We start from the raw sequence: 72,089 nt of genomic DNA, 5'->3' as shown, positions 1-72,089 counted from the left end.
TTGCCCCCCCAGTCTCTCGTCTTTCCGTCTCAGAGGCTGTCCCCATTCCACTGATTTTACGTCAGCCTAGCTTCTCTGCTTTCTCCACATCTAAGAGGCCAAACTCAGACTCTCCAGCCTGCAGCCGACACCTTCTGTTCCCCTTGTCCACTGACTCTCACATGAGAACCTCACTGGCCACTGACCAATCACCGAGGGTCCGTCAGCAGTCTAACCAGCTTTGCAGTGGAAAGTGTGCAGGGCTGCCCTTCCCAGGGGCTGTGCATGAACTAGAACACCTGGAAGGGACTGGGGGCATGGGCAAGTACTGAGCAAGAAACCTGAAACCAGGTGTCCTAGAAGAGAAGGGAATCATGTTCTCAACTGCCTAAGGGAAGCGCATTTTTCCGTCATTCACACCGGGCAGCTCTGTGCAGGCCCATTCTGGTAATCCTCTAAGGCGTGAAGGAACACTTTTCTAAAGCAAAGTTTACTTTTTCACAGCCAGTGCAACACTTGAACTTGACCTCAGTTTTTTTTTATGCCAAATTTCTTCTCCAAAATGAATTGCATCCTGGTCTTCAGCACTCTCTTCCCTGCTGCACTTGGATGCCTCCCACTTCTCTCAGGATCAATGTCCCTCCTCACCCAAGTGAGGCAGAACTGTCACAGTGATGGCCTTTGGTGGAGGTCACTTTTATTTTGTAAACACTGTCTTCCATTGACTTTTATTTAGTTATAATATGGACACAAAATCCACAAATCATTTTTTAAAGATTTATTTATTTGAAAGGCAGAGTTATAGAGAGGCAGAGGCAAAGAGAGGTCTTCCATCTGCTGGTTCACTCCCCAATGGAGCTGGGCCAATCCAAAGTCAGAAGCCTGGAGCTTCTTCCAGGCTTCCTACATGGGTGCAGGGACCCAAGGACCTGGGCCATCTTCTGCTGCTTTCCCAGGCATATTAGCAGAGAGCTGGAATGGAAATGGAGCAGCCGGGACTGGAACCAGCACTCATATGTGATGCCAACACTGCAGAAGGCAGCTTTACCTGCTGTGCCACAATGCCTACCCCATATCCACAAATCTTAAAGGCACAGCTTGACTACATTTTACATAGTAATATACATGTCTGTATATGTATAAACATTTATGTGTATACACAAAAGATCTTCAAAAAGTTCATGGCAAATGGATATTATGAAGATCTATGCATGACTTCAAGGTTTTTTTTACTAAATTTATTTTTTAATTTCATTTTTCACAAATGTTTAGAAGTACCCTCATACATATATATGTATATAGATGTAGATATGTGTGTGTATACACAGGAGATCTTCAAATAGTTCATAAGATGCAGGCGTTTGACCTAGAAGTTATGATGCCAGTAGGGATGCCCACATCCCATATCAGAGTGCCTCGATTCGAGTCTCAGCTCTGCTTCCAATTCAAGCTTCCTGCTAATGTACACTCTGGGAGGGAACAGTGATGGGTCCCTGCTATCCACATGGGAGACTTGGATGGCTCCTGGTTCCTAGCTCCCGGCTTCAGTTAGCCCAGCCCCACTGTTGCAGGCATTTGGCAAATGAACCAGCAGATGGGAGCTCTGTCTGTCTGTCTCTGTTTCTCTGACTCTCAAGTAAATATATCAATAAAGTCTAAAAGAAGTGCATGGAAAACATGTCATGAAAAAACTACGTATGGATTTCCACATTTTGGGAGTCAAAATAAATTACCCTACATTTGAGTTCCATTTGTCAACTTTCTGAAGCACCCTCTTATCTCTACATCCATGTAACAACCACCCAGATCAAGATAAGAACATTTCTAGAGTTCCCTGGTTACTCTTTCCACTAATTAACAACTTCTTCAACCCTAAGTCAAGTATCACTGTAACTTTTTTATTATATATATTATATATATTATATATATTATATATATTATATATATATATAATTTTTGAAGGTTTATTTGAAAAGCAGAATTACAGAGAAAGAGGGGGAGGCAGAGAGGAGAGGAAGGGAGAGAGAGAGAGGAAAAGAGACAGAGAGAGATAGAGAGAGAGAGGCCACAGTGGCTGGGACTGGACTAGGCTGAAGCCAGGAGCCTGGAACTCCACTGAGTTCTTCCACATGGATACAGGGACCCAAGCACTTGGGCTATCTTCCACTGCTTTCTCAGGTGCATTAGTAGGGAGCTGAATGGGGAGTAGCCAGGACTTAAACTGGCACTCATATGGATTGCTGACATTACAGGTGGTGGCTTAACCCACTGCATCACAATGACAGCCCCTTAACTATAGATTGTGCTTGTTTTTGAACTCCATATAAGTGGAGTCCTACAGTATATATGTTTTTGTGTAGTATGAATTCTTTTGCATCTAACCTCTTCTGCTCAAGAGAGCATGCATGGGATTCATGCATGCTGTTACGTAGTCCTTCCTTTGTGTTGCTCAGTTTCACTGTATGAATACACAGTCTGTGTCCGCATTTTCCTGTGGAAGGACCCTGGGTGTTCCCAGATTCAGGCTGTTTTGCGTGAGACTGCTATGAACGTCCATGCGTTAGTCTTTTTGACATATGCACAGAGTTCCCTGGGGTGAATTCCTCAGAGTGGAAATCCTGGGACATTAGGCGTGTCCACCTTTCATTCTACTGAGCCCTGGAAGTGTTTTCAGACATGCTCTGAGATCTCCCTATGTCTCCCTTCCCATCTTCCTCCCCTGCCACCCCCCTGAAGTACTTGCCTCCCTTCTGCTCCTGTTACCTGGTGACCGTTTGCTGACTTGCCTTTTCCTCCCCACAGGACAAGAGGTTGCCATCCCTCCCGCAGTGGCCCCTACAGACTGTCAGATCTTCACTCTTACCCCCTCGCCCACCACGAGGGCCCCAGCCACCAGGGTGCAGCTCATCACTAGGACACCCAGGTGTCCCTTCCACAACTTTCCCGGAAGAAGGCCCGGAGTCCACCTTGGGTTTCCAAACAGACCTTTCTTCCCTCCCAAGTGCAACCACCGTTTTGTATTCCAGCCATTTTACGGGCCGCACGGTCGCCTTCCTCCTAACAATTTCCCCAGGACAAGACTTTATAGCGATAGCTCATCTGAAGAAAGCAGAGAGGAGAGGGAAGCCAGTGCCTCAGACTAGGTGAGAAGATCGCCACTCTTTCCTGACAAGAAGGAGTAGATTTGAAGACTAAGTTTCCTAGACACCGCTGGTCAGAAATTGTTCTCTTGGTCAGAGCGAGGTGCATCTGCAAAGTGAGCTTTCACAGAAATCACACAGTCAGGCCAAAGAAAAAGTTTGGGAGAGTCTGACTATAGATAATATATTGAAGATACAAATTAAATGATCTAACCCTAACAACATTTATTTTCACTGCAATCTTTAATGTTAACTTTTTAAGCAACTCATACAAATGATGGAAATCTCTCACTGTTTCTCCTGTTGTTGTCATCTAGACACTAACTAAATGATAAAATTCTCCTCAAGCTGTCACATGGTACCAGGCTCAAAAGCCTAATTAATGTTACCTGGATGTGCTGGCACCTCTGGAACTCTGAAGACATCAGTGTTCATTTGACTTTGGGAACCTTGTATTTTTGGGATAGTATGAGCAAAAAGTCCACAGGTTGCATTCAGTGGTTATTAGTTTGGCCTCTCCTCCTACAACCTCCCTTTCATGCCACTCATCTTGCCTGTGACAACACAATTTTGGTTTTACATATGTGCCCGGTGGCTTACACTTGTGCTGCTCAAGAACTATATGCAGAAGTTACTGCTGCTGCTATGGCTGCTGCTACAAAGAAAAAACAAGACACAAAGAAGGGGCTGGCACAGCAGGTTAATGCCCTGGCCTAAAGCGCCAGCATCCCATATGGGTGCTGGTTCGAGATCCGGCTGCTCCACTTCCAATCCAGCTATCTGCTATGGCCTGGGAAAGCAGCAGAAGATGGCCCAAGTCCTTGGGACCCCGCAACTGCATTGGAGACCCAGAAGAAGCTCCTGGCTCCTGACTTTGGATTAGTTCAGCTCTGGCCATTGCAGCCATTTGGGGAGTGAACCAGCAGATAGAAGATCTCTCTCCTCCCTCCCCTCCCCCTCTTTCTGCCTTGGCCTCTCTGTAATTCTGCCTTTCAAACAAATAAATAAATCTTAAAAAAAAAAAAAAAAAAACTTAACAGTTCTGAAATCTTGTTCCTTATGGGCAATTGCAGACATCAGGTAAACTAAGACAAATCAATGGTTAATTAGCAGCTTTATCACTCATCACTGCAGCTATTGAGCTATTGTAGAAAGCAGCCTCCTCCAATAGAGCTTCTTAGGAAGAATCTTACAAAACAACTCCAGAGGGGCCGGCATAGCGGGTTAAAGCCCCGGCCTTCAGTGCCGGCAACCCATATGGGCGCCAGTTCAAATCCTGGCTGCTTTACTTCTGATCCATATGGGTTGCCAGCACTGCAGGCGGCGGCTTTACCCACAGCGCCAGCCCCTGTGGCACATTTAAGTCACTGTCAGCAGTGGGGCTTGCTAAGTTCCTGATTGAAAATGAAAATTTTAAAGGAGGTCAAATGTTTTTACATTTGGGAATCTATTTGAGGAGGTCTGCTAGTTTGCCAGCGCTGTCGTACGAAGTAGGACAGACGGGGTAGCTTAAATACCAGGAATGTCTCTTCTCACAGTCCTGGAGTCTCAAAGTCCAGGATCAGGGTGCCACCAGTGCTGGTTTCCTGAGTCCTCTCTCCTGGCCTTGCAGATGCCCATGTGCTGATGTCCCCCTTGTGGGACCAAATTTCCTCTTCTTACAAGGACACCCAGTCAGAGTGAATTAGGGTCCACTAATTGATGGATTCATTTTAATTTAGTCACCCCCATTAAAAGCCATTTCCAAATACAATCACATTCCAAGGTACTGGGGGTTAGGACTTCAACATACGAATTTCAGGGGACAGAAGTGAACCAGTAATGGAAATGTCCAATTTTGATAGTGGTAACGCCAAACTCCCAGAACAACTCCATAAGAAAAGTTGGCTCTGGTTTTAAAAAAATGCAGGATTACAATGCTCAGTTACTTTTACACATAAGTAAACACAAAGAGGCTCAGCATGTTAAGCCACCACCTGAAAGGCCGGCATCCCATATGAGTGCCAATTCCAGTCCCAGTTGCTCCACTTCCAATCCAGCTCCCTTCTAATGCGCCTGGGAAGACAGCAGAGGATGGCCAAAATTCTTGGGCCCCTGTCATCCATGTGGGAGACCCAGATGCAGTTCCAGACTCCTGGCTTCAGCCTGGCCCAGACCTGGCTATTGCAGCCATTTGGGAAGTGAACCAACAGACTGAAGACTGACCTCTCTCCTTCTAGCTCTCCTTCTCCCTCTCTCCCTGTAATTCTACCTTTCAAATAAATAAATAAATCTTTAAAAAAGAGAACAGAGAAATATGATGTTTTTAAGCACAGAGAATATTTGACTTCTTTTTACAATAAAATGCAGACAGATGTCAGATTCTTACAGGCAACTCCAGGCTTTTTTCTCAACAGCAGAGAAACAGATGAAGGATGGAGGGGCTAAAGAGGAGCCAGACCTGAGCCTGCTTGTGTGGGGCAAGCAGCGCTCCACATCTTGGCCACTCCCAGAACCCACTGAACATGGTGAGAGCTCTAACCCGAAAATCACACAGATGTGCAGCAGTAGCAGAACAGATGGCTTGGTTTGGTTTCCCACATGGGAATGCCACACAGCAATGGAAAACAGTGGCTTCCTGCTGGGCACGAGGACATAGATGAGTCTGACAGATTTCACTCTGGAGGAAGCCAGACACAGAATACATATAGTATGACTCTGTGGATGCAAAACTCAGGAACAGGTTAAACCCACCCGTGGTGACAGAGTCAGAGGTGGTAACTGGCAGAGAAAGGGCAAGAGGAAGCCTGGAGGGAGCCAGAAGCCACCCATATGTTGCTTGATCTGTGTGGCAGGTACATGGGTGTACATATTTATCACACTATGTGGTTAACATTTATGTATTTTACTATATATGTTGTGTATCAGTTGAAAAAATTCATATACTAAAAAGAAATCCAATAAATATACACTAATTACAATTATGTCTTGTTTAGCAAATAGGCATTTGAATATTCTGTTGACTTGTTGTACGGCAGATCTAGCAGAAGTTCCTCAAGTATTTTTTAGTACGGACCTATACGAATTTGCCTATCCCCAATAAGGGAACATATTTAAGCCTTGAATGTAACCCTATACTCATACAGTTACTAGCCAGAGAACCACAAAAACAGAAAGAAAGAAAAAAAAAACACTTTCCAAAGAGAAAATCTCTCAATTTCAACATGGGAAATGCACAGTAAACTTTGACTGGATAGTAGCAGTGCAATGATTTGTGTGTAAAGAACCATCACAAATGAACAAGTACACTCCAAAACTCTGGGCCCAGATGTGCAGATCTCGAGAGTGGCTGGTGCAAGCTGGCTTCCCATCCTCTTGCCTACCCTCTCCTCTCCAACCCATCTCATACTGCACTCTTCTCTCGCTCCACCCCACACTGTCTAGCTTGCTCACTCCCTCCTCAGGGCCTGTGCCGTGCTGGTCTCCGTCTGAAAGGCTCTTCCTACTGAGATTTCCTCTCTCACTTCTTTCAGGACGTTCACAAAATGCCACCCTCAGCTCCCAGGCCACCCTACTGTGCAGGCACAGACCCACCTCCTCTCCCGGTTCCCAGCTTCATTCCTCTTCCTAGCCCTATTCACATTCAATCATCTATATGCATTCCTAGATATCCTGTTGGTAATTTGTCCAGATTTTTGTCCTTTTGTTCATTCTTTTATCATCCCCAGGACTTAAAAACAATGTCTGCACATAGTAAGGAATCAATAAATACTTGTTAATAAATGAATTTTAAACGTCCTGATAGTCAATCCTATTTACTCCCAAATAAATTCCCACTTATCAGAGGATCCCAAAATTCTCTTCACCTAGAAAAAAGAACCACTGAGGAGAGAGAGTTAAGGCACACATATGCCTCCCAAATAAAACAGTTGCTGAACCCTGATGCATGCTTTCAACCTCCTTCCAGCAATTTTAAAACAAACCATTCTGTTTCACTACAATTTGTCTCCCAGTAGTTTGTTAGAAGATGGTTTGGAATGCTAACCAGAACTAGAGAATCTTCCAATTTAACAGACTACATAATTTTGGAATTTTTCAGACTTTTGCTAGCAGCATCTATCATTTTAAAAAAAGAAAAAACCCTCTGAGTCCAATCTTCTTTGTAAAATTCTTCTTCCAATGCCTAGTCAAGACATGCAAGTTCTCCTGGTGAGGTTAATTATTTGAGGTGGCCCTTGAAACTGTTATGCTTCAAATATCCTTCCAACAGGCACAAACTGTTTTTCCACCAATAAAATTTATGTACTTCCTGGCTTATGTTCTAAATAGCCATTTTACTACATGTTCTGCACATAATATACACTCTAACTTCTTTGGAAATATCAGAATTTCCTCCATTTGGACAGACGCCCACTCTCAGGACAGGGTAGAGTTCATATAGGGCAATAAATATGCTTTAGAGTTCTGTTTCATGTTGGCAAAATATTCACACTTTTCATAGTCTCTTTTAAGTTTTCTTTGGTGATATTTTTTCTTTCAAATAAACATGTGTAGAGTCTTAATGGTATAAATTTTAGACACAGATGAGATAGCTTATTTCTCCTAGACAACATTAGCTTCTGACCTTTTTCAAAATCAGAATTGGATCCCCACATGCAGAAGTATTTAACAAGAGTACTACCTTATACCTTATATAGAAATCAACTCAAAATGGATCAAGGATCTAAATCTACCACCTGATACCATCAAATTCCTAGAGAAAAACATCAGAGAAACTCTGCAAATGGATAAATAGGATTACATCAAGCTAAGAAGTTTTGGAACAGCAAAGGAAACGCTTGACAAAGTGAAGAGGCTACTGACAGAATGGGAGAAAATTTGCAAACTATGAATCTGATAAAGGATTAACACCCAGGATCTACAAAGAGCTCAAGAAACTCAACAACAACAAAACAAACAATCCAGTTAAGAAATGGGCAAAATATATGAACAGGCATTTTTCAAAGGATGAAATACAAATGGCCAACAGACACATGAAAAAATGCTCAGGATCACCAGCCATCATGGAAATCAAAATCACAATTAGGATTCACCTCACCCCGGTTAGAATGGTTATCATCCCCCCAAAAAAGAAAATAATAAATGCTGGCAAGGATGTGGGGGGAAAAGTACACTAATACAAATACACTGTTGGTGGGAATGTAAACTAGTACAAACATTATGGAAGACAGTATGGAGGTTTCTCAGAGATCTGAAAATACATTTACCATATGACCCAGCCATATGAAATCAGTGGCCGGCGCCGCGGCTCAATTGGCTAATCCTCTGCCTTGCAGCGCTGGCACACCGGGTTCTAGTCCTGGTCGGGGCGCCGGATTCTGTCCCGGTTGCCCCTCTTCCAGGCCAGCTCTCTGCTGTGGCCTGGGAGTGCAGTGGAGGATGGCCCAAGTCCCTGGGCCCTGCACCCGCATGGGAGACTAGGAGAAGCACCTGGCTCCTGCCTTCGGATCAGCGCAGTGCACCGGCCGCAACACGCCGGCCGCGGCGGCCATTGGAAGGTGAACCAACGGCAAAGGAAGACCTTTCTCTCTGTCTCTCTCTCTCACTGTCCACTCTACCTGTCAAAAAAAAATGAAATCAGCATACGGAATTAACCTAAATGTCCATCAACTGATGACTAGTTAAAGAAAATATGGTATATATACATAAGGCACTACACTCGGTCATAAAAAAGAATGAAATCCTGCCTTTTACAACAAAATGTATGCAACTGGAGACCATTATGCTTAGTGAAGGCAGTCCCAAAAAGACAAATACTGTATGTTTTCTCTGATACATGGTAGTTAACATAGAATAAAAAAAAAAGCCCCAATATATAAGAATGAAACTGACATCTTATAATTTGATTATGCTTTATAGCCCTTGTCTATATTCCTGTGCAAGAGCGGTGTTTCTATTTTTTACTTGGTGAATGTGATGGTTAGTGGTGTATTAAGCTTGTGATTACAAAATAAATAGAAAGTATGCTTTGCAAAATTAAAGAAAGAAAAGAAAGGCAGGCAGGGAGGTTGAGGGAGGGAGAGAGGGAATTATGGCTATCTTAGAATTATCTCTATGAAATATGTGAAATCTGTTCTCTTTATATCAGTAAATTTTTTTTGAAGTCAAGATTTCAGTGGGCTGTGCACATGAATTAGCTAACTAACAAGGTTGCAAATGTGTTTGGGGCAGCACCATGCAAACCTCCCATTCTGCATTCCCAATACAATCAAGAAAGCAAGCCAGTGCTAGTGTCGGTGCAAATTTTAATTTCGCATTCATTGTGGGGATTGACTTAGTTTGCTACTTACATAGACATCATACTTGAAAACTGTGTTTCCAATTAATTTCCAAGATGCTCAAAGCCTTTATTAAATTGGCATTCTTGGAAGTAGCCTTGATTGGTCTTCCTACCATTTGTGCCTTCACCCACCTGCCCACATTTCATTTTGTGAGGCAAACTTACTTGCATATTTCTCAACTTTTTTTTTACTTTGACTTGGGATTCCCAGCAAAGTCCACAGCTCCTGTCTACCTCCCAGGTTCCCACCAGCCTAGCCCTTCTCCAGACATTGGCTCTGCTTTGCTGACCTCTAAGTCACCAGCCACCTGCTGACATTAGGGGAACTCTGACATAAAGACAAGATGTCTCTTCTCCCAATCCATTTCATAAACTCCAGGAACCTGGACCACTAGAGTGCTTACCTAGAAACATCCACTAGAGACTGCCATGCCACTGGTGGGACCATCTGATGGCTGGCCATGCCTGTGTTAGACTAAGTACTCCTTAACCCGGTGCCCTGATATGGAAAAAGACCATTAATTGAGTGCATGAAAAAATGAACAGAAAATACCCTGTGGGTAAAATTCATGGCTGATTTTAGCTTTTGGATAAAAAGCTTGGGATGGGTCTGGCTTACAGTGAATGGGGCTTGCCTGCTACCTCTGGATCATTGCTTGGCAGCACTGGGCAGTCCTGGGCAAACCAGCAATAGCTCTTTCCTAACACTTCTTAAATAATTCCTGTCTATTCCAGCACAAGTACATTGCATTCATCCCTCAAGAGGCAGAACTGCTCATCTCCCACTAGTTTATTTCCTCCCATGATCCAACAGGAGAAAAGGGACCTGACCACCTTACATAAGACAAGTGTAAAGAAAAGAATAATATTCTGGCTGGCTTGCATTTCCTGACACAAAATAATTTTTTGTCCATAATATATTTAGAATATATAAAAACTAACATGACTATATAAGGGTACTTCAAAAAGTATGTAGGACATGGAATTAAAAGATAAATCTATTTTGGTACAAAAAGTTTTGAAAACCATGCATAGTTTTCCCATAATACACATTAATATACTCACATTATCTGAATCTAGTGTTTGCCTTTGTTTTCAGAGGTAAGAAAAATATTTAGAGGAAAATAAAATAAATATTTACTCCAAAATATGCTTTACCTTTTTTTAAGACACTGTGACAGTTTTTCTATTGTCCATTCCATGTCTCCACTGCCTTGTAGAAGTCACGTGTGCCATGGACAGGCTACCACAGCCTGAACTAATCAGCATGATCCCACTTCCCTTTGCTTCTGTTAACACAGGCAAGGGAATTTAACAGAGGCCTGAGGTCTAAGACAGTTAGCAACTGGTTCAGAAACGAACTATACAAATTAGGCTCAAGAATGGTGAAGTTTTGTTTGGTTGGGAAACTCTTCTCCTCCTCTTTGGGAAGCAAATGAGAAAGCACATAACCCCAGGAGCCTGAAATTCCAAAGTTTATATTACCTAAACAAGAATGGCTTTTTTAAAACATGAATTCCAGATCTAAGTAATCATGGCCATATATTTGTTTCAACATCATTGAGTGACACTTTTTAATTCTATTATCTTTCCTGTAAAATATGAATAACACTTCTACTTTCATAGAGTTACCATTGGCAAGAAGAAAGCACTGTGTTAGACAGTGTGAAACAAAACAAGATAAACAAGATGTGGTTCCTAATCCTCAGAGCCACTGACAATCTAGTGGGGCAGTGATGTTGAGTATTATCCTTGTCTGTTTTCCTGACTGTTAGGAGATCCCATCCTGGTCTGGGGTCAGGAAAATATGCTGAAGTGAGATACAGTGCTTTCATTTCTTTCTCCTTTTCTATATTAATTTATGTTAGCTGACAATACACTTTCCAAAATTTTAGTGGAAACTTCTTTACATCTATAGATATCCCTGTATGCCAATGCAGCAAACAAAGGAATTAAATAAGGCTGTGCAATGGGGAAGGGGGATTAATTTTCACTGAAAACAAAGGAAAATGACATTTCATGGGTGGTTTTTTGAAGGAAATTTCTCAGTATATAATACATTCAACATCAGAGATAAGTAAGTCCCTAAAAACACAAAACTCTAAATCACAAGTTACTTACGAGTGATGATGTCGACATCTGTGGTAACGTACTTCTCAGAAGGGCAAGTTAAGAAGTAGGTAAGCCGCATGTTAATTATATTTTCAAGTTGTTTCATGTCTAAAACTATCAAGAGAAAAAATAAGACCCTTTAGGAAGCAATGTGAGAACACAACATTTTATCCACATAGCAGAGTGTTAAGGGTCTCTTTCTAATGTCAAAGCACTTAACACAGAACAGTAAATAAAAATCCATTTAGTCCTATTCATTAAGACCAGCTTGAATCTTACGAGCATACATCTCTTTCCCTGCCAGTGGTTTCCTTATATGGACGAGGGCTTGGAAAACAAGTCAATCACATTTCAGCTCAGTTTGACCCATAGCTTAGAACAAATCCAGCCTTATATTGTAGCACAATCTAGATAAAGAACCAAAAGTGAGAGCCACATAAGAAAATATATTTTTATGTTCCCATTTCAATGGGGTGCCATACATTCTAACCAAGCAAGGGATTCTCAATCAAGGGAACCAAGTCCTAAGCCTGTGTCTGTCATAACTTTTATCAGGCAGTCTCTATAAGACATGTTATTTTATCACCATGCTGCTGGTATCACCAGCTGTACAGAAAAATTAACTTACCCTTGTTCCAAAGTCTCCACCCACCAAAAAAAATAATTAACAGATTATTTCAAAACTATTTGTTAAATACCATATATTTATTTATTTTTATATTATTTAAAGTTGCTTAATTAAATAAATCTAAATTAAAACCATCTATGGAGCTTAGTAAGATCATATTTATTAATTTTAAAACATATATATATTTACACACAGCAAGCCCATTGTCTCCCACTACAACATACATATTTCATTAGCATGTGACTAAATCATATCCTGGTACAGAGAAATTAAACAACCTTAAGCTGAAAAAAGGATGAATTTCGTTCACTATCTACAGCCCCAATTTTCAAAATTTTATTTTCTATTAATTCTGCCAAGGTTCTAATCAGATATGATCTTCAACTCTCAAAATGGATGTAGAGTAAATAATTTTTTGTTCCTTAATTCTAAAATTTCCAAGTTGTTTTAATAGACATAGATACCAAAAACAAGTATAAAATCACATGGTAACTGATCCTAGATCCTCAGGCATTGAGCTAGTATTTTCACATAAAAATAGCACTGGACATAAGTTGGAGTGCCATTTGGCTTTAAGTATTGCCTGCTTTCCATGCTGTAGAGTTTACTGGCAATATTTCTCAAAGTAAAAATAATAGTATTTTAATATGAAGCATATTAATGCCAATATACTATTTTTTCCCAGCATGTTAGGCATAATAATCTAGTCAAACACCTGGTCAGAGGCTAAAATAGAGTTTTTAAATGAAGACCAATTTTTAATTTAAACACCACCTATGCACTTGGATATCAGAACCACTTATTTGCCTCCTATGAATGTCCTATGATTTGAGGGTCAAACATCTAAGGTCAGAATTTTTATTTTAGGCTCCTAAGAGTAATAGAACAAAGTTTAGTTAAATTCATGGGCTAAGTTACAGTCAATAGCCTTTGGAAAAAACAATTCACTATTAATCAGTTAAGGCAAAAAACTCACACAAATTCTGGTTCCCTTAACAACTATTCTCTAAAACGATAAATGCAGAGCATAGCTGAAAACTCAGAAATCAAGAATCTGGGGCCAAATTGTTTTAACCCCTAACTAAAAATGTGTGGACCCTCACATTAGAAAAGATGTTTGGAATGCAGATAAATGACTTTGCACTCTGGTGAAAAGCTTTTGGGAAGGCCTAAATGTTTAAGGAACAAAAGGACAAGAACTCCTTTGCTAGTCTCACTCTCAAACTATCAATGGGTAAGAGTGCAATCCCAAAGCCTCCTTGGCTGAGCGGTCCAACAACAACTGCCCAGAGAAAAGTAGTTCATTCTGACCCACAGGTCACCCCATCTCCTATCTCGTGTGTATACTTCTTTTTTTCAGTACAAACCCCTCCTCCTCCACTTTTGTTCCAATTATGTTCTTCCGCACAGGAACATTTAGCACCAGAATCTTAAAATACAGAGGACTCTCCATGTCAGACTTGCACTAAATCATTAGAAATAAAAGGTTTCACTGCCAGATTTGCATTATAGTAGTTCTTATACCAGTACAGAGGTCACAACACACTGACCAAACATCAGCAGTAATCACAGAAACTAAAAGATATTCATCTTTCCATGGATGGCAGTTACTTACATCCCTTTCTGCCTAAAAACAAGTGAGATTTTTTAAAGTATATTTTTGGAGTTAAGTTAGGGTAAAGGAAACAATTTCTCTTACTGATCCCAGTTTTCTTACCACCCCCCATCAAGCCCACTCCCACATAAATGCTTACATTTATACAGATAACACAAAGTTCAATGCATGACATTTTGTAATCTCTCTCTTCTTTCTCACTCACTTTCAATCTTACATAACTTTAAATACACAATTTTCTAACAGCAAATACACATTCATGTAACAAGAATCACATCACCCCTCTTTCTAGATACATCTTGAAATAGCATCAGTGGACTTGAAAGGTGATGGGATAACAGTGGATGAGTACTTGTTCAATCTTCTTTTGAAACATCTCAAAGTCTTTGTTGTTCCTTCTTCTGCAAAGCCTTTCTTAGAAAACACAAAGCAGTTCAGAAGAAAACCCTCAAAAGCGCTCATCTCTCCTCCTAGGATATCAGCATCTTTGTTGGAAGAGGGTGGCATCCCAAGAGCTAGAGCAGCATCTAAAAGGACAGACGGATATATTGCCAAATATTTTACAAATACTCTATCTAGAAACCTCACTTGTTTTCTCAAATTTTGGTAGGTACTATGGAGTCTAAGAAAATCGTACATCATATGTATCAAAACCAAGATTTTAAAGACAATCTCTAGGATAATTACCAATAAAAACTATAATGTATAACACACTATCTCCTTTTATGCGAACTATTTTTGACAAAACAGATCTAAGTCCTGTAGGGCCTGAAGTTTAAACAAAATCCTTTTTTTAAAGTTTTTTTATTTATTTATTTGACAGGTAGAGTTGCAGACAGTGAGAGGGAGAGACAGAGAGAAGGGTCGTCCTTCCGTTGGCTGCAATGGCTGGAGCTGCGCCAATCCAAAGCCAGGAACCAGGTGCTTCTTCCTGGTCTCCCACACGGGTGCAGGTGCCCAAGGATGTGGACCATCCTCCACTGCCCTCCCAGGCCATAGCAGAGAGCTGGACTGGAAGAGGGGCAGCCGGGACTAGAACCAGGGCCCACAGGGGATGCCAGTGCCGCAGGCAGAGGATTAACCTACTGCATCATGGCACCAGCCCCTGAAGTCTACACAGTTTGTATGAATTAGTTGTTCATAGTTCACATGAACTAACCCAAATGAATGAATTACAAATACCTCTTCCCTAAGCCTTGAGAGGGCCTACAAAATGAGGGATTAAACATACTTTTGATGACAGCACAGTAAATTCACTTTTTTTTTTTTTTTTTTTTTGACAGGCAGAGTGGATAGTGAGAGAGAGAGACAGAGAGAAAGGTCTTCCTTTGCCGTTGGTTCACCCTCCAACGGCCGCCATGGCCGGTGCATCGCGCTGATCCGAAGCCAGGAGCCAGGTGCTTCTCCTGGTCTCACATGTGGGTGCAGGGCCCAAGCACTTGGGCCATCCTCCACTGCACTCCCAGGCCATAGCAGAGAGCTGGCCTGGAAGAGAGGCAACTGGGACAGAATCCAGCGCCCCAACTGGGACTAGAACCCAGTGCGCCGGCGCTGCAAGGCGGAGGATTAGCCTATTGAGCCGCAGCGTCGGCCTGTAAATTCACCTTTAATGTCACAGATTTTAAAACTGCTTTGTGGGGGTGGGTGCCAAGGCACAGCGGGTTAAGTTGTGGCTTGGGTTGCCCACATCCCATACTGGGGTGCCTAGTTTGAGTTTCAGCTACTCTGTGCTTCTGATCCAGCTTCCTAATAAGGCACTGGGGGGTGGCGGATGACAGCCTAAATAGGTGGGTTCCTGCCACCAATGTGGGAGATCCAGACTGAGTTAAAAATATCTCATTTTTATTATCATTCAAGAGATCTCATTTTTCTTTCTCCTTTTTAGTTCTGTTTGGGGCGTTTTTGGTCTAAAATGTTGTATTTAGGGGTTAGCACTGTGGCACAGTGGGTTAAGCTGCTGCCTGCAACGCCAGCATCCCATATTGGCATCAGTTCAAATCCCTATCGTTCCACTTCCTATTCAGCTCCCTGTTAATGGCCTGGGAAAAGCAGGAGCAGATGGTTCAAGTATTTGGGCTTCTGCTACCCATCTGGGAAGCTCCTGGCTGCTGGCTTCAGCCTGGCTCAGACCTGGCTATTGTAACTATCTGGGGAGTGAACCAGCAGTTGGAAGATCTTTGTCTCTCCTTCTTTCTCTGTAACTATGCCTTCCAATTAAATAAATAAATGTTATATTTAAAAGCAAGACAATCATTTAGAATAGCAATGATTCCTTTTTATTAGGAAAAAGATTGTCGAGTAATCAATCTATCTTGCTTTATAAGCTCCTAGGGCAACTGACTGATAAGGGAGACAAGTACATACGCTTCTTGAACACTTGTTCCCCTGAATTCACATTACTATAGCTAATAAAAAACAAGGTATTAGTGCAAGAGATGTAAGCTCTATGGAAAGGCATTTCATCTCACAGACAAAGGCTACTTCTAGTTTTCTAAGTAGCACAATTCTTTTTTTTTTTCTTTCCTTCTTTTTTTTTTTTTTTTTGACAGCCAGAGTGGACAGTGAGAGAGAGAGACAGAGAGAAAGGTCTTCCTTTGCCATTGGTTCACCCTCCAATGGCCGCCACGGCTGGCGCACTGTGACCGACACATCGTGCTGATCCGAAGGCAGGAGCCAGGTGTTTCTCCTGGTCTCCCATGTGGGTGCAGGGCCCAAGCACTTGGGCCATCCTCCACTGCCTTCCCGGGCCATAGCAGAGAGCTGGCCTGGAAGAGGGGCAACTGGGACAGAACCGGCTCCCCGACCGGGACTAGAACCTGGTGTGCCGGCGCTGCAAGGCGGATGATTAGCCTATTGAGCCGCGGCGCCGGCCACAATTCTTTCTCTATCAGGAGTTCTCATGGAATGAATCACCAAAGAAATGTTTCAAGAGAAAAATTTATTCAGCAAGCCACAAAACACTTCCTGTGAGAGGTTACCCAGCTTTAAGTATGAGAAATCAGACCTACCCAGATCAGAACCACCACGTGATCTTCAGTGCTGGTGCTCCATCCAAGGCGAATCGGCCTCTGAACCATCTGACAGGGGAGATCCTGACACCTATGAATTAGCAATACAGTATCATGGGTTCTTAGTACCTGCAAAACACCAGTCCCCAAAAAGTCCAAATCCAATTATTCAAATATCAGATGTTTAGAATTAACTATTCCTAGCTCAGGTTGCTTACTTGCATGGAATAGGACAGTGTAAGAAGGGTTATTCTTTGACTTCTTAGTTTATACTATGTTAAACAACACTTTTGCATTTCCATGGCCCATTATAATCCATCTTTTTGATATCACAGATGTTCAAAACGCTGTGTTTGGGTTAAGAGATTAATTCCAGGGGCCAGTGCTGTGGCAGAATAGGTTATGCCTCCAACTGTGGCGCCAGCATCCCATATAGGCACTAATACGGGTCCCCACTGCTCCACTTCTGATCTAGTTCCATGATGACCTGGAAAGGCAGTGAAGGATGGCCCAAGTTCTTGGGCCCCTGCACCCATGTGGGAGACCATGATGAAGGTACAGGCTCCTGGCTTTAGCCTGGCCCAGCTCTGGCTATTGAGGCCATTTGGGGAATGAACCAGTACATCACTTCTCTCTCTCTCTCTCTCTCTCTCTCTCTCTCTCTGTGTGTGTGTGTGCGTGTGTGTGTGTATGTTTCCCCCTCTCTAACTCTGCCTTACAAATAAATAAATCTTTTAAAAAATTCACTCTCTTACTCCCTCTGCCTTTCACATAAAATGAAAATGAAAATGCTTGCAAATATATAAAATCCAACAATCCATTGAAAATGGGCAAAAGATTTCAGCAGAAATTTCAGCTAAGAAAACTAAATGTAAAAATCTATATTCACACACACAAAACCATTTTAGTATATACAAAAGATCATCACACTTCATTTTTTATTGTCCAAAACTGTAGATGACCAAAACATACTTGGGCTGGGAAATGGATAAATTCATAAAAGGGGATGTTACTCAGCAATAAAAAGGAACACACTATGGATAAATGCAGCAATATGGCTGAAGCTCTGATGCAACGTAAGACAAAGAAGAGCAACTCAAAACTATATAATGTATACCATTTTATTCCACAAATATGAAATTCTGGGAAAAGCAACCTATACAGAGACAGAACCTAAGAGTAGTTGCCAGGGATTAGGGAAAGCAGAGAGCTTGATCACAAAAGGAGAGAATTTGGGGGGAAGGGATGAACCTACAATTTTTCTTGAATGTGATAGTGGTAACAAGACTCCATGTATTTATCTAAACATACACCAAAAATAGTGAATTTTACTCTATGAGAGTTAAAGATTAATGATTGTTACTAATTATAATGCACTGAACAATATAGGAGTCTATCAGTCTAGAGTGGTGTAAATAATAAATGTTAAATTTAATGACAAATAATACATTTACATAGTGCCAAAGTACTCCCCTTATGAAATTCTTATTAATTATAAAGGGAAAAGAAGAAACTTCATAATGAGAAGCCTGTCGGACATCACCATAAGTAATCAAAGTGAACATCTGAAATCCTGCACCACCAGAAAAGATGCAATGAAAAGAATATGGTGGGGCCTGTGTTGTGGTGTAACAGGTAAAGCCACACCTGTAACACCTGCATCCCATATGGTGCTGGTTTGAGTCTCAGATGCTCCACTTCCAATCCAGCTCCCTGCTAATGTGCCTGGGAAAGCAGCAGAGGATGGGCCAAGTGCTGGTGCCCCTGCACCCACATGGGAGACCGGGAAGATGCTCCTGGCTCCAGTCTGGTCCAGCGCTGGCTGTTGCAACCATTTGGGGAGTGAACCAGCAAATGGAAGATGGAAGATTTACCTCTCTGTCTCTCTCCCCTACTCCTCTCTCTGTAACTCTGCCTTTAAAATTATAAAATAAATCTTTAAAAAGAAAAAAAGAACATGGGACCATTCTGTGCTTTTCCCACCAGATACATGATCAGACTTCGTTTAGTCTTGAGGAAACATCAGTCACATCCAAACCAAGGAACATCCTTGGCATGTTATAGTCATGAAAAACAAGGAATACTAAAGAATTATTCCTGACCAAATGAGATTAAAAAGACATGACAACTAAATGCAACATGTGGTTCCAAACTGTACCCTTTCAATGTAGAGGACAATATAAGGATAATTGGCCATACTGAGCAGGGTCTGGGGACTAGCAGCAGTATAAATTTCTGATCTGTGCTATGTAAGAGACTGTCCTGGATTACAGGAGATACACACTAAAGCATTCAGAGTTGATGGGACATCACACTGGCAACTTACTTTCTAATGGTGTGGGGAAAATTAGGTATTCTGCCCTAATTTCTTCTTCCAATGTTTTCTGGAAGTTTTAATTTGTTTCAAAATTAAAAACAGTATTTCCAAAGAAACAATTGCAACCTCCCGGTCATACTCCAAACCAGTCAGACTCTCTGGAGGTGGGGCTCAGACAGCTATACTTCTAAAATCTCCTTAGGTCATTCATTCTGCTACCAAGATTAAGAACCCCTGCTCTAATCACCAAGTCATCCCATCTGTAAATAATCCTTTATCTTCCTTCCATCTGCTTGGCACCAACTTAGTTTTTAGTAGATCCAGTGATTACACCGATTCTAAACAAACACTACTTTTGTTGTTTTATTTAGTGGTGCTCTGAAATATATTTAGTGTTACCTAATGTGTCTAGAAAACACCACTGATGGAGAGAACATCTCTAAATATTTCTTAAATGTGTAACTTTGAATGAGCATGAATATATAACATGTGTAAGTGTGTAGAGGGTGAGAGACTGGAGACAGAGTCCATGGGTCTTGCAGTATTTAAATAATACAAATCTATCTTACTGATTGTTCCAGAAGGCATATAATAGACCTTATAAATGTGAAAATGTTTGCTTTATGTACTGAAGCAAAATGTAGGTCAATGGATTAACGAATACCAGGAAGGAAGAGTATGAGGCAAGTCACAGTTCCTACCAGAAGGACTTCTACTTTTGTCTCTCATTTTTTTTTCTCCTCCCATACAGATTTTCCACCTACAAGCTCGAGTTATTTTGGTGCTGATTTATGTAATTTGCTACACCTATTTACTCCTTTCTTATATTTTAAATACAACTGGAAATCGAACAAATTAATTGAGGTTAATGAATCCAAAACCAGGTTATAAATATAAATAGTGTAGAACAGCAAATAAAAACCTTGAGGAAGTATGAAGGCAGCCAAAGCCTTTCTTCCACTGCATGAAACTGGATTGGGTTATGTTAGCTCCGAAAAGTGTTCTGAACAATACTGTACTGATAACAAGCAAGTACAGAATTCAACACCTTTAAAAGCAACATGAAATCTAACTGTAGAAGTACACAAGAAATTTATTGAGGCTCTGTAGAACCTAAGTGTGGAATCTGTGACAGTGATGAATCCACACACAACAGAAGTTTGTTCCGTTTTCATTAAATGTGGCTAAAGAAGTTGGCGGCAAGAGATAAGGCAAAGCAACAGTGGCAATAAATCTTTGGCCCAGCATCTCTAGGCAACTACCCTTGTTTGTGGAGCGCTCTCCAGGACTATGGCAGAGCAACAGCTGGAAAAGCATCCACATGGTGAGGAGGCAGCATGCAGGTACAATCCAATGCAAGGGAAATGCTTTCATGATGAGGAAGGGGAAATAAGTCTGAAAACAGAAATCGCCCACTTTCAGCAAAGGTGAGAAATCCCACTGAAGAAGTAAAAGGAAAGTACAATGATCCGTACTCAACATTTATAGCAAGATATGGCTAACTCAGGAAATTTAAGTTTTCCAGTTTTCTTAATGAAAAATCAGTGATGTGGCCATTGTTGATATAAGAGTAGCAGGAATACACATGTCCTGAAGAGTTAAAAGAAATTACAGAGGGGTCGGTGCTGTGGTGCAGTGGGTTAAAGTCCTGGCCTGAAGCGCCGGCATCCCATATGGACGCCGGTTCGAGACCTGGCTGCTCCACTTCCATCCAGCTCTCTGCTGTGGCCTGGGAAAGAAATGGAAGATGGCTCAAGTCCTTGGTCCCCTGCACCCGCGTGGGAGACCCAGAAGAAGCTCCTGGCTCCTGGCTTCGGATCGGCACAGCTCCGGCCGTTGCAGCCAGTTGGGGAGAGAACCATCGGATGGAAGACCTCTCTCTTTCTCTCTCTGTCTCTCTGCCTCTTCTCTTTCTGTGTAACTCTGACTTTCAAATAAATAAATAAATCTTTAAAAAAAAAAGAAACTATAGAAAAAGACAGCTAAATGGAATAACAAACTTTTAACATGGATGGAGTGGATTGTCTTGGAAAAAATGTCAAATAGACAATTCATTTTGAAAGAATAAACACAATTACAGTTTTACTCTTTGAAAGTTAGGTTATAATTTTGTGGTTAATGCAGTGAAATACTATAAATTACCAGAAAACACATAGTTCCATGAACACATGGTTCCATGAAGACCGCTAGTCTACACACAAACACAGACACATACATATGTCCCACCTATAAAAATGGATTATTCTACATTGGTGAATGTTTATGTAAATATAAATGGAATAAGGTACCAAGTATAAGGAACCATAAACCAAATCTTAACAAGTTAAGTTTTATAGACCCCCCCCCCAAAAAAAAATCCTGTCCAGTGCTTAAAGGAAAATCCTAAAATACAAAAATAGTAAATATGAGAAACACACAAGTGCTATCCAACCTATAAAGAGAATTTCTGTACCTGATGTACTGTAATGTTGGATGTGTGCAGATCAATGGCAGCCAGAGAAGGAATTCGAGATTCTAAAAGAATTTTGTTCTCCTTTCTTATGAGCCTAGAATTTCGAGCTATCGATAAAAACAACCATAAACAGTGGGGAAAAATATATAGTTTGTTAGTATTTCACATTCTATATCTCTTTCAGTATGTTACACAATTTGCCTATATAAGTACATAGTTAAATATATAAAGTTATTGTGAATTTTTATTTTTAATATTGCTAGTTTATTTACCATACATTGTAACTAATGTAAACCAAATGGATGAAAAAAGTAAAAACACTGTAAACATACCGATGCCTTCCAAGGCTCTTAGTTCAGGGAGATGATTATAGTTTAGTTCAGGCAAACGGACATCTGTCTTGGAGTACTCCCCTCTTTTCTTGTTTGCCTGAAGGAGGTTCTTTTCACTAGAGACCTAATGTCATCAGAATGGTTAACACAAATCAATTAGCTTCAATATAAGCAAGGCTCTCCCTCTTTTGTTACTACTATGTTCATATCCTAAAACTTGTGCAACTGAAAGGCTAGAATAGTCATTAAAAAATAAAACTTGGGGGCTGTGGCATAGTGGGTAAAGCTGCCACCTGCAGTGCTGGCGTCCAATATGGGTGCCGTTATGGGCCCCGGCTGCTCCACTTCTGATCCAACTCTCTGCTATGGCCTGGGAATCCAACTGAAGAAGGCCCAAGTCCTTGAGTTCCTGCACCCGTGTGGGAGACCCAAAAAAGCCCCTGGCTCCTGGCTTTGGATTGGTGCAGCTCCGGCCATTGTCATTGTGGCCATCTGGGGAGTGAACCAGTGGATGGAAGACCTCTCTCTGTCTCTCTCCCTGCCTCTGCCTCTCTAACTCTGTCTTTCAAATAAATAAATAAAAACTTGGAAGGATGCTTATGACATAGAAAACAATTTCACCCACTGAATTTGTTAAAATTGATAACAAGTGGAAAACTCTGTGGCTGTAAGTTTTCTCCATCTCCAGTGTCAGTTCTGAGAAGCAGTGAGAAGCTAATGCCGGGCATCAGTGCCCTGGTAACTTCAGGCCACAGAGGCCAGGCCTCACGACACTTCCTGGCCTTTTCAGCAGACAGCTGCTGCTGTCTACGCTGTGAACCATTTATCTCCATGTGTACGAGCACCTCTCCTCCTAGCTTGTTTTTTTCATTTTCCCAGTAAAATCTTGTTACTCATTTTCTATATCTGTCCTTGTCCAGGCAGCACTGACACCAGTTTCCTGGGAATATACTTTGTTAAGTAAAGAATATAACTTCAATTATTCTCCTAATCTTCCTTAGAACTATTACTTCATAGATCATAGAGTCAGAAAAATAAAGTGAGAAATAGCAGAAGCACAATTCTGCACCTTTATGAATTTGACACTCTTTCCATCTTTCTCATCTGAGAACCAAAGAAGCCCTATTCTCTACATTTTCAAAAGAAGTGATGCATAGAGAGATTATGTGATTTGATAAAAGAAATTCACATGGATATGAGGAAATCACAGATATATATATATATATATATATAATGAGACACATACAATAAAAAACATATATAATGACAACATTAAACCACTAACGTTTCCTGATGCCCCAAGTGTACTATTTTATGAATTACACAAATCTGCAAAAAATTCTTCAAGGTTCTTATAATAGGTTTTTAAGTCCTTTCTTTATATTTTCTGCCTATTCTTTTATTATTTTTTTTTAAATTGATTTTACTTATTTGAAAGGTAGAGGGAGAGGAAGAAAGAGAGAGAGATCTTCCATTTGCTGGTTCACTCCCCAAATTCTGCAAAGGCTGGGGCTGAGCCAGGACAAAGCCAGAAGCCCGGAACTTCATCTGGATCTCCCACATGGGTGGCAGAGGCCCAAGCACTTTGGGCCATCTTCTGCTGCTTTTTCAGGTGCATTAGCAGGGAGTTGAATGAGAAGCAGAACAACTGGAACTCAAACCAGTGCTCCAATATGGCATGGGATGCTAATATTGCAAGCAGCAGCTTAACATGTTGTGCCACAATACCAGTCCCTGCCTACTCTTTTTTTTTTTTTTTTTAAGATTTATTTATTTATTTGAAAGGCAGAGAGAGAGAGATCTTCCGTCCAATGGTTCACTCCCCAACTGGCTGCAGCGGCCAGAGCTGCGCCGATCTGAAGCCAGGAGCCAGGAGCTTCTTCCGGGTCTCCCAAGTGGGCGCAGGGGCCCAAGGACTTGAACCATCCTCTGCTGCTTTCCCAGGCCATAGCAGAGAGCTGGATCAGAAGTGGCGCAGCCGGGACTAGAACCAGCGCCCATATGGGATGCCGGCATTTCAGGCCAGGGCGTTAACCCACTGAGTCACAGTGCCAGCCCCAGTCCCTGCCTACTCTTGCAACAGACTATGTGCTAAGGCTCTGGATTCAAATCAACTATACAATAAAAGAATTAGTTTTAAAACACTGTCTGCAAGTAGAAAAAATAAAATTTTAATTAAGTTCAAGCTATCAGATTTATACATTCAAAGAATACCAAATAAGGCACATAATACATATTTAAAGTAGTATCTTTATTCATATCTCAGATACAGGACATAAAGCATGGGGGATGGACACTGATATTTGACAAAGAAGATAAAGTAGGCTTAGCCCTGCCTGCGATACTTCTCACTAAAACATTCCTTAATTATATTCACTAATCTTTACTGCCTTTCTTACTTACTTCTTCCAAAGAAGAATAAACAGAAATAGAATCTAAAATTATCAGCTACCGATGATATCAATTCCAACAAAATGTTATTGAGCCAGCTACTTTGAAAAGCCTAGTTACTAAAATGATCTCCCAAAGCAGATGAGGATTAGGAAACCCAAATAGTCACAAAGAAATCAATAGGGTGCAGGGCCGGCGCTGTAGCACAGTAGGTTAATCCTCTATCTGCAATGGCAGCATCCCATATGGGTGCCAGTTGAGTCCTGGCTGCTCCTCTTCCAGTCCAGCTCTCTGCTATGGCCTGGGAAAAGCAGTAGAAGATGGCCCGTACCAAAAAATGGAGAAATCTTCCATGTTCATGGATTGGAAGAATCAATATCATCAAAATGTCCATTCTCCCAAAAGCAATTTATACATTCAATGCAATACCAATCAAGATACCGAAGACATTCTTCTCAGATCTGGAAAAAATGATGCTGAAATTCATATGGAGACACAGAAGACCTCGAATAGCCAGAGCAATCTTGTACAACAAAAACAAAGCCGGAGGCATCACAATACCAGATTTCATGACATACTACAGGGCAGTTGTTTTTTTTTTCTTAAGATTTACTTATTTATTTTTAAAGATTTATTTATTTATCTATTTATTTGAAGGGCAGAATGACAGAGAGGGAGAGACAAAAAAAGAAAGATCTTCTATCTGCTGATTCAATCCCCAAATGGCCAAGGCAGCCAGGTCTGGAGCAGCTAAAAACCAGGAACCAGGAAATCCGTCTGGTCTCCCACACAGGCAGCAGGGGCCATCTCCCACTGTCTTCCCAGGCAGGTCAGCAGTAAGCTGGATTGGAAGCAGAGTAGCCAGGTCTGGAACTGATGCTCTGATATATAACACTAGTGTCACAAGTAGCAGCTTTACCCACTGTACCAGGATGCTGGCCCCAGTGTGGGGTATTGAGCACAAGAATGATGATGATTCGTCTTCTTTTAAAAAGCAGCATTCTGTCGAGAATAATAATCTTCCATCCTGTGCTACCTGGGAACCTCATACATGCCTCCACTGTTACAACTTGATGCTATGTTTTAATTTGTTGATCCTCTACTAGACTATGAACTCCATGAAGACATTCAGTGACTTACTCATAATAGATGATCAATAAATATTTGTTAAATAGGAATAAACAGAATACTTCCAGTAAAGGTATAGGATGGATGAGATAACAAGATAATTTATTTTCTCAACCACTTTAAAAAAGAACAATCAATAAGCATCAGATTAGGAAAGTTTACTGTTACCAAAAACATTAAAATAGATGTCATTGTAGCAATATTTTATATTTAAACTTTCAGACTAATGAATTCTATACTTATGACTATTACAGGCTAGGATGATATATGCTTAATTGAGGTTTTATTTATATGTCTCCAAATAAAACCCCCAGGTCTTGACTGCCATATTTAATATTAATACAAGTCAAGAACTAACAAACATTTGTTCTTCTACTAAGAACAGTTTACTCACTGGTGTGGTCACATTCATATTATAAATGCCTGATGGAGAATGTTTATTTGGCTTAACAAATGGAATACAATACTTCTTAGTCTTTTCATCCACTCTGTAACAAAAAAAAAATTAAGACAGAGCAGTAATTATTTTTTCAAGCACCAAATCAAGAGCCACAGCACCAAGTGTCATGCAGTTTAATCAGAATTAGACGCCTACTCTCGAATATCCAATGCACATAAATCTGTGAAACATCCTATCCCAGATCACTACCCTCATGCCTCCCACCTTGCCCCCCACTCCTAACATAAATTACCCTTCTTTCAGCAATATTCACAAAAGGAACTTTTCTGTACCACTACATGCTTATAGTCACACCATGCAGCACACCCTCAAACCACCTCTTTCTTTTCTTACGACAACCTCCTTTCACATTATCAGACCAAACGGTTGTAGATTCTCTTCACCTTAAACAATTACAACCATACTTCCTAGGACTCAGGGAAATTCTTTTGATTAAATACTAGTAATTTTCACCATACAAGCCAAAAAGTCTTTTGAAACAGTTATCTGACAAAAATAAACTTCATACAGAGTAAAACAATGTGGATGAATGGACAAATACTTATAATTTGCAAATATGTTCTTAAATAAATTTTAATTATATTTTCCCAATTCATACCTGTAACTCTGAACTCCTGGGATAGTCCCCATTCCAGAATTAATTCCAGGAGCAACTGCAGAAAGATTGTGCGTAAGGGGGGGAATGGCCATGCCTGGATTCCTTGTGTGATCCACACTGACATTGCTGCAGTCTCTGAGGCTTGTGGGAGGCACTGCTTTGATGTGGCTTGTCCCACTGTCATTCAGACAGCTGGCATTTGAAGCTCTATTGCCTTTGTCAACTTTTTCTCCATCGATTTTTGACCCTTTTATTTTAAATACTTTAGAATCCTTAAATTTGGAGTCAGCATTGGTATCCTGACCATTAATAAAAATGTTAAGGTTAGTAATCTTTGGAAGATGAAAAATCATCTCTTCCTAAAAAATACTTGTCAGCTAGAGCAGAAATTCACATATATCACCTTTTTGTGCTCATTTTCTTCATTCTTCCTGTAAAATTAAAATTAAACCCAGATTCTTACTCATTATTATAAAAATACAAAAAGACCAGAAATACAATTCAAACTAACTCTGATACATACATACACATACACATAAATTTCAGTGGGAAAAACACAGGAGAGGTATCAAAAATGTCACTTATGTTCTTATGTATTCATAATCATCAAAACATAAAACTGACAGCCCTTACTTCTTTCAGTTCACTTGTTGGGAGGCACTTGGTGGTAGACTAGAATTACCTTAAAAAGGACAGATTCTGAATAATTCACCAGGAAAAGCGAACTGAAAATACATATCCAGGGGTCATCGCTGTGGCATAGCAGGTGAAGCCGCTGCCTGCAGTGCTGGTATCCCATATGGGTGCCTGTTTGAGTCCTGGCTGCTCCACTTCTGATCCAACTCTCTGCTATGGCCTGGGAAAGCAGTGGAAGATGGCCCAACTCCTTAGGCCCCTGCACACATGTGGGAGACCAGGAAGAAGCTCCTGGCTCCTGGCTTCAGATAGGCTCATCTCTGACCCATTGCAGCCAATTGGGGAGTGAACCAACGGATGGAAGAGCTCTCTCTCTCTCTGCCTCTCTTTCTCTCTCTGTGTAACTCTGACTTTCAAATAAATAAATAAGTCTTAAAAAAAAAATACATAGCCAAATCTCAACTTCAAAACACTCTACTTTATATAAAATTCTAAAATTATATTTTTCTCTCATATCCTATAAGGAAAACAAGTGGAGTATGTGTGCATGTTTGTGTTCTTTGTGTGTGCACATGTGTGTATATATACATGTGTCTTGGTGTTTTTGGTTTCCTGACAAGCATGATTGCATAGACTGGTAAGCAGCAAGCACTCAAACATTATACATTAAGTTTTCATAGTAGGTAATACATACAGAGAAGACATGTTTTTACAATGAAGGTAGAAATTAACAACTTGTTGACCACTCAAAAAACTTAAAAAAAACTTCATTTTTTTCCCTTAAATTTAAAATTCAAAACATATACATTTACCTGTACCACTAGTGTTTTTCTTTCTTCACCTAAGGAATCATCCTTTTCCTTTTCCTTCTTTCTGTTCTGGGATTTTTTAGATAAAGATATATTTTTGGCATCTTTCTGTACTTTTATCTGTAGTTCCTGAGAAAACCTACATAAAAATGCATTTGTCAATAAAATAAATTGGATGAGACAGATAAGCCTAGGCAAAACTTGAATTTCAAGATTTTTATTTTTAAAATTTGAGTGCAAAACTGGGCTGTGTTATTCAAAATGGGAAAAGTCATGACCCGGATTAGCAGTTCCGAAACAGCAATCTGTAAACCTGTGGGGGATGCCTGGAAACCTTCCAGGAGATCAGTAAAGACCAAGCTATTCTTAAAGAGATTCTGTTCTCTTCACCATGTGGCACTTGCACTCAGTACCAAAACAATGAGGGCACCTTACCAAGAATCCAAGCAGTGACATCAAACTGAACCAGAAGTCATTGTTTTCTTCATAGCCACGTAGTCTCAATTTTCTTTTAAAAAAGCAATTTTACCGGCCGGCGCTGTGGCTCAACAGGCTAATCCTCCACCTAGTGGCGCTGGCACACCGGGTTCTAGTCCCTGTCGGGGCGCCGGATTCTGTCCCGGTTGCCACTCTTCCAGGCCAGCTCTCTGCTGTGGCCCAGGAGTGCAGTGGAGGATGGCCCAAGTGGTTGGGTCCTGTACCCCATGGGAGACCAGGAGAAGCACCTGGCTCCTGCCTTCGGAACAGCACGGTGCGCCGGCTGCAGCGCACCAGCCGCAGCGGCCATTGGAGGGTGAACCAATGGCAAAAGGAAGACCTTTCTCTCTGCCTCTCTCTCTCACTAGCCACTCTGCCTGTCAAAAAGTAAAAAAAAAAAAAGTTTAAAAAAAAAAAAGGCAATTTTACTTAAGAATGTCCCTGACAGTAGTAAAAAGGTATTGATTTTACCAAAGTTACACACGTTTTTTTCACATTCTGGGTGACAAAATGAGAGCATGAGTACATCTGCTACAAACCAAAGTGCATTGGTTGTCTTAAGGAAAACACTTGTGTGACCGTTTGCAAAACTAAAACTATTTGCATGAAACAGCATTTTTACTTGAAAGAGTGGCACCAAAACAATGATTATATTATAATATGTGGGGCATTTGGCAGTCATTTTCCTTTTAAAAATAAACAAAGTGTGCTAGTCACTCAAGGAAAACAAGAGGTAACATTTGTGTCAAAAATAAAATTCAAACTCCTATGCAAAAATTAGAATTCTGTTAAACTTGGGCTCACCACTGTGATCCTAACAGGTTCCTAATACTTTCCAAGACTTTCCTGATGAGCTAGAGTGTGGCCTTTTGCTACTAAAAAATGATGGTAAGTATGTAAACATTTTTTAAGATTTGGTGGCCGCATTGTAGTGTAGCAGGTTAACCCTCTGCCTGCAATGCCAGCATCTCATATGGGCATTGGTTCCAGTCCCGCCTGCTCTACTTCCAATCCAGCTCCCTGCTAATGCACCTGGGAAAGCAACAGAGGATGACCCAAATGCTTGGGCCCCTGCACCTGCATGGGGGACTAGAAAGAGGAGCTGCTGGCTTTGACATAGCCCAGCCTCAGTCACTGCGGCCATTTGGGAAATGAACTAGCAGATGGAAGATCTCTCTCTTTGACTCTCCTCCTCTTTCTGTCATACTTTCAAATAAATTTTTTAAAAAATCTATTAAAAACATTTTTAAGATTTATATAATCCATAAAACTAGTATTTTACAAATTATTTTGCATGATGCTAGAAAAGAATTCATGGGGGACCAGCATTGTGGCGTAGTGGGTTAAAGGGTCGCCTGCGATGCCAGCATTCCATAAGGACACTGGTTTGAGTCCTGGCTGCTTCACTTCTGATCTAGCTCCCTGCTAATATGCCTAGGAAAGGAGCAGAAGATGGCCCAAGTGGCTGGGTCCTGCATCCGTGTGGGAGACCTGGATGAAGCTCCTGGCTACTGGCTTCTCCCCAGTCTAACCCTGGCTGTTGCAGCCATTTGGAGAGTGTGCCAGCTAATGGAAAATCTCCCTCTCTCTCTCACTCTCTGTCTCTATGGATGTCTCTCTTTCTCTAATTCTGCCTTTCAACTAAATAAATCAAAACTGTAAAAACAATTATGTTTCTAAAAGAGTATGCATGAGTAAAAGACATGTTCTAAAGGCAAGACAGACAAATGGATTTTAATCTAACAGAGGAAGAAAAATTTATTGATAAAATTTCTGATTCCACAGTGTATCTACACTTTAAGAAAATACTGTCAGAGGTTTGGTTTAGAATTGAAGAAGAATATCCACAATTATCTTTAAACGTCTACTTAATAATACTCTTTCATTTTAGAGCTATGTATATTTGTGAGGACAGAGTTTCTTCATATATTTCAATAAAAAAAAAACACTGTATCAACACTCACCGAATACCGATATAAATATGAGACCCCAGCTGCCTTTTATTAAGCTAGATACTAAAGACATTTGCAAGGATATAAAGCAATGTCACTACCACTCATCTCACTATTTTTATTTTATCTGTCGAACTGTTGCCAGCAACTGAGCAGCACAAAAAACCATGCCAGCATCTTTGGCAACCACAGGTTTGGCCCTTTAAGGTCTCTGGCACATTGCAGTGTCAGCATCATAAGACTTAGTGTAGTGTAACTTTGGCAGCAACAGGAGATACACTTTTGCAATAGCACTGGTACCCAACATGATGGTATCACACAGGTGGTAGCAACACAGAAATAAGTGACTGAAATGGCAGATGTCACTACCAGGAGACAGAAAGAAAAGCATGAATTCCTCTTTCATGAAAAACAAGGCCATGAATGTATAAATGTAGGAGACTGGCCCCTGGGAGCTGCATTATTGTTAAGGGTGGAGGAAGCACATGTAAGGTTTTTTTCTACCTGCCCCTCTTCAGTACAGGGATGGTTGGCTGCTCAACACACTCCCCCCCCCCCCTTTTCCTTTCTTTGAACTGTGTACAGTGAAAATTGTCTTTACTGTATTTTTGTTCTCTGGTAATGTAATAAGCATGATGGTGCCTTCTATTAATACATCATTCCAGTCTTGCTGGTAATTTTGTACAGTATAGTGTATGAATTGCTGTGCTGCAAAGCCAAACAGCTGCAAAATGTTGAAAAAACATTGAAGTATATAAAAATTGCAGTATCTTTAAAATAAAAAAAAAAGGTGGATGAAGCGGGGCAGACACTTGAGATCTTGCAAAAGTACGTAGGAACAGAAATTGGATAAATGCTGTCTGTGACTGATCTGGAAGTCTTCCTTCACTCTAGGTTGGAATGACATAGAAAACCTGGGTCAGTACCATACCGCTCAGCAAACCCATCCATCTGAAAGAAATCATGGTGTAGGAGCTCAGCACAGAAGGGCCTTTTGTCTGGGTCAACATGTAAGCATTTCTGAAAAACCAAGAATACACATCGTTCATACCCAAGAAAAACTGCCTGTATTTAAATTCCTAAAAATAGAAAATTCTTTATAACCAATGGATTTTAGACATTTGCAACCAAGGATAAAGAAAAAGCACAAACCTAAATAATGATATCAATCACTGCTAATATCACACACACACAAAAGACCACCAGACATTTACTATCTCTACATGGAAATATACAACCCTCCTATGAAGCAGTCTTGCCAAAAAATCAACCTGATTCTAGTCAGGTTTCAGCTCTATTATGAGATTATAAGAAACACGGTACACAGAGGAACATGTTAAACTACATCATATGGACAATTCTATGAGATGAACCACTTAGTTTCATTAACAAATAAACTGCAAGGTTTAAACAAAAAAGAGATGAAGAAGAGCTGACAAACTGTCTTAAAAGGCAAATCAACAAACTGGGATCCACAGTTTTCATCTGGATCTTAACGGTAAGAAGAAATGATGTGAAAATCAATGAAATATGGAATACTGATTAGACAAAATATTAAGGAATTGCTGTAAATTTTTAACATCTTTATTCATTATTTCCACTTTATTTGAAATGTAGAGAGACAGAAAGAGAAATCTTCCATTCTCTGGTTCACTCCCCAAATGCCAAAGCCAGAAGCCCAAAACTCAATCCAGGCATCCCAAGTGGATGTCAGGGACCCTAGGTACTTGAGCCATCATCTGCTGCCTTTCAGGTTGTGCAATAGCAGGAAGTCAAATAGTCAGAAACTGAGCTAGGCCCTCTGATACGAGATACAGGCATTCCTAAGCCACTGCTCCAAACACCCTCCCCTATTGTGAATCTTTAAAAGTCAAAATCATCGCTGAACAGAAGGGAAAGAACCTATGACAGAACCTACTCTGCGCTTATTAATGTGCTACATGCTTCAACAGATATTAATTCATGGTCTTGCTGTGATTCATTGAAATCCTCTCAATGCCAGCAAAAACAGACAAGATTCAATAAGTTGCTTTAAATGAACAGAAAAATTTCTATGTGTTACTGTACACTTTCACTATGTAAGTGAACTGATATAATGTCTGGGATTTGCTTCAAAAAACTCTTGAAAAAGTTGAAAGTAGTATGGATAGACTAAGGATTATCATCTGTTTTCTATTCTATGTTGAAATTTCTATAACAAAATGCTTAAAAAGTTGTATGATTCTACCAAAGGGATACATGTTAGACAACAGCTTTTTAGGTTTATTTTCTTTAAATCCCTTTACAGATATACCATAAAGCAAGCCACAATGAACAGTATTTCATCTATTACAAGATTATTTAGGAAAGTAGAAATATATTAAACAAAGAATTTGTTATAATTAGTTACAAGTTTACATTTTTCCCATGAGTTAGGGAAAACAAAACAAAACAAAAAAAAACTTGATTAAACAGTATATAATCCAGGTGTTTTAGAGATAATTATTTTTTTAAATTTTTTAGAAAACTTTTATTTAATAAATATAAATTTCAAAAGTACAACTTTTGGATTATAGTGGTTTTTCCCCCCATAACCTCCTTCCCACCTGCAAACCATCCCAAGAGATAATTATTTTTATCAATACTCTGGGTAACCCTCACTAATGAGAAATTTTTGAGCTAATAATCCTAAAAGGTCAACTTTTAGAGACAACTTGATCCAAGTGAAAATTTCCCAAACATCTTTCTTAGTGAAATACAAAACAAAGGGCTGACACTATGGTATAGTGGGTAAAGCTGCCACCTGCAGTGCTGGCATTCCATATGGGTGTCAGTTCAAGTCCCAGCTGCTCTACTTCTGATCCAGCTTTCTGCTGTGGCCTAGGAATGTAGTGAAAGATGGCTCAAGTTTTTGGGCCCCTGCACCCACGTGGGAGACCTGGAAGAAGCTCCTGACTCCTGGCTTCGGATCAGTCTAGCTCTGGCTGTTGCAGCCATATGGAGAGTGAACCAGCAGATGGAAGACCTCTTTCTCTGCCTCTGCCTCTCTGTAACTCTGCCTCTCAAGTAAATAAATAAAATTTTTAAAAAGATACAAAAAAAAGTAATGTGCATTTATAAAATAGCTTCAGTACATCCAGTAGCTAAGCAAAAGACCCCTTGACAACATACTACAGGTCACAACCTAAGTCTTACTCATTAGTATTTTCTACTTTACCCTTCTTTTCATGTTCTTGTCCTACTTTTCTTCTCTGTTCCATTTACACAAAACTTGCATTTTAAATGTTAAGCATTAAAAAAACTGTATTTTGGCCGGCGCCGTGGCTTAACAGGCTAATCCTCCACCTTGTGGCGTCAGCACACTGGGTTATAGTCCTGGTTGGGGCGCCGGATTCTATCCCGGTTGCCCCCATTCCAGGCCAGCTCTCTGCTATGGCCCGGGAAGGCAGTGGAGGATGGCCCAAGTGCTTGGGCCCTGCACCCGCATGGGAGATCAGGAGAAGCACCTGGCTCCTGTCTTCGGATCGGCAAGATGCGCCGGCCGCAGCGGCCATTGGAGGGTGAACCAATGGCAAAAAGGAAGACCTTTCTCTCTGACTCTCTCTCACTATCCACTCTGCCTGTCAAAAAAAGAAAAAAAAAAAAAAACACTGTATTTTTATGTTTTTGATGAGGATGTTTTCACAGTTAAAAGATGCTACATGACACTAAATGGTTTCTTAGCGAACTTCAACATAGATCAGATTCTCAGGCCTTTGTCTCTGAAGTACCCACACCCCAGCATCACCATCAAATTATCTAAACTCTTCCTTTTTGTGCAAAAATTAAAATGATGTAAAATGATGAGAGGAAATCGTTAACTTACAAGGTAACTAGACAAGAGAAAAAGAGAAAGCCAAGTCTCTATGATGGATACGCTCCCTGTCAGAAAGTGACAAGAGGGGCCAGTGCTGTGGTACAGTTGGTTAAGTCTACTTCAAATCTCGGATGTTCCACTTCAAATCCAGCTCCCTGCTGCTGGCCTAGGAAAGCAGTGGAAGACGGCTCAAGTACTCGGGCCCTTGCACCCATAAGAGACCTGTAAGAAGTACCCGGCCTCCAATTGGCCTGGCTCTGGCCATTGCAGCCATTTGGGGAGTGAACCAGCAGATGGAACACCTTTCTTTCGTCTCCCTCTCTCTGTCTGTAGTTCTGCTTCTCAAATATATAAATAAATCCTTGAAAAAAAAAAGTGACAAGAAAGAGTAGGATTACCTTTGCTAAATCTATCACAACTCCAGAGAGCTTGGGATAGCGTCTTTCAAGAGGTTCTGATTCCTTGATTTCAGGCAACCTTACTCCAGCAAACACAGGATTTTTATAAAACAGCTCCTGGTGTCTTGGAATTAGATTACCTGGAAGTGAAAAGAGCACATACTCTGTCAGCACAAAACATGACAGGAACAGGGAAGAGATAGGTACAGTGGAATAGAAGAAACAGTGGAGCTTGGGGGCTCTCAGTATGCAAAATTAATCAAAGACAATGCTGCTACTGTCACGGAAAATGGCGGTTTTTATGGTGGCTTTGACTCATTTAGAAAAGTTCACACACTGCTATAAATAGAACTGAAGGGAGGGAGCCTAGGAAAAGGACAGGTAAAGATCATTTTTATAACTTTCCAGATGTCAGTACCAGCATTTATTTCTAATACAGTGTAAAATGCTGACCAAAGCAATATAAATAGTCATGTGGATAGAATCTAATCTTGATAAAACAATTCTATCCTTTAAGAATTTAATTTTTGGGGCTGTAGGCTAAGACTTGGCTTGCAGCGCTGGCATCCCATATGGGTGCCGGTTTATGTCCCAGCTGCCCCTCTTCCAATCCAGCTCTCTGCTGTGGCCTGGGAAAGCAGTCAAAGATGGCCCAAGTGCTTGGGCCCCTGCACCAGTGTGAGAGACCCGGAGGAAGCTTCTGGCTCCTGGCTTCAGATCAGCCCAGCTCCTGCTGCTGTGACCATTTGGGGAGTGAACCAGCAGATGGAAAACCTTTCTCTCTGCCTTTGTCTCTCTGTCTGTAACTCTACCTCTCAAATAAATAAACAAGTAAACTTTTTTTAAAAAAATAATTTAGCTTTTGAGAGACGAGCATTTAGCACAGTGGTTAAGTCGCCATCTGGGTCATCTGGGTATTGTATCAGATTGCCTAGTTCAAGACCTAGCTTCTCTCCTGTTTCCAGCTTCCTGTTAATGTGCTCACTGGTAGACAGAAGGTGATACCCCAAGTATTTAGGTCCCTATCATGCACATGGGAAACCAGGATTGAGTTCTGGGCTCCTAGCTTCAGCCTGACCCAGCTTTAGCCTTTGCAGACATTTGGGGAGTGGACCAGTGGGTGGAAGCTCTCTCTCCATCTGCTTGTGTGTGTGTGTGTGTGTCTAACTTTCTCTCTCTGGCTTTCAAATAAAATGAAAATTAAAAAAATTTTTTAAATGATTTAATTTTTGGTGAACTCATTTGCTACCTGTATCTAAAGTCAGATTTGAGCATTTTATTTTTTTCTCAACTTTAATGCCTACTTTATATATGAAAATTCTATGATAAGAAACCATGGTACTATTTATTGAATTTCTAACATAGAAGCCTAGAATCAAATAGTTAAATTAAGCTCAAGTGGTTTCCCATTATTTCCATCTTCCAAATTCTATCTTTGAACACGAAGTTGACTTTCAACAAATTTAAGGCCTTGATTGCCTAACTTTGAAAATTTTATATAAAGCACTAACAACAAAAGTCCAACCTGAAGCAAGATTAAACCACCTTGGAAGTCTTCTGTCCCTCACTCATCTTGAGGGCTAATAACATTCACACTACACCAAATGCTTACTGACTCAAAGATAATAAACAAAACATAGAGAGAACTCTTCTATCCACTGGTTCACTTCTCAGTTGCCAACAAGGGTATGCCAGGCTGAAGCCAGAGTCAGGAACTCCTCCTGGGTCTTCCACATGGGAGCAGGGGACCAACTGCAACCACCTGCTGCCTCCAGGCTGGATAGAAAGCAGAGAGTAGCCAGGACTAGCACTCGGATACTGGATGTTTACAGGCATTCCAAGCAGCGTCCAAACTCACTCTGCCAAAATGCCCACCTCAGTCTCTGCTATTTTCTTCTCTGTTGATGAGGTAAGGGAGGGGGTGAATGTGAGTAAGAACACATGTATAGTGGCTGCACTGTGCTGCGGCCAAGTAAGCCACAGTCTGGGACTCTGGCATCCCAAATCAGAGTGTGAATTCAAGTTCTGGCTGCTCCATTTCCGATTCAGCTCTGTGGTAATCAACTAGGGAAACAGGGGAAGCTGGCCCAAGTACCTGGGCCCCTGCCACCACATGGGAGACCTGGATGCAATTCCTGGCTCCTGGCTTCCACATGGCTCAGCCTGACCTTTGTGGTTACTTTGGGGAGTCAACCAGCAGACAGATCTCTCTCTCTCTCTCTCTCTCTCTCTCTCTCTCTGTGTGTGTCTCTCCCTCTCTCAGTCAAATGAATAAATAAGTGTTTAAAAAAAGAACAAATGTATATGCACTAACATCTGAGGGTTTTTTCCCCCTGTTTTCTTCCTATCTTCACTTAAAACATGTATCACTGTTAATACACCAGCAGCTTAAGAACAACACAAACAAATGTACACAGAGGAAGACCACAGCTGAAATTTCAAACGCAAGTATGTGATCTTACCTAAACACCTCATAATAAGATAAAGCTGATCAATATCAGAGTCTCCAGGAAACAGGGGTTCCCCCATGAGCATTTCAGTTACCAGACAACCAATGGCCCACACATCCACAGCTCTGAAAGAAAAGCAATGAGATATAAAATCTGGCATCCTAATATATTTACAGTGAGTACATTTGTTCTGCGTATTACTAGTTGGCATTTTTGGTATTGAAAATAGTAGTAGTATGCCTTAAATTACCTATAAAAGACATTTCCCTGTCAGTTAAAAGTTCTAATTCCCAATTTCACCTAAGTGAGATTTCCAAAAACTTCAATCATGTGATATAAGAAAGAAAAGGCTTTTGAAAAGCCAAAATAGTTTTTATGTGCACTTTAAGCTGGAAGTAAGATTCTCAGGTTTCCATTTAGAGCTTAATCTTTCCTTTTTTAAGACATAGTCCTAACAAGGATCAGTCTATTCCATGGTACACTGAGAAAAGCAAACTAGAGAACGGAGGTAGTTGTTGAGGACAGCTAGAATAGCAAAAACCAAAAGCTTAGGGATAAATTTGAAAACTCTCAAAATCAATAAGAACTCAAATTATGATGGTGTCATTTAGCACAGGGACATCAACCTTGAAATTACTTAAGGTCATTGCTGAATTATAAAATGATACAAAAATTATAGCACAGTAATAAATTCGAACTCAGAAAAATCAAGGAAATAGTAAAGAATGTTTAATATGCTCTGAAAATATAATAATTATATAAAAATTTTAGAAAGATTTCTATCAAAGGCAGCAAAAGTTATAATGCATTTTTCTTTTTTAAAGATGTATTTATTTATTTGTGAGGTAGCGTTACAGAGAGAGAGACAGAGAGAGATCTTCCATTCGCTGTTTCACTCACCATATGGCCACAACTGCCAGATATAGAGCTAGGATATAGCCGTTATAGAGCTAGGAGCCAGGAACTTCTTTCGGGTCTCCCACATGGATGCAGGGGCCCAAGCACTTAGGCCATCTTCTGTTGCTTACCCATGTGCATTACTAGAGAGCTGGATCGGAAGAGAAACAGCTGGGACTTGAACTGGCACCCACATGGGATGCCAGCTATGTAGGCAGCAGCTTAACCCACTGAACCACACTCCGGCCCCCATTTTTCTTTGAATTCATTTATGAAGACAATTTGTGTTTTTAAAATACTTCTAACCTGGGGCCAGCGCTGTGGCATAGCAGGTTAAGCCACCACCTGCAAAGCCAGTATCCCTTATGAGTGTGGGTTTGAGACCGGATGCTCCACTTCCAATCCAGCTCCCTGCTAATGCACCTGGGAAAGCAGCAGAAGGTGGTCCAAGTGCTTGGGCCCCGCACCCATGTGGGACATCCAGAAGAGGCTTCTGGCTCCTGGCTTTGGCCTGGCCAATTCCTGGTTGGTGTGGCCATTTAGGAAGTGAACCAGCAGATTGAAAATCTCTCTCTCACTCCCTCTCCTTCTCACTGTAACTCTTTCAAGTAACAAATCTTAAAAAAAAGAAATACTTCTAACCTTGCCTACTTTACTTTGCCTCATTCTAACAGTGTCAGCCTTTTTCCATCAATGTTAACCTCTCTTTACAAGTTACAAAAATATCTATTTCCAACTTACAATTTAAAAAAATCACTTATTTAATTTCCCTTTTAAAATAAGTATACTCACCCTAACTTGTTGCTTAAGAGTGTTTAAAGGAGAAACACCAAAAATGACTAAAAAATCTCTTTATAAAGTTCCCTAAACTCAAACTTTTCTTTCAGGGTTAGAGGGACCATTTATTATACTATAAACAAATCCCAGACTTAAAATCTGCTCCCTTGTATTACTGGTGTCTTACTTGCCATACTTGACATCACCAACCAGTAGTTCTGGAGCTCTGTACCATCGAGTTGCCACATAATCAGTGTAAACCTCTCCGGGAGCTGCCAGTGTCCGTGCAAATCCAAAATCACATAACTTGACAACGCCAGACTGGGAGACCAATATATTCTCTGGCTTTATATCTCTATGTATGATCTAAGACAAAAGGCATAAGACAAAATATCTGACACAAAATTCATCACTTTTCAGCACTTGCCATGTATAGGGCAGCTTTCTGTCTCTACAAAGAATACAAATAAAGTACATAAAAATTGTCCCCAGCTTTAAATAACCTAGGACCTGGCTGGGCAAGAAAGAACACTCACGCTTGAAATTTTGTTTAAATACTCCAAGATAAAGGGTAAAATAATATAAAGTTGTCCTTCCGAATCCATGGGAGATTGGTTACAGGACTCCCAATGGATTCTGAAATCTGAAATGCACAAGTCCCTTATAAAAATGGCATATTATTTACATATGAACTCTGCACATCCTCAGGGGGCCAATTTTAAAATTAATTACCAAATCAACTATTGGTTAAAGACTGCTTTCAAAACTAAGAGACTAAGCTATCATTAAAGAATGGGAATGTTCAAGAAAAATTTTTATGAAAAGGGGTAGGCTTGGGGGCCGGCACATAGCTCACTTGGTTAATCCTCCATCTGCGGCGCCAGCATCCCATGTGGGCGCTGGGTTCTAGTCCCAGTTGCTTCTCTTTCAGTACAGCTCTCTGCTGTGGCCCGGGAGGGTGGTGGAAGATGGCCCAGGTGCTTGGGCTCCTGTGCCCACATGGGAGACCAGGAGGAGGCACCTGGCTCCTGGCTTCGGATTGGTGCAGCGCCGGCCATAGTGGCCATTTGGGGGGTGAACCAGTGGAGGGAGGACCTTTCTCTCTGTCTCTCTGTCTCTCTCACTGTTATAACTCTACCTGTCAAATAAAAAAGAAAAAAAGAAAAGGGGCAGGCTTGGGACAGGTGCTGTGGCATAGCGGGTAAAGCTGCCACCTGCAGTGCCAGCATCCCATATGGGTGCTGGTTCAAGTCCCAACTGCTCCACTTCTGATCCAGCTCTCTGCTATGGCCTGGGAAAGCAGTAGAAGACGGCCCAAGTCCTTAGGCCCCTGCACCGGTGTGGGAGACCTGGAAGAAACTCCTGGCTCCTGGCTTCAAATCGGTACAGCTCCAGCAGTTGCGGCCAAACGGGGAGTGAACCAGCAGATGGAAGACCTCTCTCTCTCTCTGCCTCTTCTTTTCTATTTAACTCTTTCAAATAAATAAATAAAAACTTTAAAAAAAAAAAAAAAGGAAAGAAAAGGGGTAGGCTCTAAGGTATGTCTTTTATTTCAGGTATAACATGCATAAATGTAGAAACATAAGGGGAATGCAAGTGAATGTAACAGGGAAACCAAGAGTGGAGATGGAAATATTTCACGAAACTGTTGGGATTGGGAGTAGGATCTAGAGGAAGGTTGGATAATGGGTACCAACACAGAGATAGAAGGAAGACATGGAGTGACCAGGGTGGAGTAACTACAGTTCATAAGAGTCTACTATATATTATGAAGAACTAGAAGAGAGGAGCTCCAAACATAAAGAAATTATAAGGAGATGGAAATGCTAATTATATTGATTATCAGTACACATTATATATCTTGGAATATCACATTGTGCCCCCATGAACATGTGTACACTGTTACATGTTAGTAAAAAATATGTAGAAAACCCTTGTGGGATGTGAAAAAGTAAATTAAATTTTTTTAAGAGAAACTATGGGGAAATGTATTTAGACTACAGGTTGTATGACAGGGAGGAAGGCTGCCTCAACTCCAGCCTGGGAAGTGAGAGCTTGTGTCACAGCCCCAGAAAGCTACGGACATGACATGACCAGTGTGGAGGTTAAAGACGTTGGTCATAAACAAACTGAAACAGAGAGAAGGACTACAGGCAAGGAGAGCAGTGGGCCAACTATGAGGTGACACGGGTTCAAACTAGGCCAGTGCTTGGAGGAATGTACAGAAGGAGATACGGTTTAGAATCATTTTTAATTGAGATCAACAGAGTTCAGGAGTAATCTCAGATATTTTATTTCAACCTAAGAAAAGAAAATAAAAAGAACGGTGGTTCTACTACCAATAATAGAGAAATCTTTGCAATGTTTATTTTGAAGGAATCATTAGTTAAGTTTTAGCTATATGAGCTTTGGATGGAGTGCTGAGCACCTACAGAGAGGTATCCATCAAGCCGTCAGAGATGTAAAGAGCGTTAAAAAAGGTCAGGGGTTAAGATTTCTAAAGAGACTCAAAGAAGAAAACAGGATGCCGGGATAGAGACAAGGTTAAAAATTCTACACGTAGGTAAAACAAATTATTGACCAAATTCTCTAATATGAGTAAGTTTTATTTCAAAATTTTAAAAAATTTGTTTTCAGTCTTTTCAGAAGACAAAATGGCAGTCTGCCATTGATGACAGTGTTTCATAGGCTACCCACTTTTACTGTGAAGACACAGGTCCAATTCCAGATCACCTGTGCCGGCACAGAAAGGGCTGAATTGGAATTTGAGAGACTTGGGCACTAGTCTCAGGTTTTCAGTACAGCCTTAGACAACTCAATATTTCTGGATCTATCTTTTCATTTGCCAAATTAAAGGGATAAAGTACATGACTGCCATGCTCCCTCCTAACTAATACTCATGATTTCTGGCAACAACAGAACCTAAGCATAATCAAGATGATAGGAACAAAATTTTTTACTAAAAGCTATCACTGCAGACTGGGGGTGTGGGGCAAAGAAAGTTTTACAAACAGCATAGGCTCTGACATGGATCTTTAATATTAGGTATGACCTAAATAAACTATCACACTTACTAATTTCAGCAAAAAAAAATTTTTAGGAGTCTCAACAACCTTAAAATTTCCCATAGAATTGGGTCAAACTTGAAATGACAGCAAACTTAAATTTGTTTTTAAATATATTTACTGAGCCTAACTCACAAAAGGCTTAAATTATATTTTAAATTATTGAAATCCAAGTATTCACAGAGATACATGTACAAATGAATAATGTATAATAATAACAGTGCAATAAACATTTTGATTTTCTTAAAAGTCAGACATTTCATCCTATATGCATATGTGTATATAGGTTTCCATGTACACAAGTGTATTTTTGCCATTCCCACCATAATATCTCTCTGCTTTAAGAATAGAAATAACTAGGGCCAGTGTTATGGTATAGAAGGTTAAGTCACTGCTTGTGATGCCAGCATCCCGCATCAGGAGTGCCAGTTTCTGAGTTTTGGTTTCTCTGCTTTCAACTAATGTGTCTGGGAAGGCACTGCAGGATGGCCCTTGTATCTGGGCCTCTGCCACCCACATGGGAGGCCAGGATGGACTTCCTGGCTCCTGGCTTTTTGTATGGCCCAGTCTTATCTGTTGCAGCCCTTTCAGGAGTGAACCAGCAAATGGAAGGTCCTTCTCTATGTGTATGTGTGTGTGTCTCACCCTGTCACTGTGCCTTCCAAAAAAAAAATAAATCTTTTTTTAAAAAAATAGAGTAGAAATAACTGCCTAGAAAACAAAACCTTAGCATATATTTCATTAATATTAGCAACAGCAACATAGCTAACACTTGATCATTTATATTTTGAGCACCATTCTACATGTTTTATGTTTTAACTTCCTCTATCTTCATAATAACCCTATGAGATATATGTCATTATTATCTCCATTTAACAGTGGGATAGGAGTGAGGATTGGAGAAGAGCTCCGAGAGGCTTGAGGGAAAAAGTGCTATGAAATCATAATCTAGGAGAGTTTGAGAGCACATGGGCCAGGAAAAAGTAGTGTAACTGTAAGGCAACACAGAAGCTCCCTTGAGGTAACTGATCATAAATTATTAGAGTAAGATCAGTTCTCTCCCCATAAAATATTCACATTTTATATGGTTTAAAGAGATATATGAATGCTCTGCATGGAGCTGCTTGGTATTAAAATCTACTGCTTTATTTATTTATTTTTATTTTTTTGACAGGCAGAGTGGATAGTGAGAGAGAGAGAGACAGAGAGAAAGGTCTTCCTTTTTGCCGTTGGTTCACCCTCCAATGGCCGCTGAGGCCGGCACATCTCGCTGATCCGAAGCCAGGAGCCAGGTACTTCTCCTGGTCTCCCATGCGGGTGCAGGGCCCAAGGACTTGGGCCATCCTCCACTGCCTTCCCGGGCCATAGCAGAGAGCTGGCCTGGAAGAGGGGCAACCAGGATAGAATCCGGCGCCCCAATCGGGACTAGAACCCGGTGTGCCGGCACCGCAAGGCGGAGGATTAGCCTGTTAAGCCACGGTGCCTGCCAAAATCTACTGCTTTAAAGACAGAATGGCACTCATGCCAGCAGCATTTGTCTCCACAGTGCCTGCATGTAATAGAAGATCTAAAGCTACTAAATGGGTTACTAAATACAGGTTGATTAGTCATGAAAGTATAAAATATATGTATATATATATATGTCATAAAAGTATAAACTATAAAGGGACACAGAAGCAAACATAGGCAGGACACATTCAAATATTCTTCAATAACAAGAAAAATCAAAGACTTTTTTGTCTACTAAATCCATAGGCAAGTCTGTCCTTAGTGTGGAGTTTAAACCCCTGACTTCAAAAGTACAGGCCCATTAGGATGACACGCTTATGCTTTTTATGAGGAGCCTGAATCAGTGCCACTGAGTGTGTGATTCAGTAACACCTCATTCTAGGCTGAGTCTCTGCACACTCCACATTATTATATTTTACATATTCTATCTCTGTAAATGATGATTTTTCTTTCTAACATATAAACTGGCATTCAATCTCCCAAGCTTGGTCAATGGACTAGAATGTATATATTCTCACAGTTAGTTTTCTCAAAATGAATTTCCTGAACCTGGATCATTCCAAAGTTGTCAGGGGATCACTTGAAGGGCCTCCTAAGGAAGGCCAGACAGTGTTATTCCTAGATGAAAACTAGATATCTGCCTCTGCTGAGCAATTTCCATACTGCACATATCTTAATTACATAATAAAACCACAAAATAAAAGACAGTGAAAGAAATAAAAACAATGAATAAAAAAAGGAACACATCAAATGTTTAGGTCATAGATACAGAGATGTGTTTCCTTCTTTTTAGGATTACTTTTAGCTTTGAAATTTTCTACCATTAATGTTTACTGCTTTTACAATCAAACACAAAATCATTTAACACATTTTGTAAAACTGATACAACAGGAGTATTGAATTACTCATTTTATACCTATAGGTGCCATTTTTCTCGCAAGTGCTTTCATATGATACTCAAAAGCTATAAAATGATTTTGATAGACTATAGGATAAGGGTAGATTTTCTTTTCTTTTTTTTTTTTGGCAGGCAGAGTGGACAGTGAGAGAGAGAGACACACAGAGAAAGGTCTTCCTTTGCCGTTGGTTCACCCTCCAATGGCCGCTGAGGCTGGCACATCTCGCTGATCCGAAGCCAGGAGCCAGGTACTTCTCCTGGTCTCCCATGCGGGTGCAGGGCCCAAGGACTTGGGCCATCCTCCACTGCCTTCCCGGGCCATAGCAGAGAGCTGGCCTGGAAGAGGGGCAACCGGGACAGAATCCGGCGCCCCAATCGGGACTAGAACCCGGTGTGCCGGCACCGCAAGGCGGAGGATTAGCCTGTTAAGCCACGGTGCCTGCCAAAATCTACTGCTTTAAAGACAGAATGGCACTCATGCCAGCAGCATTTGTCTCCACAGTGCCTGCATGTAATAGAAGATCTAAAGCTACTAAATGGGTTACTAAATACAGGTTGATTAGTCATGAAAGTATAAAATATATGTATATATATATATGTCATAAAAGTATAAACTATAAAGGGACACAGAAGCAAACATAGGCAGGACACATTCAAATATTCTTCAATAACAAGAAAAATCAAAGACTTTTTTGTCTACTAAATCCATAGGCAAGTCTGTCCTTAGTGTGGAGTTTAAACCCCTGACTTCAAAAGTACAGGCCCATTAGGATGACACGCTTATGCTTTTTATGAGGAGCCTGAATCAGTGCCACTGAGTGTGTGATTCAGTAACACCTCATTCTAGGCTGAGTCTCTGCACACTCCACATTATTATATTTTACATATTCTATCTCTGTAAATGATGATTTTTCTTTCTAACATATAAACTGGCATTCAATCTCCCAAGCTTGGTCAATGGACTAGAATGTATATATTCTCACAGTTAGTTTTCTCAAAATGAATTTCCTGAACCTGGATCATTCCAAAGTTGTCAGGGGATCACTTGAAGGGCCTCCTAAGGAAGGCCAGACAGTGTTATTCCTAGATGAAAACTAGATATCTGCCTCTGCTGAGCAATTTCCATACTGCACATATCTTAATTACATAATAAAACCACAAAATAAAAGACAGTGAAAGAAATAAAAACAATGAATAAAAAAAGGAACACATCAAATGTTTAGGTCATAGATACAGAGATGTGTTTCCTTCTTTTTAGGATTACTTTTAGCTTTGAAATTTTCTACCATTAATGTTTACTGCTTTTACAATCAAACACAAAATCATTTAACACATTTTGTAAAACTGATACAACAGGAGTATTGAATTACTCATTTTATACCTATAGGTGCCATTTTTCTCGCAAGTGCTTTCATATGATACTCAAAAGCTATAAAATGATTTTGATAGACTATAGGATAAGGGTAGATTTTCTTTTCTTTTTTTTTTTGGCAGGCAGAGTGGACAGTGAGAGAGAGAGACACACAGAGAAAGGTCTTCCTTTGCCGTTGGTTCACCCTCCAATGGCCGCTGAGGCTGGCACATCTCGCTGATCCGAAGCCAGGAGCCAGGTACTTCTCCTGGTCTCCCATGCGGGTGCAGGGCCCAAGGACTTGGGCCATCCTCCACTGCCTTCCCGGGCCATAGCAGAGAGCTGGCCTGGAAGAGGGGCAACCGGGACAGAATCCGGCGCCCCAACCGGGACTAGAACCCGGTGTGCCAGCACTACAAGGCGGAGGATTAGCCTGTTAAGCCACGGCGCTGGCCTATGGGGTAGATTTTCATATTTTCATACTTTCTAACTAGGCAAGAGAACATGAACTAACAAATACATAGATCCTCAGGTATTTGCATTTGTCAAAACTCATCACTTAAAATTTTTGCATTCCACTTAGTAAAAAGTACCTCAAAAAAAAAAAAAAAAAACAACCCAGAAAACAAATATTTAGTGTTTCAGTGTACTGACGTCAGCAACTTACTTTTAAAATCATAATTAAGTAATACAGGTTAATAGTTCACTAATAGTTGAATAAATATATAATAAAGCAAATACACCAAACAGTTAATAAGTACAGAATCTAAACAGCAGGTATGCAGAGGAATGGCTAGTCATTATGTACCCTTACAACTGTTCAGTATGATCTGAAAATCGCACAATAAAATGTTGGGTGAGGGGAGTTAGAAGACATGTACTATGATACAAGAAAATTATCAATATCAGAGTAACAAAATTCATTCTTATTTTACTGATTCAAACTTTAAACAAGTGCCTCACTAGATAAAGTAACTGGTATCTGGATAGTCGATGATTGCCAAATAAGTACTTAAAACGAATACTTACATTGTGACTGTGACAAAATCCAATTCCATTAATAATCTGAAACAAATACTTTTGAACTACTTGGTCATCTAGTCCATTTGGAAAGAGTTCCAAGTCATCAAGAATTGTGTGGTCAACAAATTCAAAGACTAGGTACCATCGTTTTTTTTTCTTACACACCTCCAACAGATTCACCAAATTTTCATGCCTCAGTTGCTGTTATTAAAAAAATGCAAAATAGTTTTATAAGATCAAATTAATCTAAAATGGATGTTAGTATAAGAGAAACATAAATAAAATGTATATACAACGTAAATTATAAAAGTATATTTTGGTTTTTGAATTACAATTGAAAGACCATATTGCTTCTTTCTCCTCTCAGAGAACACAATAAAGCCAATGAGAAATGCAACACCATTGATGAAACCAAGAAGGATCTATGACCGTTAGCCACAACAAACATGATGGGACTACCAAATGGAGTGTGGAAAGACACCAACAGATCACCTGTGGCTACAAAGTTGGCAGCGGGAACATTCTCTGAAGTTGGTGAAATATCTGGAAAGAAACGTAAATTCTTCTTTGCTATAATGGGAATGGGACCTCTCTTCTTTTCCCCTCCTCTCCCTCCCCTCTCCTCTCTCCTCTCCACTATCCCCTCCCCTCTTCTCTCAGTGGCACAGCAGGTTAAGCCGCCAACCTCGGCACAGACATCTTATGTGAGGGTGGCTCAAGTCCCAGATACTCTTCTTTCTAGCTCCCTGCAAATACACCTAGGAAAGCAGCAGAGGATGGCCCAATTCCTTAGGCCCCTGCACCCACATTGGAGACCCAGATGAAGCTCAAGCCATCACTGTTGCCCTCTAGAGCCTACATTAGTAGAAATCTGGAGTCAGGAACCAAACTCAGGTAACTCAGATGTTGGACTCAGCATCTTTTTTTGTTTTTTTTTTTTAAGATTTATTTATTTATTGAAAAGGCAGAGTTACAGATAGGCAGAGGCAGAGAGAGAGGTCTTCCATCTGCTGGCTCACTTCCCAAATGGCCCCAATGGCTGGAGCTGAGCCAATCTGAAGCCAGGAGCCAGGAGCTTCCTCTGGGTCTCCCACATAGGTACAGGGGCCCAAGGACTTGGGCCATCCTCCACTGCTTTCCCAGGCCATAGCAGAGAGCTGGATTGGAAGTGAAGCAGCCGGGATTCAAACTGGAGCCCATATGGGATGCCAGCACTGCAGGCGGTGGCTTTTCCCACTATGCCACAGCTCCAGCCCCAACTCAAGCATCTTAACCAGCATCTTAACCATGAAACTAAACATCCATCTCAGTGATTATATTTTAAAAAGAAGATGACTACCTCCTTGATGGTAGCAGAGAAAGTAACTTTGACCTACCCTCCTATTGAGAATCCTTGAAGTTAGATACATTTTTTTTACAAAAAGATCTATTTATATATTTGAAGGACAGAAGTACAGAAGAAGAGGAAGAGGGAGAGAGAGAAGGAGAGGGAGAGAGAGAGGGGAAAAGGGAGAGAGAGAGATCGATGGATCTTCCATCCCCAAATGATCGCAATAGCTGAGGCTGGGCCAGGCTGAAGCCAGAAGCCTGAAATTCCATCTGGGTCTCCCACATGGGCAGTAGGCCCGTGGGCAGTAGGGGCCCAAATACTTGGACCATCTTCTGCTGCTTTCCCAGGTGCATTAGCAGGAAGCTGGATCAGAAGTGGAGCAGCCAGGACTCAAACTGGCGCTTATCTGAAATGCTGGAATTGCAGGTGGCAGTTTAATCTGCTACACCATCAGGTCAGCTCCAAAAGTTCTAAAATTTCTTTGTTAAATCTTCTTAAACATCAAAATAACCAAAAAGATAAGAATTACTAGGCCAAAATAAAAAACTTGAGAATCCAGAAAGCTAACCTCAAGAATTTGCTATGAAGTTACAAGTGTGACACTCAGCTTTGATTTTCATGGTCCCACAGGGTTAAAACAGAAAAGTTCAAAATCCAAAAGCCTTCTAAAGTTTGGGTCTCTGAGAATCCACCCCTATGTTAAGCTAGGATCCCAAGAACTACACGTTCCAGAGCAAAAATGGGTAGAAATAAACCAGGCATCGCTAGACTTCACATCACCCGTAATGGTTCAAGAAACCTCAAACCTTGAACATAGATTAAAACATTGGGTTGGGGACATCCCCATACAACAGGCAGAAGCAAATCAGTATCATCTCTGGAGGAATATAACTTAGCATCCAAATATTTCTAAAAATAACTTTCCTTTTTTTTTTCTGACAGGCAGAGTGGACAGTGAGAGAGAGAGAGACAGAGAGAAAGGTCTTCCTTTGCCGTTGGTTCACCCTCCAATGGCCACCGCGGCTGGCGCGATGCAGCTGATCTGAAGGCAGGAGCCAGGTGCTTCTCCTGGTCTCCCATGGGGTGCAGGGCCCAAGGACCTGGGCCATCCTCCACTGCACTCTCAGGCCACTGCAGAGAGCTGGCCTGGAAGAGGGGCAACCAGGACAGAATCCGGTGCCCCGACCGGGACTTGAACCCGGTGTGCCGGCGCCACAAGGTGGAGGATCAGCCTGTTGAGCCACGGCGCCGGCCTAAAAATAATTTTTCAAAAACAATATTCAATACAAAAAGATAATGAGAAGAACAGGAAAACAAGACACCATAAGCAAGGACTTTTAACTTAAGGAAGTCCTGGGCTGATAGCATGCCTATATCCAACAGCAACCAGAACTGGGAAACTTTCAATGTAAGCAATGTTTTTCCCTTTATTCATTTGAGAGGCAGAGCAAGACATACAGAGAGAAAAAGTGGGAGCTCCTACCGACTGGTTCACTCTCCAAATGCCTGCAATAGCCAAAGCTGGGCAGGGCTGAAGCTAGGCACTCAATCCAGGTCTGTCATGTGGGTGGCAAGAACCCAACTACTTGAGCCATTACTGCTGCCTCCTATAGTCTGCATTTACCAGGAAGCTAGAATCAGTAGCCACAAACAGGTTTCAAATCGAAGCATTACAATGTGGAATTTGGGCATCCCAACTAATGGTTTAATTGCTAGGCCAGAGGACCACCCAGCCCAAATAAAAATGTTAATTAGTAAAAGCAGTCAATTACTACAGGGGACAAAAGAAGACTGGCTACCTAAGGTAAATTTCAAAAACAGCAAATAAGAGCAGCTACTGCTTTTAGAGCTGAGGGAAAGTACACAAGAAAGAACTAAAAATTTGAAGAATTCCCAACCAGCATCAAGAACTCAATCTTTCTTGGAAAGGGCATGGTTGTCAAAGAGATGTACGATTGCCAGTGGTGAAGATCTTTGCCAGAGGATGCGGGCCAAAAATCATAAAGTGGCCAGCCAGTTGGCAGACAAACTTACCAGAAAATGCAGAGTCCATAGTTGGTCCATGCTGCAGTGCATAACCAGACCTCCCACATGGTGATCTGCCTCCAGCTAGCCAGCAAGAAAGCACACCAGTTCTGGAAGAAAAGCCTCTTCCTTTTGCTAAGTACTCAAAACATCCTTCCATGCCCTCTATTTATTGACAAAACCCCAAATCCAACCAGTTGGCAATAGAGAAATATTTGAAATCTCCACAAGGCAGGTCAAAAAGAGTTATTTGGAAAATATGACTACTGGCATAGTGCATGTGAACATGGAATAACAAAATAAAAATCTCTAAAGGAAAAATACATACATCCGAGCCTCAAATTATTCCTAAAAAATAATGTTTTTGTTTTTGTTTTTTTGACAGGCAGAGTTAGACAGTGAGAGAGAGAGAGACAGAGAGAAAGGTCTTCCTTTTGTTGGTTCACCCCCCTAAATGGCCGCTACAGCCAGCATGCTGCACCGATCCGAAGCCAGGAGCCAGGTGCTTCCTCCTGGTTTCCCATGTGGGTGCAGGGCCCAAGGACCTGGGCCATCCTCCACAGCAGAGAGCTGGACCAGAAGAAGAGCAACCGGGACAGAACCGGTGCCCCAACTGGGACTAGAACCCGGAGTGCCGGCACCACAGGCAGAGGATTAACCTAGTGAGCCGCAGCGCCGGCCAAAAAAATAATGTTTTAAATATAATGTCCAGAATAAAATCAAAGACAAGCAGACATACAAAGAAATAAGATACTATAAGTAAGAAACACCAGAAAATATAGACAATCTAACAGTTGAAGAATGACTTTAGATATTAGAATTATCACAAGAAGGTACTACAAAAAAAAAAGCTAGCCTCAAAAATTTGAGTGAACTATAAAAAGTGACTAGCAGATTTGAACCCAACTAAAAATTCTAGAATGGAAAAGTACAATAATCTGTTTACAATAATAACAGACCACATAATTTATAACAACTATCCCACTGATTATAAATAGAAAAGCTACTCAAAATACATAAAACAACTACTTGAAGGGACCAGAGAGATAAGATGGTTTAAAAAAACACTTAGGCTAGGATCTAAAAGAAGATAGAAACCCAGGGAACTGAGCCAGGCAACAGGGGCAGTCTTTCTCTTAACCCTAGAAATATATGGCAATTCAGATGGGAGACTAAAAGGCTCAGTGGCACTTTTAGTCTTTTGGGCCTAAAGTAGCACTAATCTGTGACATCAGGTAAGAAGAGGGACAATGTTGATGATATTCTTTCACTATGGGAAGAAAGAGAGTACTGGTGATATTGTCCAATTCCAGGAGAGTCGAGTCCTTAACCCTGGGCCATGTCCTTTGTACATCATCTGCAATATATGACTGCATTATTACTCACTCACTATCTCACCCAATTTTGTGGGAAAGTAGGACAGAGCCAGCTTGTCATGGTCACAGCTACCAAGGCAATCTAACCCGAGCTTATCTGGGCTGGGTCTGATCTCAGAGGTGCCCCAGGAGGTGAGGAAGTTGGATATCTGGAGGCTCTGGGCCTAAAAGTCCAAAAATTATGAGTAAGTGTGAACCATCAGTAGACTGTCTTAGGGACTACAAACCAATCTCAAATCACATAAATACCCTAAAATGCATTAAGATGATATCATATTTTTTGCATCCTTTTTTTTCCCCCAAAGACCTTTTCTTTAAAGAGTACAAATTTCATAAGTAGAATTTTAGGAATATAGTGATTCTTCCCACCAAAGCCACTCTCCTACTCCCACCCCACCTCTTCCTCCCTCTTCCATTCCCATTCCCATTCTCAATTTTTTTTAAAGATTTATTTTTATTTATTTGAAAGACAGAGTTACAGAGAGAGGTTGAGACAGAGAGAGAGGTCTTCTATCTGCTAGTTCACTCCCCAGATGGCTGCAATGGCCGGAACTGTGCTGATCCGAAGCCAGGAGCCAGGAGCTTCTTCCAGGTCTCCCACGTGGGTGCAGGGGCTCAAGGACTTGGGCCATCTTCTACTGCTTTCCCAGGCCTTAACAGAGAGCTAGATAGGAAGAGGAGCATCTGGGACTAGAACCGGTAACCTATATGGGATGCCAGTGCTTTCAGGCCAGGGTTTTAACCCACTGTACCACAGTGCCAGCCCCTCCCATTCTCAATTGATTAAATTTCAATTAACTTTATACACAGAAAATCAACTCTGTACTAAGAAAAGATTTCAACAATTTGCATGCAAACACACACACACAGAGAACAAGTTTTACAGTTAATTCTCATAATACAACTCATTGAGGACAGAGGTCCTGCATGGGAAGGAAGTGCACAGTGACTCCTGTTGTTAATCGAATAATTAACAATCTTCTGTATGACGTCAGTGATCACCCAAGGCTCTTGACATGACCTGCCAAGTCTAGGGAAGCCTTTTGAATCCACAGTCTCTGTCAGTATTTAGATAGGACCATAAGCAAAGTGGAAGGTCTCTCTTCCCTTTAGAGAAAAGTATATCCTTCTTTGATGGCCACTTCTTTCCACTGGGGTCTCACAGAGATCCTTCATGTAGGACATTTTTTGACACAGTATCTTGGTTTTCCATGTGTGAAATGCTCTCATGGGCTTTTCAGCCAAAAGAGAATGTCTTAAGGGCTGATTCTGATGTCAGAGTGCTATTTAAATGATTGTCATTTTATGAGTCTTCCCATGTTGGAACATTCTCTCCTATTTAATTCCATCTATTATTATTAACAGACACTTGATCATATTTATACAATCTCCTTAGCACTTAATCCTATCTACATGATCACTTTAACACTTAATATAATCATTTTAGCACTTAAGATGGCATTTTTACCACCCAACTTAATGGGATTTGGGGTCCCATGGCAAGTTTTTAAATTGTACCCTTAGAAGTAAAGTCCACAGGAATGTATGTAGAACTATAAAGATTTACAGTTACAAACTTCCTCCTCTCTTTCATAGTCCCACTCCTATTTTTTACTGAGATTTATTTTCAATTGACTTTATACACATATGATTAACTCTATGTTAAGTAAGGAGTTCAACAAGTGGTATGAAGAAGAAAAAAAAAACTGTTCCTCGACAATCAAGACAAGGCCTATTCTAGTCACTGCTTCTCAAAGTGTCAATTTCACTTCTACAGATTTCCTTTTAGGTGCTCTATTAGTTATCACAGATCAGGGAAAACATACGGTATTTGTCCTTTGGGGACTGGCTTATTTCACTACGTATGATGTTTACCAGATTCATCCATTTTGTTGCAAATGACTGGATTTCATTTTCTTTCGACCATTGTGTAGGATTCCATAGAGTACATATCACATAATTTCTTTATCTAGTCTTTAGCTGACAGACATTTAAGTTGATTTCATGTCTTAGCTATTGTGAATTGCACTGCAATAAACATGAGGGTGTAGGTAACTCCTTTATTGCTGATTTCATTAACCCTGGGTAAATACAAAGAAGTGGGATGGCTGGGATATATGGTAGGTCTATATTCAGATTTCTGTGGTATCTCCACACTGTCTTCCATAGTAGCATTACCAGTTTACATTCCCACCAACAATGGATTAGGGTAACATTTTCCCCACATACTCACCAGCATTTGTTGTTTGTTGATTTCTGTATGAATGCCATTGTAAATGCAATGAGGTGAAAACTCATTGTGGTCTTGATTTGCATTTCCCTGATGGCTAGTGATCCTGAGCATTTTTTCATGTGTCTGTTGGCCATTTGGATTTCTTCTTTTGAAAAATATCTATTTAAATAATTGCCCATTTCTTCACTTAGTTGTTTGTTTTCCTGTTGTGGAGTTTCTTGATCTCTTTAAATATTCTGGTTATTAATCCTTTATCAGATTCATAGTTTGCAAATATTTTCTCTCATGCTGTTGGTTGCCTCTTTACTTTCCTGTTTCTTTTGCAGTACAGAGGCTTCAAATTTGATATACTCCCATTTGTTAAATTTGGCTTTGACTGCCTGTGCCTCTGGGGTCTTTTCCAAGAACTCTTTGCCTGTGCCAATATCTTGCAGGGTTTCCCCAATGTTCTCCAGTAATTTGATGGTATCAGGTCATAGATTTAGGTCTTTAATCCATTTTGAATAGATTTTTGTGTAAGGTACAGGTCCTGCTTCATACTTCTGCATGTGGAAATCCAGTTTTCCAAGCATCATTTGTTGAGACTGTCCTTGCTCCAGGGTTTGATTTTAGCTCCTTGGTCAAATATAAGTTGGTTGTAGATGCGTGGATCGATTTCTGGCATTTCTATTCTGTTCCATTGGTTTATCCATCTGTTTTTGTACCAGTATCAGGCTGTTTTGATTATAACTGACTTATAGTGTGTCTTGAAATCTGGTATTGTGATGCCTCCGGTTTTGTTTTAATTGTATAAGGTTGCTTTAGCTATTCGAGGTCTCCTGTGCCTCCATATGAATTTCAGCATCATTTTTTTTTCTAGATCTGAGAAGAATGTCTTTGGTATTTTGATTGGTATCACACTGAATCATAAATTGCTTTTGGAAGAATGGACATTTTGATGATATTGATTCTTCTAATCCACGAACATGGAAGATTTTTCCACTTCTTGTGTCTTCTTCTATTTCTCTCTTTAATGTTTTATAATTCTCATTGTAGAGATCTTCGACATCCATGGTTAAATTTATTACAAAGTATTTGATTTTTTTTGGTAGCTACTGTGAGTGGGACTAATCTTAGAAATTCTTTCTCAATCGTGGCATTGTCTGTGTATACAAAGGCTGTTAATTTTCGTATATTGATTTTATATCCTGCTACTTTACCAAACTCTTCTATGATTTCCAATAGTTTCTTGGTGAAGTCTTTTGGATCCCCTATATATAGAATCTTGTCATCTGCAAATAGGGATAGTTTGACTTCCTCTTTTCCAATTTGTATCCCTTTGGTTTATTTTTCCTGCCTAATGGCTCTGGCTAAAGCTTTCAGCACTATATTGAATAGCAATTGTGAGAGTAGGCATCCTTGTCTGGTTCTGGATCTCAGTGGGAATGCTTCCAACTTTTCCCCATTCATAGGACACTGGCCATGAGTTTGTCATAAATTGCCTTGATTGTGTTGAGGAATGTTCTTTCTATCTCAATTTGCTTAGAGTTTTCATCATGAAAGGGTGTTATAGTTTATCAAATGCTTTCTTACATCTGTTGAGATAATCATATGGTTTTTGTTCTTCAGTTTGATAATGTGATGTGTTACATTGATTGATTGATTTATCCCTGCATGCCAGGGATAAATCCTACTTCGTCTGGGTGAATGTTCTTTCTAATTTGTCGTTGGATTGGATTCAACTGGCTAGAATTTTGTTGAGGATTTTTGCAGCTATGTTCATTAGGGAAATTGGTCTGTAATTCTCTTTCTCTGTTGTCTCTTTCTCAGGTTTAGGAATTAAGGTGATGATGCTGGCCTCATAGAAAAAATTTGGGAGGATTCCCTCCCTTTCATTTGTTTTGAATAACTTGAGAAGAAGTGGAGTTAATTCTTATTTAAATGTCTGGTAGAATTCAGCAGTGAAGCCATCTGGTCTTAGGCCTTTCTTTGTTGGGAGGGTCTTTATTATCGATTCAATTTCTATCTTGGTAATGGGTCTCTTTAGGTTTTCTGTGTCTTCATGGCTCAATTTAGGTAGGTTGCATGTGTCCAGGAAGCTATCCATTTCTTCTAGCTTTCCCAGTTTGTTGGCATACAGTTCTTTGTAGTAACTGCTGATGACAATTTTTATTTCCATGGTGTGTTGTTACATTTCCTTTTTCATCTCTAATTTTATTGATTTGAGTCTTCTCTCTCCTTTTTTTGTTAGTTGAGCCAATGGTATGTCAATTTTGTTTATTTTTTCAAAAAACAGTTCTTCATTTTGCTGATCTTTTGTATTTTTTTTATTCAATATTGTCGATTTCTTCTCTAATTTTAATTATTTCTTTTCTCCTACTAGTTTTGGGTTTGGTTTGCTGTTGTTTTTCTAGATCCTTGAGATGCATTGATAGCTCATTTATTTGATGCCTTTCCAATTTCTTCATGTAGGCACCAATTGCTACAAACTTTCCTCTTAACACTGCTTTTGCTATATCCCATAAGTTTTGATATTTTGTATTATCATCTTCATTTGTTTCCAGAAAGTTTCTGATTCCTCTTTTGATTTCTTCTATGACCCACTGTTCATTCAGGAGCATGTTGTTCAGTCTCCATGTGTTTGCGTATGTTCTAGAGATTCCTAAGTTGTCTTCCTTATTCTTGTTTCTTGAATTTGTACATTTGCTGTTCGGTATTTGTGGAGATATTTGTTGGTTTCTTTGTTTTTTCACTGTGACAGCTTTTATCTTTGTACTATTCCTCTGTAGATTAGTGGAGTGTCTGCTTTCAGTGAATATCTAGAGGTGTAGGGTGAATGTGGCCAGGGATCTCTATTCAGCTCTCCAGGGTAAAAGGGTGTGTCTGAGGTGGCACACCCAGGTTTGGTGTGGTAAATTTTTTTTTTTTTAATCAGAAGGGAAGTTTGTTCTTGTCTGTTGGTGTATATTCAGCTGAGCTCCTCTCCTCAAAGGAGACCAAAACCTGGGCGCTTGCCCCAGTGGGCATATTATTATCTGCTCTATCACAAGAACCACACAAATGATCTGTACAGTCCTCAGTGTAAGTTCAAATTCCCCAGCAATGTTCCTTGCCAGGTAACCAGGGAGCCCTGAGCATGTGGAGCCTTCCACAGCGACTGCCCAAAATCCAAGCCACACCCTGAGTCCTCTCACACAGCCTCAGTATTTTCACAGTCCAGGCACACAAGCCTCCCACAGTCACAAGCACCCAGCCCCTTGTCTGTTCTCCCCATCAGACTCTGGAGTCTCTGCTTGGCTGGTTGCTGGGTGTGGACATGGGCTAGTGCAGCTGTTACACATGTCCAAAATGGTGACTCCTCTGTATCAGCTTGTTACCAGACACCATCGTGGGGGAATCAGGGAGAGATAAACATGTCCACCTTTGCTTTTCCTCTCCTAGTTTGGCAGGTACACTATCCCCCACAGGCCCCAAGACAGGTTCCCTATAGGCTCTTCCTGCAGCTTTTTAGCCAATGGCTTGGGCTGCTGTGGTCTGGTCTCACCTCACTCTCCAACACTGGTGTGGAGGCTCTTGGCTATTGAGTTAATGAGTTGTGCATGTCCACGCACTCCACATAGGTCCACTGTGTCCCTCCAATTTGCATAGAGTTTCCTCTGCTGTTTTCTCCCTAACTCTTCCCTGAGACAGCACTCTTTCCACTTTTTAAACTCTCTTCTCCTAGACTAGAACTGCAAGCTCCCTCCCTACTCTGCCATCTTAATCCCAACCAATATGAGAATGTTAATACCACCAATTTTCTTGCAGTAACAGTGCCCTTAGAGTCTCACAGTGGCAAAAATAACTCCTCACAGCAGGAATAACATCAGCCAAAGACCCAAATATGTCCACAATTTCAAAAACTCAATACAAGTAGGGCTAGTGCTGTGGCAGAGTAGGTTAAGCCTCCACCTGCGGTGCTGACATCCCATATGGGTGCCAGTTTGAGTCCTGGATGCTACATTTCTGATCCAGCTCCCTACTGATAACTTGGGAAGGCAGTGGAATAAATCCTTAATAATAAAGAAATACAGGTATATCAAGACTTGATGAGAGAGAGAGAGAGAAAAGAAGAAGGAGGAGGAAGAGGGGGAGGAAAAGAAGGAGAGGGAGGAGGAGGAGGAAAAGGAGGAGGAGGAGAAGAAGAAGAGGAGGAGGAGGAAGAGGAAGAAGAAGAAGAGGAGGAGTAGGAGGAGGAAGAGGTGGAAGAGGAGGAAGAGAAGGAAGAGGAAGAAGAGAAGGAAGAGGAAGAAGAAGATGAAGAAGACATTAGAAAAAATACATAGGAGATCCAGATTGCAAAATTACTGGATATGGACTCAGAAAAGTTTATTATTAAAGAGTCAAGAAGCAGAGTGAACCAAACTGTAAACTGTAAGAAAAGAATCAAATAAAATGCTAGAAATGAAAAATATTTTCAACTAATAAATACTAGAATTTAACAGATTAGAGACAGCTAAAAGAGAGTTAATGAATTGTAGAACAGATCAGAAGGAAATATCTAGAATTAAACATGAAAAACCAAAAGGATAAAAAAACACAAGGGGTGGGTATTCAGCAGTAGTTTAAATGTTGCTTGGGATGCCTCCATCCCAAATCAGAGTACCTGGGTTTGTGTCCTGCTTTCAAATCTGAGTTCAGCTTCCTGCTAAATGTGCATCATGGAAGGCAGCAGTGATGGCTCAAATACTTGTTCTAACACTGAGAGCCAGAACAGTAGAAGCCTGTCTCAAACATATTAAATGTAATTAACACCCAACCTAGAATTCTACATCTTGTGAAAATAAGTCTTTCTTTCTTTCTTTTTTTTTTTCTTTTTTTTTTTTTTTTTTTTTTGACAGGCAGAGTGGATAGTGAGAGAGAGAGACAGAGAGAAAGGTCTTCCTTTTTGCCGTTGGTTCACCCTCCAATGGCCGCTGCGGCCGGCGCATCTCGCTGATCCGAAGCCAGGAACCAGGTGCTTCTCCTGGTCTCCCATGTGGGTGCAGGGCCCAAGCACTTGGGCCATCCTCCACTGCCTTCCCGGGCCATAGCAGAGAGCTGGCCTGGAAGAGGGGCAACCGGGATAGAATCCGGCGCCCCAACCGGGACTAGAACCCGGTGTGCCAGCGCCGCAAGGAGGAGGATTAGCCTGTTAAGCCCGGCGCTGGCCTGAAAATAAGTCTTTCAAACACAAAACAGAATAAAGACTTTTATCAGACTAACAAAAATGAACACCATTTCTTAATAGAAGATCTGCTTTAAAGACAATAATGTTCTCTAGGGGCCAGTGCTGTAGCAGAGCAGGTAAGGCTGCTGCTTGAGATGCCGGCATCTCATATAGGCGCCAGGTCAAGCCCCAGCTGTTCCACTTCTGATCCAGCGCCCTGAAAAGGTGCCTGGGGGCCCCTGCCACTCAGGTGTGAGACCTGAAAGATGCTTCTGGCTCCTGGCTTCAGACTGGCCCAGCATTGGTGGGTTAGGCCACTTGAGGAGTGAAGCAGCAGATGGACGATCTCTATCCATCTCCCCTCTCACCCTGTAAACTCTGCCTTTCAAAGAAATAACAATCTTTTTTTTTTTTTTTTTTTTTTGCCAGGCAGAGTTAGACAGTGAGAGAGACAGAGAATTATAGACAGTGAGAGAGAGAGACAGAGAGAAAGGTCTTTCCTCCGTTGGTTCACTCCCCTAATGACCGCTACAGCCAGCGCTACGCCGATCCAAAGCCAGGAGCCGGGTACCTCCTCCCAGTCTCCCATGCGGGTGCAGGGACCCAGGTACTTGCACCATCCTCCACTGCTCTCCCAGGCCACAGCAGAGATCTGGACTGGAAGAGGAGCAACCAGGACTAGTACCCGGCGCCCCAACTGGGACTAGAACCCGGGGTGCCAGTGCCACAGGCAGAGGATTAGCCAAGTGAGCCACGGCGTTGGCCGAAATAACAATCTTAAAAAATTAAAATAAAAAAGAGGGCTGGCTCTGTGGCACAGCAGGTTAAAGTCGTGGCCTGCAGCACCAGCATCCCGTCTAGGTGCGGTTTGAGTCCCAGCTATTCCACTTCTGATCCAGCTCTCTGCTATAGCCTGGGAAAACAGTAGAAGCTGGCCCCAAGTCCTTGGGCCCCTGCACCCATGTGGGAGACCCAGAAGAAGCTCCTGGCTCCTGGCTTTGGATCAGCTCAGCTCTGGCTATTGCAGTCACTTGGGGAGTGAATCAGCAGACGGAAGACCTCTCTCTTTCTCTCTCTCTCTCTCTCTCTCTCTCTCTCTGGCTCTACCTCTCTCTGTAACTCTTTCAAATAAATAAAAAGTAAATTTAAAAAATTTTTTAAAAAGAATGTGCTCTAAACACAAGGAATATGAACTCAGATGGAAATTCAAAAATGTAGGAAAGATAGAAGAGTAATGGGAAGGATACATATTAGGTATATCCTAACAAATACTGACTGAATAAAACGAGGAGATATTTAAGTACATTTAGATCTAATTCATGACAGCAATAATACATATTTCCCTGTTGAAGGGAAGGAAGCTAAGGAAGGGGGTAAACTACAGTTAACATTTCTAAGATTCTTGCATTATAAAAATAACCATTTGGGTATTTGTAAGTCAAGTTGATTTTAAACTGCAATATCTAGTAATAATCTCCAAAAGACTAGCAAAAAAACGTATAATGAAAGAATTAAGAGAGAGGCTGGCGCCGTAGCTTAACAGGCTAATCCTCTGCCTTGCGGCACCGACACACCGGGTTCTAGTCCTGGTTGGGTGCCAGATTCTATCCCGGTTGCCCCTCTTCCAGGCCAGCTCTCTGTTATGGCCCGGGAAGGCAGTGGAGGATGGCCCAAGTGCTTGGGCCTTGCACCCGCATGGGAGACCAGGAGAAGCACCTGGCTCCTGTCTTCGGATCAGCGAGATGCGCCGGCCGCAGCGGCCATTGGAGGGTGAACCAACGGCAAAAAGGAAGACCTTTCTCTCTGTCTCTCTCTCTCACTATCCACTCTGTCTGTCAAAAAAAAAAAAAAAAAAAGATCAAAAAAAGAAAGAAGAAACCCACAAAGGGTTAAACAGTGTTCAGGGACTAGATACAATACTACAAAGATATCCATTCTTTCCAATTAGGTCTACATAGATTCAATTAAATTCCTCGAGTATTGTATGAAAATTGATAAGATGATTCTAAATGTGTTAGTACATAAAAATGCAAAGTGACAAAAATAATCAAGACAATATTGCAAAAGAAAGATAAAACTTACAAACTATAATAAACATGACTGTAGGATATTGATGCAAACTTAGACAAACAGATCAATGGAACAGAATAGAGTAGAAAAGTCATGCCTAAATATAAGAATATGTGGCAAAAGGATCATTCAGAACAGTAGAGAAAAGATGGTATTTTCAATAAATGTTTCTGGGACAACTGGATATCCATAAGAGAAAAATCATAATATTTGACTGTGCTGTATAGCATTAAGTAAGATCAATTCACTATGTGTTAAAATCTAAATATGAGGCTGGCATCGTGGCTCAACAGGCTAATCCTCCGCCTTGAGGTGCTGGCACACCGGGTTCTAGTCCCGGTTGGGGCACCGGATTCTATCCCAGTTGCCCCTCTTCCAGGCCAGCTCTCTGCTATGGCCTGGGAAGGCAGTGGAGGATGGCCCAAGTCCTTGGGCCCTGCACCCGCGTGGGAGACCAGGAGAAGCACCTGGCTCCTGGCTTCGGATCAGCACCATGCGCCGGCCGCAGTGGCCATTGGAGGGTGAACCAATGGCAAAAAGGAAGACCTTTCTCTCTGTCTCTCTCTCTCACTATCCACTCTGCCTGTCAAAAAAAAAAAAAAAAATCTAAATATGAAAGGCAAAACTATGAAGCTTCTAGGTGATTATATAAAAGGATATCCTACATTCTAGACAGGGAAAGATTTCTTAAACAGAACATAAATAACACCAACCATAAAAGATTGAAAATTAGACTATATTGAAATTAAACTTCTATTTACCAAAAGACAGCACTCAGAGAGAAAGTTCAGATTAAAGAAGACATTTTCAATACATATAACTGGCACAATGACTTATACTTAGGGTTATAACTGGGAAAAGGCTTCAGGGGTCTTCTGAGGTCTGAGGCTTTCTTATCTGATTGGTAACATATATATACTTTTTTATAATTCATTGTTTTGTACCTTTCTCTTCATGTCTGTTTAAGTTTTCAAAAAAATGAGTGAAACTAGACTACATTGGTTAGGAATGCATCACTGGTACACGTGATGAACATATTAGGATAGTGTTTACCTCAAAGAAGAAGGAAGGTCAGTGACAGGGAGGTACATGGAAAGGGCTGTTAGCAACACTGACCTGGACAAGAGTTCCATGAATATCTGTTTTGCAATAATTCATCAAGATAGAATTATTGCTTTGTGCAGCCTATATAAGGGTCATATTTCATGATTTGAAATTTTAAAAAAATACTCCAAATTTACAACTTATTGATGGAGACTAATGGCATACTGAGGAGAGAATTAGTAAACTAAATGACAAGTCAGAATAAACTAAGCAAAACAATACACACAAAAACAAATATAAAGAAAAAAAGGTAAGAGATACAGAGGATTCCGTGAGAATTTTAATTTATGTTAAGTGGAGCCCCAAAACAGAGAAGAAAGGGAATGGGCATGAGGGAGAATTTTCCAAAATTAATAAAAGAAACCATATCACACATTTATGAAGAACTAATGAATTCTAAACAGGAGTAATTAAAATACATTCACACTAGAAATAAAGTAAAAACTACAGAAAAACAAACTTGGAGGGAAAAATAAGTAGTTAGAAAACCAAACTAATTTGTGCTGTTCAGAACCAAGAATGCCTATTGCATGGATGGAGGAGGAAAGCAGCAGGTACCAGAGGAGGCATGGAGGGGTTTTGGAGGTGAATTTCACATTCTGTTTCTTGACTTAGATGCTGGCTATGTGAGTTTGCTCAGTTTTTGAAAATTCACAGAGCTCTAGGCCACATCTAATACAAAAGGGAAAATCAGTCTCCCCCATCAGACTGTTGCCATTCCAGAAAATGGCAACATCACTCCAAAGGGAGGCAGTTCCTGTGAAGGGCACCAGAGCAACTCTGAGGAGACTTCAGGCACATCAATGCAGAACTCAGTCTCAGAATTATGTGGTATTTGTATTGTCTGGAGAAGGATAAAAGTAGTAGATAATGTTAGACTTGAACAAATCCAGAGAACCACCAAAGCAGAAATACAATGTACAGTTTCCAAACTACTGGAGAAAGAAGGGGGAATAAAAGGTAAATGTAATCAACCTAAGGGAGGGAAATACAATGAAAAACGGGACTGGTTAGACAAACAGCGTGTATGAAGGTGGCAAATTTATAGTCAAAACACATTAGATATTATATTACCTGTAAACGAGCTAACTGCTCCAATTAGAAGACAAAAATTAACAAACAAGATAAAAGGGGGCCGGCACTGTGGCACAGCGGGTTAATGCCTTGGCCTGAAGCACTGGCATCCATCCCATAAGGGCGCTGGTTCTAGTCCCAGCTGCTCCTCTTCCAATCCAGCTCTCTGCTATGGCCTGGGAAAGCAGTAGAAAATGGCCCAAGTCCTTGGGCCCCTGCACCCATGTGGGAGACCAGGAAGAAGCTCCAGGCTCCTGGCTCCTGGCTTTGGATCAGCACAGCTCTGGCCGTTGCGGCCATCTGGGGAGTGAACTAGTGGATGGAAGACTTCTCTCTCTCTCTCTCTCTCTCTCTCTTTTTCTCTCTCTCTTTCTCTGCTTCTCCTCTCTCTGTGTAACTCTGACTTTCAAAAAAAAAAAAAAAGAAAAGAAAGAAAAAAACAAGATTAAAAAAAACAAATTGTATCTATATGTGTTCAGAAGAAACTCATCTAAACAAAGATTCAGAAAAATCAAAAGTAAAAATATGGAAAAATAGACACTGTGGAAACACCAAACAAAAATAAACTAATAGGACAGGCATTGTGGCATAGTAGCCTAAGCCGCTGCCTGCAGCAACTGGCATCCCATATGGGTGCAGGTTCAAGTCCCAGCTGTTCCACTTCCAACCTAGCTCCCTGCTAATGCACCTGGGAAAGCAGCAGCAGATGAACCAAGTTCTTGGGTCCCTACACCGACGCGAGAGAACTGGAAAATGTTCCTGGCTCCTGGCTTCAGATTGGCCCAGCTCTGTTTGGTGCAGCCATTTGGAGGGAAAACTACCAGATGGAATACCTTTCTCTCTGTCTCTCTTTCTCTCTATAACTCTACCTCTCAAATAAATAAAATATTTTTAAAAATACATAAATAAAATAGTGTAGCCTTAAGATCAAGACAAAATATTACTACTTCAAAAGAGTTATTTCATGATAACAAAAGATTTGATTCAATATGAAAGAAGAATAACTAATGTGGATGCACTAATTATATGGCCTTTCTGGTAACAAAGTTAATCATAAACTGAATGACAATGAAAAGCAGACAAATCAACAAACACAAACGAAGATTTTAATGCAAGTCTTCTCAGTACTGGATAGAACAAGCACACACAAAAATCAGTTAAGAATTTAAAAGATGTGTCAATGGAATTAACAAAGATGGCCTGATGGATATACATGGACTACTTTTTAAGCACACATAGAATTTTTTTAATTGACTGCATTCTGAACGAAAAGCAAACACTAAGAAATTTCAAAGGGGAGGGGACTGGCGCTGTGGCGTATCAGGTAAAGCCACCGCCTGCAGTGCCAGCATCCCATATGGGTACTGGCTCAAGTCCTGGCTGCTCCACTTCCAATCCAGCTCTCTGCTGTGGCCTGGGAAAGCAGTAGAAGATGGCCTCAAGTCCTTGTGCCCCTGCAACCGCATGGGAGACCTGGAGGAAGCTCCTGGCTCCTGGCTTCAGATCAGCACAGCTCCGGCCGTTGCAGCCAATTGGGGAGTGAACCAGCGGATGGAAGACCTCTCTCTCTCTTTGCCTCTCCTTCTCTCTCTATGTAACTTTGACTTTCAAATAAAATAAATAATTCTTTTAAAAAAATAAATTTCAAAAGAATAAATTCCTATACAGTATATACTCAGGTCACAATGTAGTTATATCACAAATACCAGGGGAGAAGAATATAAAAAACTTCTACATGTTTGGAAATTAAGACATATATTATTAAATAATATATTATTAATATTAATAGTATTAATTGAAATCCAATTAATAATATATCAAATAATGTATAATTAAGATATAAATTATTAAATAATATATTAATAGCTATTAAGGGAAATATAGCAGAACTGAGAAAATATTTTAAGCAATCAAGATTTCTGGGATATATACCATGTAGTCCTTAGACAGAAACATATCCTTAAGTGTATGTATGAGGGGAAAAAGGCTGAAAATTAAAAAAGCATCCATCTCAAGTTAGGAGAAAGAACTCCAAAACAAGTAAGAAGAAATAACAGAGAGCAAGAATTAATGAATTAGAATACAAATACTCAACAGGGATCAACAATGTTAAACTTGGTTCTTTCTAAAGATAAAATTGATAAATTTCCAGTGAGTTAAGAGAAAGAATGAGAGTACAGTAGACCTGAGACGGCTGTCCTTACAAAGGTCTACGTGCAAAATGGGCCCTGGACAAGCCTCTGGTAATCATCAGCAAGGTTCCCTCCCCTTCATTATCAGAACTGATCCAGTGGCTCACTGTGCAAACAACACTATGTATGCTGAATGCATGCATTCTTTCTGGGTGTCTAGAATCTTGGTCAGAACCAGAGAGTGCCTGCGTGGCTGACTACCAAAAATAAAATGCTTAGGGAACTATCTCATAGGTGCTGTCAACAACTCATTGCCAGAGGAAATAAGCACATCCTGTGTGACCCCACTGAACAGGACTCTTGGAAGCTTATGCCAGGTCTCCTGAAGAATTCACCAATGTGCCTTTTCCCTTTGCTGATATTTCTTTATATCCTTTCACTGTAATATACCATAGGCAAGAGTACAACTATACACTGAGGGTGCTGAGTTCTCCTAGTGAGTCCAGGCTGGAGCAGGGGGATCTTTAGGCTACCTAAAATGAATGATTGATAGGGTAGCCAGGTATTTACAGAGAGAAGGAACAAATACTTTTAAAATCATGTTTAGAGGCTAGTGTTGTGACACAGTGAGCTAAGCTTCTGCCTATGACACCAGTATCCCATAATGGAGAGTCAGTTCAAGTTCTGGCTGTTTCCAAATCAGCTCCCCGCTAATGTGCCTGGGAAAGCAGTGGAGGCTGACCCAAGTATTTGGGCCCCTGGCACCATATGGGAGCAACAGCCATTTGGGGTGTGAAGCAGCAATGAAGATAGAAGATCCCTCATGTTTACACCACAGGATAAATAAATTCGTATAGTCATTTTATTTCTTATTAGTGCCAAAAGAAATTTATACTTTAGACCTCATTATGAAAATAAAACAAATATAAAAACATGATAATAATTTTCTACAGCCATAACTTAACCTTAATCAAGAAATTACTCAGATTTTTTTCTATTAAATATATGCATCTACTCACCTTTAGTAACTTGATTTCTCGCATAGCAATTTTTTTAACCATTTTGTCATCATCACTTTCTAGGAACTTCTTGATGGCCACAATTCTTCCACTATCTTTATTCCTACACTTCATCACCATTCCATAACTCCCTTCTCCAACCAATCCAAGGTTCTCATATTTTTCCATTTTAATTTAAAGCCCGTAGGAATTTTTATTCCTATGGAAATCAATACAGAGAGTTAACAAGGTTTGGTATATTAATTTCCTCTACTGTTCCAGCCAAATAATTATTCCCTACTTGCTTTCCATATTAGAGCAATTGCCATGTTCATAGCTGTCCTGTGTCAACACAATTTCATAGTATTTCCCTGCCTACATTTCAAAATATTCATACATATCTCATAATAGACAACGCAAATGGAATCGAAACTATTAACCATAGTATTTTTACAATGTATAAGAGAGACAGAGAGGGAGAGATATAAATATTTCCCATCCACCAGCCCATTCCCCAATAACAACAGTCCCTGGCTGTCTTAAATTTAAATTACTAGGGCCAGTTTTGTGGTGCCAGCTCCTGCTAATGTACCTCGGAAAGCATTAAGATCATGTTTAGGGGCTGGCGTTGTGACACAGTGAGCTAAGCTTCTACCTGTGACAACAGCATCCTATAATGGAGTGCTGGTTCAAGTCTTGGCTCCTTGGCTTCCAAACCAGCTCCTTGCTAATGCTCCTGGGAAAGAAGCAGAAGATGGCCCAAGTGCGTAGGCCCCAGACACCCACGTGGGAGAACCAAATGGAATTCTGAGTTCTTAGCTTCAGTCTGGCACAGCCCCAGTCATTGCAGACATTTGGGGAGGAAACCAGAGGAAGGAAGATCTCTTTCTCTCTCTGTCCCTCATTCTCTGTCACTCAGCCTTTCAAATAAATAAAATAAAATATTTAAAAATAATAACAAGAAATTAAATATTGAACTACCAAATACAGTATGTCAAAATTACTTTAACTTGATTATTCACTGTAAGTTTGAGTACTGATCTGAACTTTGTGTTTTGAATAACATTTTATGATTTCTGAGTCAAGGCAATCCTAATAGAATCTTTCCAATGACTGATTAAGTTTTACTAACAACTGATGATGATCCAGCAATCGTTCTACTACATGTTTTGGTGCAGGGAAAAAATTACTTTAGTTCCAATACAGATTTTAATTCATAAGGTTTAGCTGGAATGCTATATAAAAGCTATTAAATCACATCTTTGAAGTTAATTTTTTTTTAAAGATTTATTTATTTATTTGAAAGGCAGAGTTACAGAGAGGCAGAAGCAGGGGGAGGAAGAGAGAGAGAGAGAGAAAGGTCTTCCATCTGCTGGTTCACTCCTCAGATGGCTGCAACAGCTGGAGTCGCGCCTATTCCATGTCAGGAGCCAACAGATTCTTCCGGGTCTCCCACATGAATGCAGGGGCCCAAGTCCCTGCACTCACGCGGGAGACCTGGAAGAAGCTCCTCGCTCCTGGCTTGGGGGATCAGCGCAGCTCCAGCTGTTGCGGCCATCTGGGGAAGACCTTTCTCTCTCTGCCTCTCCTTCTGACTTCCAAGTAAATAAATAAATATTTAAAAAAAAAAGTCTGACCTTCAAAAGAATGAAAACAATCCCAATCAACACCAACTCATTTCATTATTTCACTATCAGTTTTGACAGGAGCATCTACTATGAACCATTTACAGAGCAGTGTCCCAACCCCTCACTTCCCATACATATGACATTTTAACTTCCACTTAACTTCTAGTATATATTTGTAAATAAAATGTCTGTATTTGAAAAAAATTGTTTCAGTGTAATTCCCTCCTTCCTTGCCTTAATTCCCCCCTTCCGTTAGGAAAGCATGTTCTATTAAGGATGAGGTTTAGGGTAGCAATGCCAACCCTTCTAAAACACTTTGGAATTGATGCTCTCCGTATTTGAATATGCAAAGTGGACAGAAGTTACCTGAAGCCGGCACCGGCTTCAGGAGCAGGCTCTCTCTCAGGCATCTCTCAAGCTAACACCACGCAGGGGCCACCTCCAAGTCTGTTCTCCCCACAGTCTGCACTTTCGGACACACCCCATGGCACACAGAATCCTGAAGTATCACGTCCACAGAGCCCCTTGTTTTCTGAAACGCTTACTCATAAACTTTTAACTTTTCATCTCTTCTTGAATAATCCAAACACCCGCCTCACTCACCCAAAACAAAGCCAAACAAAAACCAACCCGGCCAATGTGGTCTTTCTGGACAAATGCCCTGTAAACCATACGGTTCTAAATACCAACAATTTAGGTAAAATACTGGACAATGCCATTCCTTTTATATATATATATATATACACATATATATATTTAACTGTATATTATTTATTATATATGTTGATTATATTATATATATATATGTTGATTATATATAGTTAAAGACAGATTGAATTCTGCAAAGAAAGCAACGAGCTAATCGGTTCTGTAAGTATTACACTTACTGTTTCTTCAAATCCTCTCGCATGGAAGGTTTTCAACTTAGGAACACATCTGAGGCGAAATGCATGTCGCTCGCAGGTCTAGAAGTCGCTGCCCTGCACACCAGCAGCCCCAGCGCCGCGGCGACAGCCCCTGCCGACGCAGTCCCGGCCCCCGGGGGAAGCAGGCAGGGAGGCCGAGCCGCCTCGGCCCGCCGGCCGCAAGCTCACAGCGCTCAGGGCCGCCGGCCGCATGCTGTCGTCAAGGCAACGGCCTCACTCCGGCCCCAGCCATGGGCACAGTCCCCCGAGAGGGACGCGTCCGCGGCGGGCAGCCACACGCGAGGAGGCCGAGGCCTGTGGAGAGATTGCCCGGGGTGCGAGGGCCCCGGCCTGTCTGCACCGCCGGCGCCCGGCCCCTGGAGTCGGCGAACCAGCACCGCTCCAACTAGCCCGGGGCGGAGGCGTTGGTCGCTGCTCTGCAAGGGGGCGGGCCCTCACACGCCCCGGCCCGCCCGAGCGCCGGCAGCCTCCCTGATTCTGATTGGCCAAGCGCTGTCGTCAGGCCCCGCGATTGGCTCGTCGTCCAGCAGCCCGCCCCTTCACCTGGGGCTCGGCTCAGTCTCGGCTCCCTGACGCGCAGACGCCTACACCACCCGGGCACACCTAAGTCCTCAGGTTGGGAGGCGCCCTTCTGCCTTCGCGCGCCAAGACTTCTGCCCGCTGTAACTGAGTGGGAGGCGATGTCTGCCGCCCCCCGAGAGGGTAAAGGTGGCGGGCACGGAGGCCTGTGGAGAACGCGGTGCAGTGTTTCGCGAAGTTTCCCTGCCCAGGGCGGGGAGCCGGCCTGGCGCCCTCACCCCTGCCTTCGGCCTGGCCGCCGTCGCAGGCTTCTGAAGCTTTTCTCTCACGGGGCGGCAGGGCCAGTAGGGGGAAGGTGGGACTTGAGGACGACAGTGTGGGAGATGGGTGCAAGGCAGGCAGGCGATGACAGACCTGACGCCAAGAGGGAACCAAGGCCCCTGACAGTGAGGGAGACGCTTGGGGCGGAGCCGGGCCGCACAGGACCTGAGTGAAGCCAGGGGAAGGGCTGGGGTGGTTGGGCAGCTGGAAGACATGCACAGCCCGGCGCGTGGCAGCCACACGGGGTGGGATTGGGGCTTAGGATGTTTAAAAGTTAAACGTAACTGTGTGTGTGACACGGGCCGACTGGATCCACGGCTGGGCAACGCTGAAGCAAGTCAAGAAACAGGATGGTCCTCAGTTTCAAGGGATTTGAGGCAGTGAGGAGGCCATGTGGTCAGTTATTTTCACAGTCATGGCAACATTTTATATTCCTATTTGGACTCTATATATTGAAGAGCGAGAGTTTCCTGGGTAGCATTTTATACCCCCAGTCAATATTGAGGTATTAATGATTAAACATTCCACTTATAATCTTTTAACCTGCTTAATTACCTCCGTCAAACGGATTAAAACCGAATTCCTAAGCCCATAATATTGAGAACCAGATCTGGAACCTGGGAATGGAAAAAGTATAATTCTTTATGTGAAAGCCAGAGAGACCATCTTTTTTTTTTTTTTTTTTTTTTTTTTACAGGCAGAGTGGTCAGTGAGAGAAAGAGACAGAGAGAAAGGTTTCCTTTTTGCCGTTGGTTCACCCTCCAATGGCCACATCGCGCCAGCCAGTGCACTGCACTGATCCAAAGCCAGGAGCCAGGTGCTTCTCCTGGTCTCCCATGCGGGTGCAGGGACCAAGCACTTGGGCCATCCTCCACTGCACTCCCGGGCCATAGCAGAGAGCTGGCCTGGAAGAGGGGCAGCCGGGACTAGAACCTGGTGTGTTGGCGCCACAGGCGGAGGATTAGCCTATTGAGCCGTGACGCCGCCCCAGAGAGACCATCTTGGATCTGCTGGTTCACTCCCCAGATGCCCACAACGGCCAGAGTTGGGTCAGGCTGAAGCCATGAGCCAGGAATTCTATTCTGCTCTCCCACATGAATGGCAGGTACCCAACTTCTTGAGCTATTACCTGCTGTCTCCCACCTGTGCATTAGCAGGAAGATTAAATCAGGAGTACAAGCAGGACTCCAGCCCAGTCTCTGTGATATGGAATGTGGGGGGCCTCAAGCAATTTAACTGTCGTGCCAAAAATCCTGGACCCTAGGATCTGTCTTCATGTAGCAATTAGCTCTCTTTTTAGCTGTGACCAAGTTGGAGGGAATCACACCTTATTTGAAAGAGCAACAGAGAGAGAGAGAGAGATCTTCCATCTGCTTGTTCACTTCTCACATGCCTGCAATAGCTGGGATTGGGCCAGGATGAAGTCAGGAGCCAGGAACTCCATCTAGGTCTTCCATATGGGTAGCAGGTACTCATGAATTTGATTCATCACTTGCTGCCTCCTAGGATGAGCATTAGTGGGAAGTTGGATCAGAAGCAGAGACAGGTGTCCCAGAAGGGCTCTTAGGTGTTGCACCAAATGTCTGACCCTTATCTACAAGATTGTTGAAGAACAGGTAGCATTATGTGAAACAGAGAAATATTTATAGGGAAAACCAATGAAGAGAAGCTTTAGAGTCAACAAAATGACTTAATGAAATACCATGTAGTAGAAATAAGAAGACAATAGAGTATGAAAAGGGCTTAGGCTTGATGAGGTATAGAGAAAAGATGAAAAATTGAGAAAAGTATAGGATAGACATTAGTTGGCTAAGACATTCTCAGCAAAAAACTTCATTTTGGGGCATCAGCATTGTAGTGCAGCGCGTAAAGCTACCACCTGTAATGATATTAGCATCCCATGAGCTCTAGTTCAAGTTCCTGCTGCTCCATTTCCTATCCAGCTCCCTGCTAATGCACCAGGGAAAAACGCAGAGGATGGTCCAAGTACTTGGACCCCTACAACCATGTGGGAGACCCCAGTGGAGTTCCAGGTCCTCCCTTCTGCCTTGGCCAAGCCCCAAATATTGTAGCCATTTGGGAAGTCAGCAAGGAAATGGAAGATCTCTTTCTCGCTCTCTGTAGTTGTCATAGAAATAAATCTTAAAAAAATTTTTTTTATTTTTTTGCATAAAACGGTACTTCTAAGATTGAGGTGCAAGAAACTGAAGATAGAAATTCCTTGAAATAATTATGACAAGAGTCATTTTAATATGAAAGGAATAATACAAGATAGTCAAATGTGCCCACTTGAGCCTGTATCCTGTGAGTTGACAGTGAAACCAGCTGACCCTGTTTCATATGACTTGGCAACTTAGGGACAAGAATGGGAAAAAAATAGATGGTTTATAAGCTACCTTTATCAAAGAATTAACTGGTAGTTCAAGGAGATTCAACAAAGGACTAAAGCAGTCCAGGATGCTGGAGAAAGCATCATTAAAACCAGTTACCATGGGCTTTACCTAGATAAGATGATCAAGTGTGATAGCAGTTAGCTAATCAGCTGAAAATAAAGAGGCAGTGAGGGACTGGAGGTCATGGTGAGCACAGAGAGGAGTAAGTTTAATAGGTACAAAAGAAGAGGAAGAAGT

The 72,089-nt window shown here is 41.3% G+C and overlaps 2 protein-coding genes across 3 annotated transcripts in view; one reads left to right on the top strand and one right to left on the bottom strand.

The window, feature by feature from the left end:
• ODAPH (odontogenesis associated phosphoprotein) overlaps positions 1-3,216 on the top strand; it is a 9,046-nt gene extending 5,830 nt beyond the window's left edge. The window contains exon 2 of the mRNA XM_062199213.1: positions 2,782-3,216. Within this exon, the coding sequence (XP_062055197.1) occupies positions 2,782-3,122 (341 nt within the window). The 3' untranslated portion in view covers positions 3,123-3,216. The remainder of the gene's footprint in view (positions 1-2,781) is intronic.
• Positions 3,217-12,290: 9,074 nt separating this feature from the next.
• CDKL2 (cyclin dependent kinase like 2) lies at positions 12,291-68,755 on the bottom strand. 2 transcript variants are annotated; one of them, XM_062198665.1, is made up of 14 exons: positions 68,581-68,754; positions 66,087-66,285; positions 46,563-46,757; positions 38,898-39,076; positions 37,049-37,161; positions 34,587-34,726; positions 31,285-31,373; positions 27,928-28,063; positions 26,480-26,778; positions 25,816-25,909; positions 21,903-22,026; positions 21,571-21,677; positions 16,802-16,892; positions 12,291-14,320 (listed from the first exon to the last, which is right to left on the bottom strand). In XM_062198665.1, exons 2-13 carry the CDS (start codon positions 66,252-66,254, stop codon positions 16,827-16,829), a joined length of 1,710 nt encoding a protein of 569 aa, XP_062054649.1. In that variant the 5' UTR covers positions 66,255-66,285; positions 68,581-68,754; the 3' UTR covers positions 12,291-14,320; positions 16,802-16,826. The 2 variants fall into 2 exon arrangements, with proteins under 2 accessions (XP_062054649.1, XP_062054650.1); XM_062198666.1 differs by lacking the exons at positions 12,291-14,320; positions 16,802-16,892; positions 21,571-21,677; ... (1 more) ...; positions 25,816-25,909; positions 26,480-26,778 and adding an exon at positions 26,843-26,910 and having other exon boundaries at positions 68,581-68,755.
• Between the last annotated feature and the right edge of the window lie 3,334 nt (positions 68,756-72,089).

This window comes from Lepus europaeus, chromosome 8 (assembly GCF_033115175.1).
Source record: "Lepus europaeus isolate LE1 chromosome 8, mLepTim1.pri, whole genome shotgun sequence".
Taxonomy (NCBI): Eukaryota; Metazoa; Chordata; class Mammalia; order Lagomorpha; family Leporidae; genus Lepus; species Lepus europaeus.
Note: the sequence above shows the minus strand (reverse complement) of the source record. Positions and strands in the feature narration are given on the sequence as shown.

Excerpts from the sequence above, each read along its gene's own strand:
- CDKL2 (XM_062198665.1), bottom strand. The coding sequence starts at position 66,254 with ATGGAAAAATATGAGAACCTTGGATTGGTTGGAGAAGGGAGTTATGGA. Across the intron at positions 26,779-27,927 it reads GAAAAACACTAGTGGTACAG|GATACCAATGCTGACTCCAA; the intron begins GTAAATGTATAT and ends ATTAATGGTCAG. Across the intron at positions 21,678-21,902 it reads AAGAGCCTTGGAAGGCATCG|CTCGAAATTCTAGGCTCATA; the intron begins GTATGTTTACAG and ends TTTTATCGATAG.